Below are 72,089 nucleotides of genomic sequence, written 5' to 3' on the forward strand. Positions count from 1 at the left end.
AGTGAACAATAGCATTATGACATTCTTATAGAGATCGCAAATTCTTTCAGTTATCTACTAAGCAGATATACATACCGGATATTACTTTCTCGCAATTATTTTTAGTGTATGACATACGAAATAAAGAACGAGCTCAGAGCTATGAAATAATGAAAATAACAAGCATGCAAAGGAATGCAGCAATCGCACAGAATATCCTTTATAATGTATAAAAGCCTGAATTTCGCAATCGGTTTTCTAGTGCTGACTGATTCAGTCGAGGGCCATTTTCGGAGTTTCTCGGGATTGGGCTAGTGGATATTAAAAAACACTTTTCGGAGAGGAGTGTGACATCCCACACACCTTATACATATGCATACGGCCTTCATTTCTTTGGTATCCGAACAAGTTTTAGGGCAGAATATCTTACCACCAATTACCACAATGCATCACAAGCTAGCGGCAATCCGCATAATTACAGACGTTTTCCCAGCAGGCCGCGCGCGACGATATATTTTTCAGTGTCTAAAAAGGTTACCGATATTATAGGGAAGTATTTTGACAATTGTAAGGAAGTGAACCCACCAAGGCCAGTAAAACAGCTAAAGATGACTTTGCCGTCAAAAAATGTGGAACATGCATTAATTTTGAACTTTTATACGATCACCAAACGAACTTTGACGTTTTCAATCAAGTTACAGTTTGAAAACTCGAATGAAATATTTGTTTTGTTTTGTACTTCTGCACTATGTCACTCACTCTGCGTCCTTTGCCGGTAGTCCTCAATAAAGCCAGTTTCATGTTTCGTCTGTTATTCTCAGGTTTCCAGCAACGTCATAGATTCTTCTGGTGGTCAACTGAAAATCAAGATTATAGGTAATGGACGACTTGCGCTTTAGACTAATTTCTTACCTTTGCGATAAAAAGGACATTTTCTGAAAGATCTCACTTAAATTAGTGCAAATGCAAAGTTTGGCTGCGTGTTGTTGTAAAAATTACGGAAAATATAGCCATGCAAGTTGTCGATTTTTGTATACTTTTGTATTACGACTGGAAGTGTGTACTGACTAATTTAGTTACACATTTCCGCCCATAGTACAAAAGTATACAAAATTTGCCAACTTCGCATGGCTATATTTTGCGTGTTCTACAAAATTTCGCAGCCAAACTTTGCATTTTCGCTAATTTAGATAAGATCTTTCTAGCTGTGATGATTTATTATTTTCTTCTAGTTACTTCGATCAAATATTAGTCTAAAGCGCAAGTCGTCCATTGAAGTGGTTTAGTTCTTCAAGTATTCACTTCTTCACTTCTTCATTTCTTCACTGTATGCATTGCCTTTGTGTTTTGTTTGTAAATTTTAGGCAAATTGTTGACAATTAGCCTTTCTCACGATGACGAATATGCCGCCATTTTTGGGGTACTTTTTTCACTGAACCATGAGCGTAAGATTTGGTAACGGCGACTGTCTTTAATTTTAGGCAGAATTTATTCTTCAAATGATCTGTTTATTCTAAAAATATTGCTTTTGATGTTTAAACACAATTTTTAAACCCATTTCAGAAGATTGAAAGTACCCCAAAAACGTCATCGTGAGAAAGGGTAATTACTCACTCAACTCCGTGCACGTGCTGCGTATTCATCAATTCAATTCTTGTCTTAAAATTCGATGGCTTAATTCTTTAAAATTGAGTGTGAAACGTTTCTTTGATTCGTTGTTGTCGTATTCTGATACATTATAGACATACGTTGCGTTATTTGCCGTCACTGCATGGAGCAAAAGCTCTTTCTAAAAACATATGCCATTTTTATTCGGGCAAATATTATTTATTCGTCTTTTGTCCGGGTCACTACTCGAATAATGCTTTAGTTGCTTATAGAATCACCATTTGACAAAACGGAACAAAAATCAGTGTACTAAAATGTGTGCATGGAGAAATTTATTGATGAACGACATTCAAGTATCGATGGCGTGATTAGCGAATCGGGTGCTGTAGGGTTAGAGGGGTATAAAGACTGTTCTCCACTTCAACCGTATCGTAACGAAGCGTGTTGTTTATGATTGATTGCGGGGTTATAGAATTGAACTAACTACTTGAATTCCATTTTCAATTGAGAAAACTATAGCTAATACTAGCCTAGGAAAGTTTATGACACGGGTGACGAACCTTTGCTTACTATAAGAAATAGAAATATATATAAGAAATAGAAACAGTCCAGAATTTGTGACTAAGCTAAGTCCAACAGACAGTCTAGTTCCCCTTTGTGTGAACTACAAAGTGAAACAAATTCCGAAGAAAAAGCCATCTTGAAATTTCCAGCCGGACGAGGATTTTCCACAATAACTTCTTAATATTTTAAATTTAACAATTATGATAATGTATTATGGTCAGTATAACTCAAATCGGAAAGAGGCGAGATCTCGCTTGAAGCGCAATGAAAATATTTTCATATAAACACTCCAAGCGGACTGACCCGGTTACTGAGGTAAAACCAAATTTAAATTTTTTTAATTTTTCTCAGCGGTTCTTTTTATAGTTTAGAAGACTACGTGACTAAAAACGAACGGACGGTGGCAATGTACTTTAATATGTCTCTTGCTGATCTTTCGATCTCTCTCTGATCTTTCACAAACTCCAACAAGTCTTTACCGTCTAATCCAAACCTTTTGCCTATCTCGATCCATTTCACCATTGTTCTCAAATGTCAACACTTTCTGCCTTTTATACTGTAATATCTGCTCCTATTCTGACCGTTTCCCGCCTGAGCCCGCAGTGTCACGAAGTTTTTAATATACAGTCGCGAGTAGATTACACACATTCGCCGATTAAAAAAATAGCTTTTTAATGAAATATGAAATTGTCATCTCATAAAAAAAGGTTCTCCTTATAGTCTTCCTCGCTCAACGTTTTCAAAACAACGCATACCTTATTTGTTCAAAACGACCAAACTTGGATTTAGTAATTAGATACGAGATTAGATATAGCAAGGATAATAGATTGACCACAAAGAATTATACATCCTGTGCTTCCTCCAAAAAAACGCGTGTGCATGTGTATGTGTATTGTTTTGCGCAGAAAGCCCGCTTGCTATAGTAATCATTAGAACGGCTAGCTTCGATCATTAATCTGAACAAATGTCATAACACTGAACGAAATATAAACAAACCCGATAATAGATCAGAATTTGTGACATCTAATAATTATTCACTATCAAAAGCAATAGTCGAACGTTTTTTTACTCAAAATTAAATGTCACGGATTCGTCTAATGTAAATAAAGTATGTTAATATAAAGACGCATTTAATCATAAATAATTCTGCCATTTTTTCCATTAAATACGGCTACATGATCGCCGAGGAAATTTCATGACAATATCAGGAAAAAAAATCTTCGAGTCAAAAAAACGTCGATTACAAAATAATTATTTGGCGAATTCCAGAAACTTTTAACATGATGCTGCTTCAAACTGTGATATGCAAATTTGCGTGATAGCAAAACCCGCTAAGAATGACGGTAGGAGGCTGTATGTTGCTTTCAAACGGAATTGTTGTCGCCATATGAACGGGAGAATTTGTTCCGAAAAGAAAATAGCAAATTTTGCATCGATCAGTTCAAGTTTTGACCGGAAAACTACGAGTATCAGTTTGTGATACATTTCTCTTAAAATTCTTCGCGAAAACCTCGCAGAAACTACTGAGGTGAGTTGATTTTCTTACCCGCGATTGGCTACTTTTTAGGAATATAAGCTCGATTGGTTTTGATATTTTCCACGGCAATTTAAGGTATTTAAAAATGCAATTTTGAATTTTGTGTAAATGACTCATATATAGCCAAATTGTTGTTCTAATTAATTAAGAGGAGATTTTTTATTATGTCGCGTATTATGGCGGGAAAACGCTCAAAACCTAAAATCTTTTCGGCGTACCGCTCAAAATTAATTTATTTTACCTTTATTCTTTAGATTATGTTGTGAACTAAGTTTTGAACTGTATTTGGTGAATGCAAAACACCAAACAAAAGAGTTATTACAAAATATAATGCGGCTATCAACAATGTTATAATGTCAACGCCATTAATTATAACTGAAATTAATACAAAAGAAGTTTCGATTCAAGTGTCATTTTCTTCTCGGCGTATCCCGAGAAATCTTTTCATTTTCACAATATTTTGAGATTATACAGTAAACATACTTTGCGGATGCTTTTCAGGTTTGCAAAACATTTTTAATGCTGAAAATTTTAGTACTGTTGCATGTAGATATAACTGAGGCTTGGAGCATATAATAGGCGACATAGAAAAATATCTCCTCTTATGACTATTTGAAAGGTTGTAGTCTGGCAAGATATTTTCAATCTTTTTTGCGCGAGTATATGCAGTAAGAAAAAACATGTGTCATATGCATGAAAGGAAAAGTACAGATTCCGAGTGATTGAAAACTCTATTTACTCATGCAGGCGTGATTGCATGCATGTGGTAATATATAACAGTAATCTTTGCTGAACTGAAGCTCGCACTTTTCACTACAAATTGTCGCGAAGGTTTATTGAAATATAAGTTCAGATAATGTCCAAATAATTATTTAACGCCAGCAATGCTTCTCTGATAATTTGCTGCTATACGGCGATTTGGCATAATTTGGACACAGCTATAAAATTAATGTAATAAAATATTTACGAAGAAATGGAGTGCACGCAATATGGGAAAGGTGGTCAATGGCCAGCAACAATTTGAAAACTAACAAGAGCGAATACCCAAACCACAAAGGGTCAGTTTAAGCGTGACATCGCAGAAGACAGAGTTCTTTTAAAGTTGAACCAACCTCCTCCCCAAAGCATCCAATAGCAACTGTACATTGGATGCTTTACAGTACCTGATATATATAGAGAGAGGACTGTTTATCTCAATTAGCGATTTTAGTAGGCGTATATACGTACGTCAATGAAACCCATGTGAGTATTACCCCTATAAACTCCGTAAACAGAAAACGGATGAAATCATGGTGAAAATCGGTAATTTGCCTCCACCCTTTTCTGAGCATAAATATTTGGAATTTTAATTGAATGTATTCATAAAATTAATATCGTTTTGTTTGACAGAAATAAAGCGGCTAGGAGAACCATTATTCCTAGCCAAAATTACCCCAAAACGGCGTAAAATTTAATGTGTCATTATTGCATGATCCTCAGAAAACTGAGCTGCGGAGGAGGTATGCAAAATTAATGACTGGCAATATATCGATGCGAAAATAAATCACATGACATAAATGATACATTAACTTAGCTTTGAAAACTAATATCTCAGTGAATTTTAATTGAAAACATAATCGTATTTTTTTGTGCAAGATCTTGGCCTGTATTCAAAAGCCTCACTCACACTCATTGAGTGCATGTGACATATAAACTTTGTTAATGCTGATGAATAAGAAAGTTTTCTCGGAATAGATAGAAAGATGTAAGGTAAATCACTGAGAATCAAGCCGCTATTCGACTGGAAATATACTGCAATGGAAACGTTCTGAGAAGATTAACATCTCCCACTCAATGAGTTTGAGTGTGAGTGAGCTTTTAGAATACAGGCGTTATTCTGCAACGCGCCCAATCATAATTGCATGTTGCTAGTCTAAATAATTTTATAACCTGGCCTCCTGGGTCGCATGTGACATATTTTCATGTTACTAACTTATTGACGGCCAGCAGCTTACTTAATTCCTGCTTCTTCGTGCTAACCTCAGCGTCTCGTAAATATTATATTTCTGCTACTTTGTGCATTAGCTGAGGGGATGAAGACCTTTCTCCTCCGCAGAGGTTTATACTATAGACCTTTTTCATAATGACGTCAAACGCGGAAAGCTAAGTATGACGTTACACGAAGTTTGATTGGCTCGATAGTTTTGTGGAGCCTATCAAATTTCGTGTAACATCAGACTTTACGCGTTTGACGTCAATATAATTAAGACGCGGGATGTGATGGGAGAGGGAATTTCATCTGCCAAATAACGCAAACGACATGGCGGATGATATTGCGTAGAATACAATGCAGTAAAAACAATACAGTAAAACTCGTTTAAGCCCCGTACAGACGGGGCTCGTGTGTATGACGAACAAATTTTCCTTGACAAGGTTTTATTGACAAGTTTTGCGATAATATATATGCCGAGTATATTTACGACAATAATTTATGATAAAATGAGTATACCATCGAATCTCAAAACAAACAGAAATGATAAAACATCCAAAAACCGCTCAATTGGCTCGAAGATATTGTTGCCCAGTTTCCTACTTGAAAAGCAGCACGACTAGTTTTGAACAAGGCTCCTTGTCGATTTTTCGCGTACACACGAACAAATATAAAACTTGGGAAGGAAAATTTGTAAAGGAGAACGGGCTTAAATCATGAACGTCAAGCGATCTCAAGTCTAATAAAGCTACTTTTCCCAATCCTCGTGTGCATTTATATAGAATAATTGCTGAGTAAAATAAACAATCTGATATACGACGCACTCGCGTGCAAAATCTTATACTAATTTTATCTTATTAACCCTAGGTCTTTACTGAATTTCAATTATATATTGGAATCTAAGTTTGGTCAAATGACCGTAGTTTTTGACAATGCACTTTAGTGCATTGTTGTAACTGATTTGCATATCTATTCAAACTAATTTGAATAGGGTATATACAGGGTGCATGCGCATGTGATCTAATTCACGGAATTTGGTTGGGCGTAAACCTCATAATTATTGATAAATTTCACAAGGGTGAATATCAAAATCCAAAATGACCAAGCTTATAATGACATAAAACACGGAAGCCTGATATTACAGTTTATTTCGATTAGCTGGATAATTTTGCGAAGCAAATTTCGTTTGACGTTTGCATCACGCAATTGACGCAAAAATGAGAAATGTCCATTCCTATGTTTGCTCCACAGTAGCGTATCCAGCCAGACGATTTGTCTCGCTATGCTAATATTTTCGTGTTCATTGGCTGTGAAAATAATAAATTTCTAAACAAATGAATATTAATTTTATAATAACTCGAAATTTACATAGCGGAACATGATCGTCAGGCTAGCTATATAGGCCACTGGCACTGTTAATCAAGAAAGTTTCAGTCGTCTTACTTTCCTTTAAATAGACCGGCGAAATCATTGCGAGGGCTATCGCTATTTTACCCATGCCTTCCTTCCAATATCAAGACGACGTTTTGTATTACGCAGTCAAATGGGACAGGAATTCAATGATGACTACGCTTATTGTCACAAGCTTGACCTTGTTACTTGTAACTGCAAATATTAACGCCAGCAGTTGCTCTCAGAAGAGATACGACGCCACAATAAAAGGTGGGTTATTTTGCTTGCTGTTCACCTATTGAAAATATTGTCAGGAAAATCAGTTGCTGTTATCTAAGGCAATAAAACGTAGGTGCATGGATCCTTATTTAGAGCACATACCTATACATTAGCTAAAACATTTCCTATTCAAAATATCATTCTGCTGGACCCAAGGCAATTTGGTTCGTTGCCAACTGATGCTCTGATTAGCATGCTCCACAGCCTCCACTGTTGGTACTCAAAAAGAGATGGTAACATAATGGCGAGGCCGTTCGTGACTTTCTTCTGGACTGGTAAAGCATCTATAGAATCAACCATAAAATCCTAATTGAAAAGATCCAGCTGCTTAATGTCGAAAATCTTTTAATAAACTGGGTCTTCGATTTCTTAACACAAACTGAAGGCAGAGGGTGAAACTGGGCACTAAACTATCCGATAGGTTACATCGAGCACTATAAATATACCTAAACTACGCTTGGCTTCAGAAATTAGCGATGTTCAGATTTGACTTCCACTACCACTATACCGAGACCTTAAATTGGAAATAAACCAATCAGATGCGACCAGTCTACCTGATTAACCAATCACATGCTGAATAGGTCAGCAAAAGGTAGCGGTAGTGGTAGTGGAAATCAAATCTGAACCTCGCTATTATTCGTTAGGCGAGGGTCGCTGCGTGCGAAAGAAACCCGGTTCAAATCTTGGTAAAGCACTATAGCTTTTATTCAATCCCTTTTTTTAAAAGATTTTTGAAATTGAACGTCTACAATACCATTTGATTAGTTTCAGGGTTTATGTGTGTGACAGGTTTAATTATTTTTTATTTATTTGTTTTAGAGCTTAAGTACTATATACTGTACATGCACTGGCGGTCAAAAAGAACTGCTCAAAACAAGTTAAAATGCTCTCAAACGAACGTAACTGTCCCTCTAACAATATAATTATACAAGTAAATATAGACTAGATTACACGCTAAGCTATATGAAATATTAATATTTTGTTGACCTTCCTTTGGCCTTATAATTGATGACGGCCTTACACTTGCGTGGCATACTTTTTGTTAAGGTGGTAATCCTAACGGTTAAAAGAAATTCATTCTTGGGACAGTCTTTACAGCAACGCATAAATCATGGATGCTTTATGAATTAATTCCTTTCTTGCACTATCCCCTTGACATTGTCACACAGATTATCAATAGGGTTAAGGTTTTTGACTTGCAGGCCAATCCATTTCTGTCACTCCCTCTTCCCATGAAACCATTGTTTGACTATCTGGGAAGTGCATGTATCAGGTTGCATAACATTACTTAAATATTGCTTGGAATAAGAGAATTATCCAAAATGCCTATAAAGCTATATTAGCTTCCTATATTAGCTTCTTCTTTATGATTGTATCTAAACAGTTCTTTTTAACCGCCAGTGTACAATAAAAGATTGATTGTTAAGATTCCTGTTACATACGATAATAGCAACATTTGAGCAGTCCTTTTTGACCGCCAGTGTATTACGAAAGTAATCCCGAAATAAATTTGCGCATGCTAACGCCTTTATGCTGGCTTTCCACTTGCAGAGAAATACTTCGCCAGCGAAATATAAGCGTAATTTCAAATTGATCTGATTTATTTCTGCTGTTAAAATTCTAAAGAAAATATGTAAATATTTCGCTGGCGAACCATTCCTATGCAAGTGGAAATCAACCCTTACGAATTTCCGCGGTTTCACTAAATAAATAAATTATATAAATTGTAATATTATGAGAGTTTTTAAGTTAATCGATTGCTAAATTTGTTTAAAATCCTTTTATTTCATGGGTTATACCATAAAAGAAACAGAAAAAACATTTTGCTGTGTCTACGCAGTTTTAGAAACGACTTATTGGCGTTTTGGAGAACTCGAAATAACGTGGAAAAAGGGCCTTACTGGCTCGTTTTCCCACTGATCCTTTTCGTTCTCCTAGTTCGGAACTATACACAGGTGTCAAATGATTTTGACGGACTTGTTAGCAGCAGCAGCTAGCTTGACCACCAGAAGTTACGTGATAGCTTTTGACAAAGTCTGTCATGCTCAAAATCGTTTACGCGTGTCTCTACTTTTGCTTGCCATTTGCAACCATTTTTGGAAACCAATGTGGACAAAAAGATTACATCGTTACATCGGGTTAGTGTCTTATTAGACTGCCCACTATTCAGGAAGAGAATTTTTTAAATTTTTTATTCATTGTTTAAATTTTGAATTTTAGGTGGTCCATCACTGTCCCCACATGAGATAATATCAAAGCACAACATCACCTCTTCCGTTGTCGTCTTAGAATGTTATACTTACTGCAAAGACGATGCTCAGTGTGTTGGATTCAATTACAGAACAACAAAAGATGTTGAGAATTGTCAACTGACCAATGTATTCAATATCAGTAGCATTTTGAAAGGAGATTGGATTTTGATGTATGACGTTGAAGCGGTGGGTTATATGAAATTTGTAAGATGGGATTTTTTAAAAATTTTTATGTTTGTGATATTGAAACTCTAAACTGAAAGGAATTCTGTGTCCAAAACTAAAAACAGTTCCCTGCAGTTGTTATAGCGACGCAATTTATTGAATAAACAATACAACAAAGTGTATTAATCTTTAAAGGCCCATTTACATGCACTTGCAATATTTGCCGCATGCCATTTTATGAGCGATTTGGAAGTAAAAGAGCATAAAGTTACGAATGATCAGATGTGTACGAGTTCCTATTTGAACATTCGTGACTAATTCACTTGTTTACATCTATCAAAAGAAGAATTTCCCGTTTAAACAAGCGTTAGAATATCAAAGCTCGCGTGCGAATATAGAAATGGCTTTATATCAGCTCTTAAATGTTTATTTCATATACACGGAAATTCATTTGGTAATAATTACCCCTGGCTTCGAAAAACTGATGTAGCTAATAAAGGACCACTTGCATAATAGACTATCTTGTGATCTAGGTAATAAGAAGGAAATAAATAAAATAAAATAGAGCATACTGAAATCATACGTATAATTACCGAGTTTGGTTGCAAAATGTCAAGTAGTAGGCCATACGAAGTAGGCAATTTTTGTATACTTTTGCTTTACTGGCGGAATAATTAATTAATTAATGTGTAATTAATTATTCCGGCGTCAGCGACGGAGTTGAAAATTCACCTCGGTTTTTTTTTGTATTTTTTTTATTTTTCGTCGTCGCAAGTGTGTAATGGCGCGAAATACACTAGTATTTGAAATGTGTATGTGACCGTATTTATCTACGTCACAGTTTTGTCCCCCAAGAGTTTTCAATTGGTGCACAGCTCGAAATATTTGCCTAATTTCCCGATGCGCGATTTGATTTCGCTCGCATGATACGGCAATTCCTCCAAGAGGAAGAAATATAAACCGTTATTTTGACGCTGTTCGATTAAGTTTAGATTTAACTGGGGTAAGAATATATTTAACACATGTTTAATACATGATTCTGATCCTATTTTAATAATATCGCTGCTATTTCGCTGTTTAACAAGATGTGGTCGTCTATGGGCGCGTTGATAGGTCGCAGTTTGCACAGGATTGAAGATTTAATATACTGAGTGCGAATACCAAAGTGCCAGACAAAGTGAACGTATCATGCGGTTTATTCACATTTTGTAACAATTGAACTTCTATACTTTTTAAAGTACGATGTGCTTCGGAATGTCGCGATCGAACAACATGTAGATTTTAGGTTCGCAAGGCATCTAAATGAGTATGAACAATGTTTATGTACAGAACCTCAATTTTTATATTTAAGACTGGTACGTGCAAAGCACGCCGGAATTAACACCAGAACAGGCGTCTTGTTTTTAATTAACTACCCTTCCAGTCATAATACAAAAGTATACAAATTTGCCAACTTCGTTTGGCCATATCTTCGGAATACTTCACAATATGCTTCGATTCGCAACTAAACTTGACAATTAGGTTTAGTATGTTCTTTTCGGAAATTTCCTTTCTGTCGCCTGAATCAAAAGTTGGTCTATTATGCAAGCGGTCTTTTATCAAGAAGTGAGAAAAAGTACACTGAAAAAAGTACATGCATGTTTGAAAGCTCTACGCAACTGACACGTGAAAGCAAAGAAGCCACAAAAGAGGGAGTGCAGGAAAAAACTCATCAAACGCACTTTTGGTTATTGGAAAATTAAAATTCATAGAACAAGGAGCATGGGCTGTGATAAAAAGACGAGAGCGGTTTCCTTTAAGACCGCGCCCACGGGAAAATCAACTAAGCATTTTGCCACGCGTTGGAAAAATGATCAAACATGCTATATATTTGTTTTTAAAAGTCGCCGCAAAGTTACGCGCGCACACAGGAGCAACTAGCTTACGCCAATGACCTTTTGACGTTTGCCAGGGATGATATTTTGCTAAGCACATATAGCTCTCGTGCACGTGCGCCGGCCTTAATAAATATTCTCCCACGCTAAAAATTGGACATTTACTGACAGAAAGCAACTCGATTTCACGATTATACTTGTTGTTTATGATTTTTTTTACAGGGTGCTTCAAAAATGAGATTTTTAAAAGTTTATCTAATGGATTTTTAATTAGCTACTAAACAGTGTTGCATCCGTATTAAAAGTTATTTTGAATTACCCAAAACCTGACAATCTTATGTATAAACCTTGTTTCAATAGTGTCCCCGCGTCGTTCCAATTAAATAAAATACGATGCTGCTCGATAGCGGATGCATCAATGAACATAATTATACGAGCAACCTTGCATTATTCACTATATAGTTATGGAAATTCTTAAAATGCCGAAATTTATAAACCCTGCGTTCCTTTTTACGTTTGCCAAAATGGGTTGCTCTCATGAAGATTTATGGTGCAGTGTGAAAATTCGGTGATAATGAATTTAACTGATTTACTTTCCCTTGATCATACTATCATACTACTATAATCCACACGAAACTCAATTTTTCATCTCAGATTTATAAAAAATATACTATCGATCAGCCTTTTGCCAAAATCAAGTACAAAATTCGAAATACCTCTTGAAATATACCCAAAATATGAAGAAGGAATTCGAAGAATAACCGTTTCCTTGAAGCAAGTAAAATCTGTTCATTTTCGCTTTATTTACTATAGCAACGTAGTAAGCTGAAGATTTTCCATATTATGCAATTTATCTGTAATCCGCTGCGACAGCATGACAGGCATACCCCAGAAATAGTTGGCAACGATGCATGGTGTTTATTTCATGCAATCAACTTGCGTCCATGCATTGGTCTGTGTATAAGCTAGAACGCGGACTTATCGAGTTTACAGTTTTTTTCGTTATCAAATGGAGCAATTGATTTAGGGAAAAAGGAGCTGAAAATAAGTGCGAGAAAATCTTTTTTCCTACTACAACCATTTGTAATAAATTTGCTATAGACAAACAAAAAGGAAGAAAAAAGGAGGAATTCAGGTACGCTTTTATGATAATAAACCATATTACTAGAAATGCATGAGGCCTGCATCAGTGATTTTCATGCAGAGCCAGCCATATTTAACGAATATTATTTGTTATCATCTTTAAAAGCTTTGTTTCTTCAAATTGAAATTTTCATTTTTAAGATTTTTAAAATTGCAAGTGATGCAAACTTACATGTGTCTCTATTCGATCCTGAATATTTTTTCTAAAAAAAAATAAATAAACCCTGATTAAGAAAACTTTTTGTTTAATTCTCGCCGTCTTTATATATATATATATATATATATAATATATATATATAATAATATATATTATAATTATATTATATATATTATTATATATATATATAATATATATTATAATATATTATATATATATATATATATATATATATATATATAAAGACGGCGAGAATTAAACAAAATCTTCTCAAAAGATTCTTAATCAGGGTTTTACCTCGAGCAAACAAAAGGGATCCATTGGCTTATTCTATTGTCCCATTGTATTGTTAAAGACACAATGCACGGAGGTGAACTAAAAGTTTTGTATTCCGTTCAGTCAAAGTAAAATGGTTATTTCAGATTGATCGTAGAACAACGTTAATACTGGAAAAGTTTTGTTTATTCTAGTTCAGCTCCGAGGGAAAAATATTTAGAACTAAATAAACTGACCAATTTCATCGTTCTAGAGCTAAAACCTAGTTTGTTGTCGTGTTTACAAAAATCATCTATTTTCTACCATTGCATGGGTGTGTTTGGTCTTAGTAACTATAGTGATTGAACATTCCTACGAGTTTTTTTCACTCAGAGTAACTTGGCTTTCAATATGGCATGAAAAGATTTTTATATTTTTCAAATTAAAGAAAAAAATTTTTGGTATAAGACAACCTTAAAATTTAGACACACAAATTTTACCGGCGCGGTACAAAATTTATTTAGCATTTTTACACAAAGGATAAATATGATTTAATTTTAGATGCTGGAATTTCAATGAAGATTGTTCCACCTACAACTTCGTATCAGCAAGCAGTCTCGAAATGCACGTCCTATGGCAAACAACTCTGTAACTCAAAAGATATATGTAAAGACGGTAAAACTCCCACTGGTGGGCCTATGCAAGGAGATCATTGGGTGCCTGTCAACGATAGTTACAACGAATGGTTACAATTGGGTAAATATTGCAATTGTATTCTTTTGCAAATTAACAGGTATATTCCCCTTTGTGGAAAAAAAATTGTGATTAATTTTCTGGTGAACAGTTAATAGTATTATATTTTTGCCGTAAAGGTCCTCACTATGAATAACTGGCTTAAACAAAGATTTATCTGTTTTATCTCAAATTTTTTCGGCTTATTCTTTTGTCAAGCGCTATAACCTATGCATCACCCAGATCGACATTGTTAAACAAACAATTCCAACTAGCTGTTTATTTCATTCATAAGACTCCTGCTGTTTTCTAGGTAACTCGCCGCACAAACCATGCATTCTTCACACTAAGCTGGGACATAAACCGTCCTGGGGAAGTAGGACACAAAGCCGGGGTTTTAGAGGATTCCTTTTCTGTTGTGACTGATATGGTTGTACGCAGTTTTTGATTTAATATAATAAAAAATACTTTTACCTGATGATAATATAAGTTCCAATATAACCAGGGAGTAGCGTGGCAGTCTTCAAAATTTAATAACTTAGCATCAAATGTGGTATAACAACTGCCAAAAATTGACAAAACACCGTTGACCTGAGGGCCTTCGTCACGAGAGTTAGTATGAAAATAAATAGGGGAGAATACATGTTTTGTATGGGGGCAAAACACATGATAAAAATAGGTACGCAGCGCGTACATGTGAGTACCGCTCTGTCTTTGTCATCTGAGTTGTATCATGGATTTAGCTGGCAGAATAGCTAGTGCTAATAGTTGTACCCGTTTGTCTTACATTTGGAGTTCGAAGTCGCACCATTCAGTTTTTTTACCTTTTTTCAAGGGTGACAGGTTGTGGATGTAGCCAATTACGGCCGGATTATTTCTTCGCGAAGCCATGAATATCGTCTGATTAAACTGATTCACTGAATCAGCGCGGTAAACTGGGTGTGACTTTTTATACTAAAACGCGTGGTTGACACTAGTGTACAGGGTGTGACTTCTTATACTAAAACGCGTGGTTGACACTACTGTAGTCCAAAGAATGAGCCATGTCATTACGGAGGTCATTGGTGCATGTATAAAATCCTTTGTCAGTCAGAGAAGAATACACAGGATCAGTGAGGATCGGCATATTATTATCACTGTCCATTGCTGATGATTAATGAAGGGGCTCATTCTTTCCCAATTAAGCAGGCTATTTTACTCACCATGCCAATAATTACCTCATTCATTGATCATATTCAATGATGACAGTAAAGTTAATGCTGATGAATGACGATGCGTGACGATGTATAAAATAATTGGGATCACGTTCACGATCAGTTTTCGGTAGAATGACACAGCCTTTTGTTTTGCGTTCCTGCCTCTACTTATGTTTACAGAAACTGATTGTGCATGTGGGCTAAATGCTAAAGTTCAGTCAGCAGACAACATTCACATCTACAAATATTACATGTTACTATTAAAGTAAAGAAATTGCATTTGGTTTTGCAACGCATCCGCCGTATTGATTAACTCCAAATTTTATAAAATGTAAGCGATTAGCCGTTTTCACATCAGAAGACGAACAAATCGTCTATAGACAAACCAATCGCCTGCTGTCGGCGGTCTGCAGGTGTCGCTAAATACTGTAACTGTTTTCACACTAGAAGACCGTATGTGTCGTTTAAATATTGATTATTATATTTGAGTAAGACGTGCAAAATTCAAACAGCTCAAAAATGTAAGCAAAACAACGTACATATAGAAAAGCTGTGTTGATACTAAAATAATTTGCATTTGAATTGAATATTTGATTACACCGGAAAGGTTGGCGATAAATGGCGAAAACTGCCGAGTGTGACGTCCATCAGTTGTGTGACGTAGTGCTGAGTGTGACGTCATGGTCCAAGACAAGCATTTAAAGAAAGCAAGCAAGCAAGCAATCAAGCAAGCCTCTGACATAGTGGCTACCGCTCACGCGGTAGTCACAAAAATGGGCCAATAGAAAACAAAAAATCAAAAGAAATTGATTGTAATTGATTGACAACAAAACAAAGCTGGTTGTAATACATTTTCGTAGCTGATCAGGCTTCCTTCATTGCGGGCTATTCTTAGCCCACAATCAGGCGTCTCTTTGGCAATGTAATGTATTTCAATTTGTTTTGATTTTTTTTCTATTGGCCCATTTTTATCACGTGTTTTGCTCCCACATTGGCCACATACAAAAAAAGTATTCTCCCCTATTTATTTTCATACTAACTCTCTTGACAAAGGCCCTCAGGTCAAAACGTCAAGAAGAGTTTTGTATATTTTAGGCAGTTGTTATACCACATTTGATGCTCTTATGATATTTTGATAATATAATTATAAATAGTAATTGTATATTCACAATATCAAATAAAATGAATGTAAGTACAAAGTGATTTAAAAACCTCATCACATTTCATTTTACTCAAGCTAAAGCGAGCATCTCAAATTCGGTCAGTTCTTTTATCGCGCAAGACTTATTCTCCCATGCGGCCAATTTTAATTTTGGCCAATCGAAATAAATCATGGTCGCATGTGACACTGATTCGTGACCATCTTATTGGCATTCAGAGTTTCATTCAGCTTCCTGCTTCTTCTTGCTAGTGGACATCTAACATCTTTAATCGAAAAACGACATCAAACAATAAATAAACAAGCGGTTATTTCCTGGCCTTTCGTATGCATTTTCGCTGCTTACATCGCAAAAAATTGCCAAATTTCTGGCTTATTACACAGTTCAGAAATTTGGTCCCCTCGGGGACCAAAAAGGTTTGTGCATGATGCGTTGGCGTAAAACTAGCAGGAATCAACCCGCAAGCCCGAATTTGCAGGAGGATAACAGAGCATTATAAGACCAACGAGGAACAAAATATACCAGAAAAACGTGATCTAGCAGACCAATGATTCATGTGCTATCAAAGCCAAATAATGAAATATGTGTAAAGAGGATAAGATGGGATTAATGTAAGGTTGTTAAAAGATGCAACTAAGGGACCAATGATTAACTTTTTCAATTTGAAATTAGCTAAAGTGACAGTAAAGGATGGGAATAAAAGTGACCGCTTGTCCTTCATGAAATTTAACAACATTCTAGTGGAACAACAATCTGGCTTCCGTACCCAACACTCTACGGAAACTATTTTCTGGAGCCGGTTGTTCGAAAGGCGTTTAAGGCAAAATGGAAAAAACAACTGAGCTGAAATATATCCATGTAAATAGTTTAATTTTCAATGGAAGTATACATATTAAATGCATAAGATGCATGCAGGTTCAGTCATTCGCAAGGTCTATGCGATTACTTTTAAACTTGGAATATCCACCGTTTATATAAGCTAAACGTTTTTTCGAACAACCGGCCCCTGATTACTGGAGTTTGATTCCTGCATCTCAAAAAGGCATTCCATACTCGGTTGATCGTGCAACTCTATTAGGTAAACTAAAAAAATACGGCATTGAAGGTAGTACGTAGCCTTGATTGGTTTAAGTCTTTTCTTAATGGTAGAAAGAAGATAAGTTCAGTCAACGGTAAGTTGTCGTCGGCAAAAAATATCAAATGTGGAGTACCACAGGGTTCTAATCTTCGCCCAATAATTTTATTTCTGCTTTATACCAATGACCTTCCAAATAGCTTAAAAACGTCAAAACTTACCCCCATTGGCCGACGATGCAAATCTCGCTGATAGAAATATTCATCGGTGGCTAACAGCCAATAAACTTTTTTTAAATGAGTTCGTCTTGCCTCAATTGACAATAATCCAGCGTTACCACTAGGGGAAAGTCTCTTGGCATGATTTTAGATGATCAGTTAATGTGTGATGAACATAATAATGACCAATGTAAAAAAAATAAAAAAAAACATTGCCCTTTTAAAAAGAGCTAGATCTTTTGTTCCTATATAGGCATACATTACTATAAACATGTATAACAATGCGTTTATTTGGCCTCAATTTAATTATCGTTCAACAATATGAAATGATGGATCTTGTACCATAACTAAGAAACTTTCAAAATTACAAAGAAGAGCTCCACGTGTGATAACTTCAAGTACATATGATATCCGTTCCACCCAAATTATGGAACGTAACTTAATTGGGTACCAATTGAGACTGACTTAGAAAAGCGGAAAGCAGTTATGACAGTTTAAAGCTTTAACCGGGAAAGCCCCGGAGTATCTTATTGTTAGTGAAGTAATAATAGCTACTAAATTGGCACAGCCAAACCTAACCGATCAGTTGTTTTGCTTCTTTTAAAAAATGAAACTGCTCGTAAACAGCGTGTCAAAGGGTCAAATAATTTACTTCCGTAATCAAAACGTCAAAGGAAAGTATGTCGAGAATTAGCCTCCGTAAATACCGTGTAGTCCTCGACAAGTCTCAAAGCTGACGCAAATTCAGTTCAGTTTTTTATGCAATACATATTACGTACATCAACTAACAAAATAGAAAGTAATAATAGTTTGACTAAAACCTTGATATAATGTCACTATAAACGATAATGATTTAAATTTCCTATCTAGATTTCATTGTTCGTGTCACCTACAACAGGCGGTAAAGCGCTAACTAGTTTCGGGCAAAACCGCTAAGATAGCCAAAAATTTCTTCTCATTTTTGTGCAGTCATTTGCGTGTCCCATTTTTGTGCAGTGCGTGTCGTTAGGTGATGACACGCACTGCACAGAAATGGGAAGTAACTACATTGGTTCGCCCCGTGTTGACATAACCTGAAGGTATAATTTTTTAAATTTGAATTCGAGCACACACTATAGTGAGTATTTTCAGATAAAAATTCCTTGTTGTTTTCAGTTTGATATCCTCAAGAGCAAAGATCAACAAACATCCCGTGACGTTGCTATACGTAATTTTATCGCAGAAATGCGCGTGCTTCACTCACCACAGATTGAACGCACTGAACACACGTCTGTCAACGCAATCTTAATAGAACGGCTACCACGTCTATATATATTCCCTCTAATCTTACAAATATCCCAGTAACCATACTTTAACGCTTGGAGAAGACACGTTAGGTATGTAAAGATCGAACCGTGTCTAGTGAAGAAGCTCATTTGGAAAATTTTATGATAAACAATCTCGTGAGTGTTAATTTTTCCCTAGTTGATTTTCTGGTTTTAATGCATTAAATTATAACAAGTGAAATAGAAAAATTGATCCTTTTGTATATATTATGACCTTATCTTAGAGAATTTGATAAAAAGATGAGCAATCTCTTAGTTCAAGGAATAGTCCTGTATGGCGTCTTGAGTCTCTCGACTGCCTTGTTATCGATAGGTTGGTATAACTTAAAGCTGTTTAAATCATGAAATAAGAGTTTCGGTGTCGCCTTTCTAAATTGTCAAATTTCAGATGCTGAATATGCAGTTGCAGTAAAGACAGTTCCGAACACACTCTCGTATCAGCAGGCAATTTTAAACTGTAAATTGGATGGAAAAGTGCTTTGTAATCCTCAAACAATATGCAAAAATGGAGTTCCCTACACTGGGTGCCCGTGAGTGACAGTGTAAACGAATGTGCGCTGATTGGTAAGTTAAATCATGCAAAGTGCACAAATCTTGTTGACTGGATTTGTATATCGCGCTATACAGACATGGAGTTAAAAATATAGTTGAAATGATCATATATATGTTATAGCATAATGTCATTAATAAAGGATATTTATACAATCTATAATTGTCGCATGTATATCACGTGGGATCTTCTTCTATCCCGGCAAATTAAAGTATATAATATTCATTCAATATTAATACTGTTTTCATTATAGAGCATAGTTCGCGAGATTGCGCTGCATGTATCTCATTGCATGCATCACTGGCAGCCCGATGGAATGTTTATGTGAAAAACTTTTGGTTTGAATTTTCTCCGCGAGATTGGTATCTTTTGTCAGAAAAGACCAAATTTTCAGAAAATCTAAAAAAACTGACGTCAAAAATTTAATTTCACATACAATTTAACAAAGGAAATATTTTGCCCTGCAATCTCTCATGCGGAGGGTCTATAAATGATATGGTACCGAAAACTAATGTGTGCTTGTAGAAGAGGCAAACATACAGTACAGAGGTTCGGTCGGAGAATTTCATATTTCTAAATTCTATAAATCAGTAAAAGTACTCGAAGAAGGCGTAAAAAATTACCGTATAACGTATTTTTTACATGCATTAGTTAATTTTTTTGTGTTTTTTCTATGTCTTCCGTGATTGAGAATTACGGTTAATTTTCTCGTCACAATCGTTAATTTCTTGATTTCAAACAACACTATTCTCGCCATTATTTCCAGTGGGTGCGCGTAGTCCTCGCGAGACGTCGCGTGAGATAAATCTAATAGCACAGTGTGATAAATTTAATGTCACACACCTAGCTCGAAAATAGGGGACTGGGATCCGATGCGAAAAATCTCCTAGTCCTATGGTACATAAATTATTATAAAATTTTATTGTGTTAAATACATTTTACGACAAATTAAAACATATATACAAGCATATTTACAAGAGATAGGAAATGCATATTTTTTTAAGCTTAATAGTTGAAGAGAACAAAAAAGAGAGAAAGGTTACAGGATGGTGGAACACACCCTCTGATAACATAAAGCTTAGTTTAGAAGGAAAGAAAGAAGATTTCGGACGTTTTCAAATTATTTTGTGTTGATGTCCCATGATTATCAGCATGTCTTTGTTACATACAACATTGGTTATTTTGTTGATTGACGAATGTTATATAGTTAATAAATGTTAGAATGGTTCTTGTTGCAGTAAGATTATACGGCTTGTTTGCCAAAGTTTATTGACAATACGTTATCACCATTATAACTAAAGATTATAGTGTGATTTGATAGATCCAATAGGAAGGCACAGGTGGTTTGCAATGTTGAGTACAGATAACTTATCAGCATGGAGATAATAGCACCAGTTCGTAGGTCCAATAAGACTGCGAGGCTTGTTTGCAAGTTTCACTGTCACTGATATCCTATCACTGTGGTAATCAGTCTGACAATCAGTCAACATTGAATGCCATCATTCATCATTGATATAAACGTGTATTGCTGAGTAGTAGTTACCAGGAAGGTATATCCTAGGACCTGGATTTTCCTCCACATCATTTGAAAGTCTCAGTCAATAATGGCACATAAACATTGTGATTGTATATTATTTGAACATACCATAAGCACAATTCACCGTTCTTTTGACTCTTAATCAATTGGTTCTTGAGATATGGCAAGCAAAATAAATTAATATAAAACATTAACAGTATTTGATTCCAAGGCTTGCCTTTCAGACAGCAGAGACTGTTTCGACAGTTTAGAAAATTGTGGTGTGAACCAATCCTGGAGCAATGAACTTCAATAATGACGTCCATATTTGTAGCCTTAAACTTAATATTTTTTTGTTTGAATATATCAGCAGAATGGCTCTCGTTTTATTAATACCTGCACAATGGCTGGTTTCAATTTCAATACCTGCACAATGGCAAGGTCTAATTTCAATACCTGCACAATGGCAAGGTCTAATTTCACTACCTGCACAATGGCAAGGTCTAATTTCAATACCTGCATAATGGCAAGGTTTTTGTTTGCCATATCTCAAGAGCCAATTTATTAAGAGTCAAAAGAAGAGTGAATTGTGCTTATGGTTTGTTCAAATTATATACTATCACAATGTTTATATGCCATTATTTATGTTTATGTGACTTTCAAATGATGTAGAGGAAAATCCAGGTCCTAGGACATACCTTCCAAGTAAGGCAGCAATACATGTTAAAATCAATGATGAATGATGGCATTCAATGTTAACTGATTGTCGGTCTGATTACCACAGTGATAAGATATTGTCAATGAAAGTTGCAAAAAAGCCACGCAGTATTAAAGATTTGTACGCTTGTATAATCCGATTGTCATCAAAATTGCTCGACCACAGCGGACAAATGAGCGATTGAAATGACCAATATTGACACAAATAATGCAACGTTGACTTTACCTTGACTTTTACATAGAATTTTGACTAAACTCAAAACAGCCCTTCGAATGAAATTCTGACCAGAGTTAATAGAACATACATAGTTTGGAGACTAAATAAAAGTACAATACAACTTAATAACTATGTTTTATTGTCCAGGTTTATGCAAAAAATGGTTCCTTTCTCGTCACGTGTCTATTGTATTTTAGCCAAACGTACCAATGGCATTCGTTATGCTAAGCTCCTCAACCTTGACTTGAAAAATACGTTAATTATAAGATTGCTATTGGTTTATCTGTGCAAAATACGATAGACGTGGGATGAGAAAGGAACAATATTTCGCATGAATCTACCTCAACATAGTTAGTAAGTTGTATTGTAGTTTTATGTGGTTTTCAAACTATGTATATTCTATTCACTGTGTTCTGACTAAATATTTACAAAAGAACAGACGAAATATTCGGAAGTAATGACGAACACACGAACAGTATGTTCGTCACCTTTCGTTTATCCGACGATCGCCGAAGATTAACTACAGACGTACGTATACATGCATACCCACATACCCACAGACACCTTTTCAACTACATAGTGGTTAGCCACGCATGCGCAGCGGCTACCCGTAAAAATTATAATATTATGAGAGTTTTTAAGTTAATCGATTTCCAAATTTGTTTAAAATCCTTTTATTTCATGGGTTATAGTATAAAAGAAATAGAAAAAACATTTTGCTGTGTCTACCCAGTTTTAGAAATGACTTTTTGGCGTCTCGGAGAACTCGAAATAATGTGGAAAAGGTGCTCTACCGCCTCGTTATCCCACTGATTCCTTTTGTTCTTCTAGTGCCAAACTCCCGCTACACAGGTGTCAAATGATTTTAACAGACTTGTTAGCAGAAGCTAGCTTGACCACCAGCAGTTTCGTAATAGCTTTTGACAAAGTCGGTCATGCCCAAAATCGTTAACGCGTGTCTCTACTTTTGCTTGCAATTTGCAACCATTTTCGGAAACCAATGTGGACAGAAAGATTACATCGTTACATCGGGTTAGTGTTTTATTAGACTGTCCATACATAATTCAGGGAGAATTTGTTAAAATTTTTATTCATTGCAAAACTTTGAATTATAGGTGGTCCATCACTGTTCCCACATGAGATAATATCAAGACACAACATCATCTCTTCGGTTGTCGTGTTAGAATGTTATACTTACTGCAAAGACGAAGCTCAGTGTGTTGGATTCAATTACAGAACAACAAAAGATGTTGAAAATTGTCAACTGACCAATGTAACCAATATCAGTAACGAATTGAAAGGAGATTGGATTTTGATGTATGACGTTGAAGCGGTGGGTTATATGAAATTTATAAGACTGAATTTTTCTTAAATTCCTAGGATGTTGGAACTCTAAACTGAAGGGAATTCTGTGTTCAAAAGTAAAAACGGGTTCCTGCAGTTGTTATAGCGACGCAATTTAATGAACAAACAATACAAGCAAACTGTATTAATCTTTAAAGGCCCATTTACACTTGCGATATTTGCTGCACGCAATTTTATGAGCGATTTTCTGCTTTGAAAGTAAACGAGCATAAAGTTACGAATGATCAGATGTGTACGAGTTCCTATTTGAACATTCGTGACTAATTCACTCGTTTACATCCATACCTATCAAAAAAAGAAAATCGTGGCAAATTGCCAAAATTAATATTGCACGTGTAAACAAGCATTAAAATATCAAACCTCGTGTGCGAATAATTATAGAAATGGCTTTATATCAGCTCTGTATTGTTGTGAACTGTTTATTTCATATACACGAAATTCATTTGGTAGCTAATAATTACCCCACGCTTCGAAAAACCGATGTAGCTAAAAATGGACCACTTGCATACTAGACCAACTTGTGATCTAGGTTATAAGAAGGAATTAAATAAATAAAATAGAGCATACTGAAATTAGTATAATTGCCAAGTTTGGCTGCAAAATGTCAAGTAGTACGGAAAATATAGCCATACAGGCAATCTTTATATATACTTTTGCTTTACTGGCGGAATAATTACATTATTATGTGTAATTAATTATTCCGGCGTCAGCGTGGAGTTGAAAATTCACCTGCATTTTGTTTTGTTTTTTTATTTTTTTTAAACTTTTTTTTCGTCGTCGCAAGTGTGTTTTGGCGCGAAATATACTAGTATTTGAAAAGTGTATTTGACCGTATTTATCTACGTCACAGTTTTGTCTCCCAAGAGTTGTGTTGCACAGCTCGAAATCTTTGGCTGATTTTCCGATGTGCGATTTGATTTCGCTCGCATGACACGGAAATGGGCGCGAAATGGGCGCGTTGACACGTCGCAGTTTGCACAGGATTGAAGATTTAATATAAGCGCGGATACCAAAGTGAAAGACAAAGTGAACGTATCATGCGGTTTATTTACATTTTTGAACAGTTGAACTTCTACTTTTAAAGTACGATGTGCTTTCAGATGTCGTGATCGAACAACATTTAGATTTTAGGTTTGCAAGGCATCTAAATGAGTATGAACATTGTTTATGTTCAGAAGCTTCAATTTTTATATTGAAGACTGGCACGTGCAAAGCACGCCGGAATTAACGCTAGAACAAGCGTCTTGTTTTTAATTAACTACCCTTCCAGTCATAATGCAAAAGGGCACGGTGGAAAATGCGGAGTCCAGTGCAGACTCCGTAATAAGACTCCGTAATAAGACTCCGACTCCGCACTCCGTACTCCGCACTCCGCACTTTCCACCATGCATGCCATACAAAAGTATACAAATTTGCCAACTTTGTTTGCCCATATTTTGTGTACTTTACAATAATCTTCGATTCGAAGCCAAACTTGACAATTAAATTTAGTACGTTCATTTCGGAAATGTCAACTGAATCAAAAGTTGGTCTATTATGGAAGCGGTCTTTTACCAAGAAGAGAGAAAAAGTACACTGAAAAAATTACATGTTTGAAAGCAACAGACACACGAAAGCAAAGAAGCCACAAAAGAGGGAATGCTAGAAAAAACTCATCAAACGCACTTTTGGTTATTGGAAAATTAAAATTCATAGAACGAGGAGCATGGGCTGTGATAAAAAGCTGAGAGCGGTTTCTTTAAGACCGCGCGCACGAGAAAATCAACTAAGCATTTTGCCACGGGTGGGAAAAAATATAAAACATGCTAGATATTTGTCTTTAAAAGTCGCCGCAAAGTTACGCGCACACGAGAGCAACTTTAGCTTACGCCAATGACTTTTTGACATTTGCCATGAACTATGACATTTTCCTAAGCACATATAGCTTTCGTGCGCCGGCCTTAATGATTATTCTCCGACGCAAAAAATTGGACATTCACTGACATAAAACAACTCGATATCACGATTATACTTGTTGTTTATGAATTTTTTTCTACAGGGTGCTTCAAAAATGAGATTTTTAAAAGTTCATCAATTGGATTTTAATTACTAAACAGTGTTGCATCCGTATTAAAAGTTATTTTGAATTACCCAAAACCTGACAATCTTGTGTATAAACCTTGTTTCAATAGTGTCGATGTTGTTCGATAGCGGATGCATCAATGATGGAGCGGCTGTCATAGCATGATAGGCATACCACAGAAATAGTTGGCAACGATGCATGGTGTTTATTTCATGTGATCAACGTACGTCCATGCATTGGTCTGTGTATAAGCTAGAACGGGCTTATCGAGTTTACAGTTTTTTTCGTTATCAAAATAATGGAGCAATTGATTTAGGGGGAAAGGAGCTAAAAATAAGTGTGAGAAATCCTTTTTCCTACTACAGCCATTAATTTGTAATAAATTTGCTATAGACAAAGAGAAAGGAAGATGAAACAAAGAGGAATTCAGGTACTGTTTTGTGATAATCAAACATATTACTTGAAATGCATGAATCAGGCATGCATTAAACCATGCCGAAACAGATGATTTTCATGCAAAGCCAGCCATTTATTTTTGATCGACTTTAAAAGCTTTTGTTTCTTCAAAATTCAAATTTGCACTTTTTAGGTGGTCTTATACAAAAAAATCACGATTTATTCTGTTTAAAATTGCAAGGGATGCAAACTTAAATGTCTCCCTATTTGATCCTGAATATTTTTTCTCAAAAAAAATATATAAAGAGGGCCAGAATTAAACAAAAAGTTTTCTTAATTAGGGTTTACCCCGAACAAACAAATTGGCCCATAGGCTTATTCTATTGTTCCATCATTCTATTGTATTGTTCTCTATAATTATGATTTAATTTTAGATACCGGGATTTCAATAAAGAATGTTCCACCTACAACTTCATATCAACAAGCAGTTTCAATATGCACGTCCTATGGCAATCAACTCTGTAACTCTAAAGATATATGTAAAGACGGTAAAACTCCCACTGGTGGAACTATACAAGGAGATCATTGGGTGCCTGTCAAAGATAGTGACAACGAATGGTTACAACTGGGTAAATATTGCAATTGTATTCTTTTGCTAATTTGCGGGTATATACTCTTTTGTGGAAAAAGTTCTGTAACAAATATTTATCTATTTTATCTCGACTTTTTTCTGCTTATCCTTTGCTATTGCTTATGAAGCGCTATAGCTATCCTATGCGTCACCCAGATCGACATTGTTAAACGAACAATTCCCACGAGCTGTTTGTTCCATTCATAAGACTCCTCCTGTTTTTTAGGTAACTCGCCGCACAAACCATGCATTCTTCACTCTCAGTTTGGTTATGAACCGTCCTGGGGAAGAGGTACAAAAAGCTGGGGTTTTAGAGGATATCTTTTCTGTTGTGACTGATATGGTTATACGCAGTTTTTCATTTAATATAATAAAAAATACTTTTACCTGATGATAATATAAGTTCCAATATAACCAGGGAGCAGCGTGGCAGCGTCTTCAAGCAATTTAACATCAAGTGTGGTATAACTGCCAAAAATTGGTAAAACACTTTTCAACTTGAGGGCTTTCGTCAGGAGAGTTAGTATGAAAATAAATAGGGGAGAATATTTTGTATGGGGGCAAAACACGTGATAAAAATGGGCCAATAGAAAACAAAAAATGAAAACAAATTGATTGTAATTGATTGACAAAACAAAGCTTGTTGTAATACCTTTTCGTTGCTGATCAGGCTTCCCTCATTGCGGGCTATTCTTAGCCCACAATCAAGCGTCGCTTTGGCAATGTAATGCATTTCAATTTGTTTTGATTTTTTTTTTCTATTGGCCCATTTTTATCATTTGTTTTGCACCCATACAAAACATGTGTTCTCCCATATTTATTTTCATAAACTCTCTTGACGAAGGCCTTCAGGTCGAAACGTCAAGAAGTGCTTTGTATATTTTAGGCAGTTGTTATACGACATTAATTTCATCGTTTGATGATAATATAATTATGTATAGTAATTGTATATTCACAATATCAAATAAAATGAATGTAAGTACAAAGTGATTTAAAACACCTCATCACATTTCATTTTACTCGAGCTAAAGCGAGAGTCTTAAATTCGGTCAGTTCTTTTATCGCGCAAGACTTATTCTCCCACGCGGCCAATTTTAATTTTGGGTAATCGAAATAAATCATGGTCGCATGTGTTATATTCGTGACCATCTTATTTGGCGTTCAGAGTTTCATTCAACTTCCTTCTTCCTCGTGCTAGTGGACATCTAACATCTTTAATCGAAAAACGACATCAATTAATAAATAAACAAGTGGTTATTTCCTGGCCTTCCCTATGTATTTTTGCTGCTTAAATCGCAAAAAATAACCACAGTTCAGAAATTTGGTCTCCTCGCCCTCAAAAACATATTACACTCTCGCAATATAATTATATATAACATGGAAATCGCAGAGTTCTTTCTAAAATCAAACTGTTGAAAGTTTGTTAGTACTTATAGTTTTGCATCATCTATGTTTGTATCGAAATTCTCCATCGGGATCAAGAGCTAAAATCCTCAGTGAATGAACGCGTAAAATGATGTGTTATTGAAGACACGCCAACAACATCACACATGAAATTATAACTCAGCGTGAAAGTTTAAGGGCCAAAACGATTTTCACAAATATATGAACTTGTGACTCAAGATACGACAAGCATACGATTGCACTTTATTCAATATCCAACTGCTTCCCAGCCGCTTCCAGCAAGCCAGCCTTCGGATTCTTCGTTTTGTTCGTTGGATTCTTCGTTATGTTCTGTGCAACGATTACAAACAGACGCGGTAGGCAAATGTATTTTGTCAACTTTCATGAGCACAGAATACAATACGATTGTTCTGGTTTATTCTTTTGTCTACGGCCTCCATATTTCCATACGAGTGCCTTTCATGCAATATCATAACATGCATGACGTTCTTTGTCCTTTTTTTCAAGCGACTTGAATTCGACACATGCAAAATGCGACCTCTGAAACCACGTCGCATCCAGCTCGCATAATGCGACCGGAACAATCGAATTTAGCATCACGGTCGACCGCAATTAAAGACAGCGAATTCAATTGTTTCAGCTGGACGTCGCCGGTATCTCGCATGCAGATAATTTAAACAATTGTATTCGACACATGCAAAATGCGACGTTTGAAATAGGCCTTACTTGAATGTCCCGCAAACCTCCCGAGGTTTAAGTGTACATTTGATCACTAATACCCCTGAAAGCATGCATGCGTTTAATTTAGTTTGTAATAACATGGTCCCCGAAGGAAAAAACAATGGATTAGATGCTTTTGTATAGCGAGATCTCCTAATCGAAATGGTTCAGTGATTAGAATATTTATAACCCGCTAATGACGTTCAAAGCTATGTTTTTATTTTGTAATAAGATGATGAGCGAGGGAATAAGGAATTCAATGAAGCTTTTTATTTGTGAGTTCTGTTTATTGAATTGTTTCAGCAAACGAAGATAAAGCGATTGAAATTAAGTTGTGTGTAATTGAATTCGTTGTTTCAGTTTATGTTTATTACTTATGGTTCAGTTGCATGTGAACGTCCCTCATAAATATATTGATGAGGGACGTTAAATACGTCATTTATAACGTCACTATTGACCGAGGCGACCATGTTATTACAATTTGAATTTTGGTACCTGCACTAAAGCTGTACTAACTAGTTTCGTGCAGATGCCCTATAAGTTAGCCAAAATTTTACTTCCCATGTGTGTGCAGTGCATGCTATATGAGTGCGTAAGGTCAAATGCATGGTCAAGGGCTGCTTTTTTGCACCTACGTACAGTGGGGGATCAACAGTCTTAAGTATAGTGAATATGATGTCGTATTGATAGAACGAAAGCACTGCATGTGCAAATATAATCACGAGTCACGATATAGGATTTAACAAAAATTGGCGCTGTTCTAATAATATTTTTATGTGACCGGCCTCTTCTACGTTTCAAAACAGCTTGTCTTTTTCTGGCATAGAGTGAACCAGTTTTGTTAGGACTGCTGGTTCAATTCTACTCCAAAATTGATTAAGGCATGCTATGGCTAGTGATTGAAAACAATGTTGACAAGCTTCTAAATTTTTTCAGAGTTCAGATTAGTTGAACGACTTCGCAATAATATTCAATTCAATACATTCCGTAGTCCACCTGACTAGTGTCCACGTCCGTCTTTTCTCCAAACTTATTATATTGCCCTTGACGTGTGACTGGATGTTAAACTCTTCATATAGGACGGGACATATACATAGAAGCTGCATAGTCCCCAAACGTTAACATGGCCTGTCCTTCTCAATGCAAACTTTTGTCATGAAAAAACCTTCGGATATAATAAAAAAATACGACTTTATAGAGGAGACCTGGAATACTTCCATTTTTTATAGTGTACGTTATAACCGGAGTAAGTTCAATTCAAAATCTTTCATTTGAAAGTTCATTTGGCCTTTGGGGACTTATTTGGCAATCCGTCTGGTGTTGTATTTATTATAGAAGAAATCTGTAATAAATTTCATGAAACATAATTGCAATGTGGCAATGTGGTAAGGGATCTTAAGGTAAATGTTAAAAATTTGTCCAATGGCACAAATACGTCATTCAACTTATTTACCAGGGTTTTAGTTTGAGTATATTCCCAGGAGCCTATGGGTATTACGTTATACCCGTGAATTACGTGTTAAACTTTTTTTTATTTTCTACGCGATTTAGTAGGATCTTAACAGTTCCTAAGTTCTAATATTAATCTTCTAATATTGGTCTTCTGCTCAATCGATCAATACTTAAAAATGTTCACAACTTATATCTATCATTAATTATCATCAACGACTAGTAAAATTTACAAATATATTAATACTTCTGTAAACAATATCTTTCAACTTAAACTATTTTCACTCTTATTTTACCGAATTGAACTTTTGATGACGTAATCTATTACATGCTTGACCGGGCAACATCTCAATTAAACACAATTTATTGACATAAGAGCTTGCATTGCCTACAGCACGCACATTTTTTAAAAAAATGCGACAATTAAGATAAATGACGACTTAAGACTGTTTATCCAGGTATTAGTTCTGAGAGGGTGATAAGTATTTTCACCTTATTACTTATTTAACCCCACGATATGTCATTCATGAAAGGGAAAAGCGATTAATGATTGCGAATGGCCGAAAATTATATGTCTTGTGGCAAAACTCAATCATTAATCCCAGTCATGCAATTGATATGCCTATTTTTACAGCTATTTTTATATGCACGCATATATCTAAACACAATAAAGCCTTGCGTATGGGCCTGATTCCACGGGCGCTTTTTCTCGGCGAAATGCGAAATATTTCGCCAGTTTCTTTTGAATTGTGACCACTTGAATACATTACTTCCGCTTGATTGCTCACAATTCAAAAGAAGCAAGAGAAATATTTCGCATTGCGCTTAAAAATTTCGCTCGTGGAATCAGGGCTTAACATACGTATGAAGTTCAGAATTTTAACACCCTTACCAATAATCGCAACAAAAGCTCATAAATTTCACACCAGGATTTGGGAAAATTTGTTAGCTCCAAATTAACATCTTGCAGCGATACATAAGATATATGGAGTTACCTATTTTGTGTAGGCTCGAGCTCCAAATGTCACTTGAATTATATTATTGCTTCAATTAAACGCCACAATTCACAAAACAAAATAGTGTCACTGCTACCAGTCTCTAAGGACAGGTAACGTGCAGTGAAATATCAGTAAAGATAAACATAATATTATATAAGTAAAAATACCCTTTGTGTGTGAAAATTGGGATTTTTAGGACTCTCCTTATTTTCTCGACAATTAGCATCGCCGACGATCGCTCACCTATATAATTTATATAATTTTTATTAGAACCGGGTTATATAAAAACCATGAGCAGCCGACAATTTCAAAAAGTACATGCAGTAAAAGCAAAATTCCGAATAAACAAGACATCTCGAAATTCAAAATATGAATCGAGCAAGACAGATGCAGTTTGAAACTTTTCGACCTTATTTCAAATTAAAGTCATCTTCAGCCTGAAAGTTTAAAGTCGAAAATTTACAGTTTCAACCTAGCTGTGACTTGCTTTATTCATATTTTGACTCTCAAGATGTCTGGTTTATTCGGAATTTGGGTTATATAAACGTCGTACTTTTTTGTGCAATGAATAAAAACATATATTGCTTACAATAGAAATCAGCGTGGCTGGACTTAGTAATTGAATATTTATCCCCCCCCCCCAATTATCGGTTTAGTTACGCCTCTGATTCTGTGTATACTAGATCGAAGCTAAACGACATTGCACGTATATTCTGTGTACTCAATTGGAACTAAACGACTGAAAGCATCAAGACTAAAGAGATACCCGAAGTTGTGTTTACCAGAGAATACAAAAAACGCAATGTAAACGCGTTAAATAATGGGTTATGGAGGTATTTTAGGATAAAATTTCTCACTATTTCGGATAAACACGCGTTAATTAAACACAGGCGTGCAAAAAGGGAAATCAATGTAAACCCTAGCTTACAAGCGAAATTAAACAAGTTATCATAGAGATTACTTGAAAAGACAAGCTGTTCGCTTAAAATCAGCATGTATTTTATATGATAGTAATGATACAGCTTATAAAAATGTCATTAATATTGTCATTGACATTGAAATTATTGGTATGCACAAACAAGTTTTCTTAGCTTTACAATCACAAGGTTTGCGATGCGTTGGCGTAACACTATATAACAGGAAATAACCTGACAAACCCAAATTTGCAGGAGGATAAGAGAGTATTAAGACCAACGAGGAAGAAAGTATACCAAAAAAACGTGATCTAGCAGACCAATAAGTCATGTGCTATCAAAGCAAAATAATGAAATATGTGTAAAGAAGATTAGATGGGATTAGTGTAATGTCGTTAAAACATGCAACTGAGGGTCATTGGTTAACATTTTCAATTCGAAATTAGCTAAAGTGGCAGTGAAGGATATAGACCGTATTTCTCCAGTTTCCGATGTCTCCAAAATCTTTGAAAAATTGGTGTATCAACAGTTAAAATCGTTCATGACATTTAAAAACATTCTAGTGAAACAACAATCTGTCTTCCGTACCCAACACTCTACGGAAATTACTACTTTGCTGAGCTCCACAAATGAATATTTAAATAATATACTATATCAAAGTTTGCATGATAATTAAAGGTCAAGGGGTGGTTGTTCGAAATGGAAAACAAAATTATCTATTTATTGAAAAACTGAGCTGGAATATTTCAAAGTAAATAGTTTAATTTTCAATGGAAGTACATTATTATTACTAAATGCATAAGATGCAGGATCAGTCATTCGCAAGTATATGTGAGTACTTTTCAACTTTGGCTTATCCACGGTTTATAAGTTAAACGTTTTTCGAACAACCGGCCCCTGATTACTGGAGTTTTATTCCTGCATCTCAATGCAACTTTATTAGGTAAACTGAAAAAAATACGGCATTGATGGTATTACGTAGCCTTGATTGGTTTAAGTCTTATCTTAATGGTAAAAAGCAGATATGTTCAGTCAACTGTGAATGAATTCGTCGGCAAAAATATCAAATGTGGAGTACCACGTACAGGGTTCAAATCTTCCCATAATTTCATTTCGGTTTCATACAAATGACCTTGCAAATAGCTTAAAAACGTCGAAACTTCAGACGATACAAATCTTGCCTGAGAAGGACAAAATTCTTGCGAAACGAAACCAAACTTAATATGGAAAAATATTCATCGATGGCTAACAGCCAATAAACTTACTTTAAATGATGAGAAACCCGAGTTCATGCTAATTGGCCATGGCCCGAGATCTCACCTTGCCTCAATTGACAACAGTCCAGTGTTGCCACAAGGGGAAGGTCTCTTGGCATCATTTTCAGATAATCAGTTAAAGTGTGATAAACATAATAATGACCAATGAAAAAAAAATTCAAAAAACATTGCCCTGTTAAAAAAGATAGTTCCTTTGTTCCTAGGCATACATTACTAAACATGTATAATGCATTTGTTTGACCTCGCTTTAATTATCGTTCAACAATATGGGATGATTGATCTTGTACCATAACTAAACTTTCAAAATTACAAACGAGAGCCGCACGTGTGATAACTTCAAGTACATATATATGATATTCGTTCCACCCAAATTATGGAACGTAACTTAATTGGGTACCAATTGAGACTGACATAGAAAAGAGGAAAGCAGTTATGACATTCAGAGCTTTAACCGGGCAAGCCCCGGAGTATCTTACAGAATCATTCTCTGAGAGCTAGAAAAAATGATTATTATTGTTAGTGAAGTAATAATAGCTACTAAATTGGCACTGCCAAAGCCAAGCCAGATCAGTTGTTTTACTTCTTTTCAAAATTGAACTGCTCGTAAACATCGTGTCAAAGGGTGAAATGATTTACTTCGATAATCAAAACGTCAAAGGGAAAGTATGTCGAGAATTAGCCTCCGTAAATACCGTGTAGTCCTCAACAATTCTCAAAGCTGACGCAAATTCAGTTAAGTTTATATCATGTATTGCATCGATTAACAAAATAGAAAATAATAATAGTTCGACTGAAACCGCGTGATACAACGTCACTAAAAACGTTCGTACTTAAATTTCCTATCCATAGATTTTTCTTCCCATTTTTGTGCAGTGCGTGTCTTTTGCGTATCCCATTTTTGTGCAGTGCGTGTCGTTATATGGGTGATGACACGCACTGCACAGAAATGGGAAGTAAATGTCCTAACCGGGCGAATTCCAGCACGTGTCATTTGCGTATCCCATTTTTCTGCAGTGCGTGCCGTCAGGTGATGACACGCACTGCACAGAAATGGGAAGTAACCAGGCGAATTCCAGCACGATCTCAAATTCATTCGCCCCGTGTTGACATAACTTAAAAGTATAAATTCTCACAATATGTTGTACTTTAATATTTATCCTCTTAAAAAGATTTCCTCCCAGCACGTCCCTCTAGCAAATAAGTTTTTTGTGCAAAATTAATTAAAACATAGTTGATCGGGTTGAGATGTCTCATTTTCTAATGTGTGCACGCGTATATCAATACGTTCAAGCACACAGGAAAAACGATGTTTTCCACTAGTGATTATTTTCAGATGAAATGACTTTGTTGTTTTAAGGTTTATATCCTTAAGACCAAACATGAATAAACATCCTGTGACGCTGCCATATTTTATCGCAGTAATGCGCGTGCTTCACTCAGCACAGATTGAACGCACTGAACACACGTCTGTCAACGCAATCTTAATACAAGGCTACAACGTCTAGCTATATATATTCCCTCTAATCTTACAAATACGCCAGTCCCCAGTAACCATACTCTCACGCTTGGAGAAGACACGTCAGGTATGTAGAGATCGAACAGTGTCTAGTGAAGAAGCTCATTTGGAAAATTTTATGATAAGCAATCTCTTAAGTCGGTTAATTTTTGCTTAAACCCATGTTCACGGTGTAATTTTTCTTGCAACTTGCAATGCAATTCTACCTTTAAGAGATGTTCTCAAGTGTAAGAAACGCCGTGCATAATAAAAACAAATTATATATATGACCTTGTTTTAGAAAATTTTATGAAATGATGAGCAATCTCTTAACTCAAGGAGTAGTTCTGCTTGGCGTCTTGAGTCTCTCGGCGGCATTGTTGTGTACAGGTTGGTAACTTAAAGCGGTTTAAATTATGATATATATTAATATATATATATTATATATATATATATATATATATATATTATATATATATATATATAATATAATATATATATATATATATATAAGATTTTCGGTGTCACCTTTCGAAATTGTGAAATTTCAGATGCTGAATATGCAATTACAGTAAAGACAGTTCCGAAGACACTCTCATATGAGCAGGCAATTTTAAACTGTAAATCGGATGGAAAACTGCTTTGTAATTCTCAAACAATATGCAAAAATGGAGTTCCTTACACTGGAGTAATTCCTGGTGACCACTGGGTGCCCGTGAGTGACAGTGCAAACGAATGGGCGCAGATTGGTAAGTTAAATCATGCAAAATGCACAAATCTTGTTGACTGGATTTGTATATCGCAGTCTACATAATTATATACATGCAGTTAAAAATTTGTTTTGAATGATCATATGTTATAGCATAATGTAAGTATATCTATAAAATCTATAATCGTCACATGTATATCCGGCACTAATCATGGTAGGCATATTGTAATAAAGTTACCACTTAATTCTACGTCTACAGCTATGTATAGATATGCATAAACGTATTTTTGGATGATTGTAATTGTACGCTTCCTTCCGTCATATTTTATTTATATCCAGTTTTTTCATGCATAAAAAGCGTTGAAGCGATGATTATAGAATGTGGAATGGTCAGAATGTTCCGGATTCCTTCTTCTATCCCGACAAATTAAAGTATATAATATTGATTAATGAATAGTGTTTTCATTCGAGCATAGTTCGAGCGATTGCACTGTGTCTCATTGCATGCATCAGTGACCGCCCGATGGAATGTTCAAGTGACAAAAATTTTGTTTTTTTATTTTTTTGCCAGAAAAGACCAAACTTTTAAGAAAACCTAAAAAAAATGACATCAAAAATTTAATTTCACATACAATTTAACAAGGATATGTTATCGGAAAAGCTTTGAATTATAATTTTAATTGAGCAAAGACCGTCAAGATGAGCTAAGGTATTAATTAAAGATGGTTCTGCCGGATCGTCTTAACTCCTAAACCCGGCCGGATTAACTTTCTGACTCGAGTAACAGAAGTTCCTCACAACCAGGAGGGCATTCAGACCAGTTTCACCAATCTTCAGTCTGAATATATTGATACCACAGCATGGCGAACTGTCAGACCAGCCTCTGCATGTTTGGTTCTGAGCGTCTGGCACTAACATTGCATGAGCCATAGTAATCAAACCTTTTCTAGATGAAGAACTGAGAAACATGCTCCGAAAAACAACATCCTGATCTTGATATTTATCATTTATTGACCTGGAGTGTGGGGACTCGGCGAAATATTTCCCGAAGTGATGACATTTTACGAGGGCTTCGCCCGAGGGAAACATCAATACTGAGATTCGGCGAAGAATTTAATATTTCTATAATCTATAAATCGGTAAAATATCACGCAAAGAAGGCGCAAACGACGTAAAACGTATATTTTAACATTAGTCAACTTTTTGCGTTTTCTGTATGTCTTTCGTGGAGAATATGGTTAATTTTCTCGTCAGAATCGTTAATTTCTTGATTTCAAACAAGCAACACTATTCCCGCAAATATTTTCAGTGGGTGCGTGTTGTCCTCGCGAGACGTCGCGTGAGATAAATCTAATATCACAGTGTGATCAGTGTCAGGGGATTGGGTTGCGATACCGCGAAAAATCTCCTTGTCACATGGTATATATAATGTTTTTTGGTTGGACAATTTGAATGTGAGGTATAATATAATATTAGCTATATACATCAATACAACAATTTGCGGTGAAAAAATGATCAAGTTTCTTCCTATATTACCTATAAATAGTTGGCCGGATGTATGAGCTTGGACCATCGAACAATTAGTCGTAAGGATTTTAGTAGGTTTTCATGGTAATCAACCTTATAAAATGTTGAAATGTTTTGCCGTTTGTACGCTAGTTATTTTTTAGACCTGAAGATGGTATCTTGATACCAAAATACATTGTCAATTTTTATACTTGTTGGCTCCTTCTTAAAAGTTCAATGAACGTTATGCCACAATGTTTTTACCCTACAATTTATTTAGACTTTTCTTCCTATATTATATCAAATTGTCTACTCGCAAAGAAATTAAATATTCTTACTATTTTTAATGATTTTTTTAGGAAACCGTCATCGTTCATGTAGTCTCCACAGCTCTCTGGGTCAAAAACCTCTTTGGGGATTATGGAATAGTGCTAACAACTTCAAAGGAAATTTGTTCTGCTGCAAAATAAAAGTGAAAGGTGGGACTTTATATAAGAAATGTTTACAACATGAGATGAGACGTGGAGATGACCTTGTTGCTAGGAAGGCTGAGCTGAAGGGTTCGATAGAACGATAATTTGACGATCGTCAGTTTCGTCATCGTTCGGCAGTATATAAAATGATGAATTCTTGCAATGAATACAAATATGCATGCTATTAAATGTAATGATCTCTTTTTAAGATCCTAAAATCTTTTTGGGAAAAGTCTCAAATAGACTTTCGTACCAACAAGCGCAAACAAAATGTCGTAACAAAGGCAAAAATCTCTGCAGTTCAAAGGATTTGTGTAGTGATGGTAAAACACCGTATGGCGGACCAATTGCAGGAGATAACTGGGTGCCTGTGAGCGACAGCTTCAATGAATGGCTTCAACTTGGTAAGAAAATATTCAGATATGCCTGCATGTAGAAACGAATAATAAATTATAGCATCAATTTTTAAGCATTACAATTTTTTTCAGGTAAATCTCCACATCCTCCTTGCAGACTTCACAGCTCAATCGGGGTTAAACCCGCATGGGGATTAAAAACTGGTGCCCCTGGCGTTACCGGAATTCTTCCCTGTTGCCGAGTAGAACCCAAAGGTAGAATTGGCCTTTGAATGAAATTATTGATTAGAGGCTCAATAATAGCAAAATTTCCATCATTCAACTGTTCACCTTTCTCTTCCGCTTTCGAATAAAAGAGTGCTTACGATTTTGGAGCATGTATGGAGAACGTAAAACAAACTCCTTCGAACTGATGATCGAAAAGAAAACTTTTCGTATATTATCAATCCTGTGCATGCATAAGTTTAGTACGATAACAAACGTTAAATACATGTTTTAGCCCATGGGAAGACTTCTAACATTTAAGGTGGCTCGATACAGTTTCTCGAATTTTTTTTGGGCTTATTTTAAACAGGAATATTAAGCACCTAAATATTTCACAATAAGGCTAAAAGTTAATATACTTCGCAGGAAACATATATAGAGCGTAAATATTCTCAGAACTTTTGCCGGGCACCCGTTACCATGGAAACAGAGACGTTTCAAAATGGCCGCCAAACAAGGTTTTATCGTGTTTATATCACAAACGAGTACGGTGACCCCCAATTTTTTTTGCATTAAACGTTTACGCTATAGATTATTTATCTGTGAAAAAGTTTTAAAAAAATTCTAACATGGGGGAATTTTTTAATAAGCAAAAATAACGTTTTTGTAAATAGAAAAAATTCCCCATGTTAGAATTTTTTTAAAACTTTTTTATAGATAAAGCATTTATAGCGTAAACGTTTAATGCAAAAAAAATTGGGGGTCACCGTACTCGTTTGTGATATAAACACGATAAAACCCTGTTTGGCGGCCATTTTGAAACGTCTCTGTCGCCATGGTAACGGGTGCCAGGCAAGAGTTCTGAGAATATTTTCGCTCTAGATATGTTTCCTGCAAAGTATATTAACTTTTAGCCTTATAGTGAAATATTTAGGTGCTTAATATCCTGTTTAAAATGTGCATCCAAAAATGTCGAAAAATTGTATCGAGCCACCTTAACCGATCGCGTTTTGAAGTTACACCTGCCAAGGCTTGATCATGAAATGCTGACAATTTCCGCATAAAACGCGAGAATTTATGAATCTAAGAAATAGCATGTGGCGTCTGAAACTTTATTAACTCATGAGATCTTAATGTCTCTGATGTGACACGGGTTACATTCATGCATCATGTGTCGTTTAACGGGCATATACAAAATTTCTTTGATAATTATAATTTAATTTTAGATGCAGGGATTTCAATGAAGAATGTTCCACCTACAACTTCATATCAGCAAGCAGTCTCGAAATGCACGTCCTATGGCAAACAACTTTGCAACTCTCAAGATATATGTGAAGATGGTAAAACTCCCAGTGGTGGACCTATGCAAGGAGATCATTGGGTGCCTGTCAAAGATAGTTACAACGAATGGTTACAATTGGGTAAATATTGCAATTGCGTTCTTTTGCAAAACTTGCAGGTATACACTCGTTGTTGAGAACGTTTTGCGATTAGTTTTCTGGTGAACAATCGATATAATTATTACCGTAAAGAACAAACCTTTCTCTCCTTATCCTTTTGTCAAGCGCTATAGCCTATGCATCACCCAGATCACATTGTTAAACGAACAATTCCCACGAGCTGTTTATTCCATTCATAAGACTCCTGCTGTTTTCTAGGTAACTCGCCGCACAAACCATGCATTCTTCACTCTCAGCTGGGACAGAAACCGTCCTGGGGAAGTAGTACACAAAGCCTGGTTTATAGGGGATATCTTTTCTGTTGTGACTGACATGGTTATACGCCGTTTTTGATTCAATATAATCAAATAATACTTCTTACTTGATGATAAGATAAAATTATATTAATTGTATTTTCCATATATTAAATAAAATGAATGCGCCTAGTGATTTAAAACACCTCATTATATTTCTTTTTCTTTTGAAAAAAGAATGCGCATGAGCTAGTGGAAATCAATCATTATTTGGACGATTGAAACCCTGCTCAATTTCTCCCAATGCTAATTGGAAGAAACTAGGCACTGCGTGTTTTCGTGTTATATCCTTTCCCCCTTACGGTCTTTGCCATCCCTTACGGTCTTTGCCATCCATTGCGGTCTTTGCGATCCCTTACGGTCTTTGCCATCCCTTACGGTCTTTACCATCCCTTACGGTCTTTGCCTTCTGTTAGGGTCTTTGCCTTCCGTTAGGGTCTTTGCCATCCCTTACGATCTTTGCCATCCCTTACGGTCTTTGTTATCCATGCTCTAGTTGCATCTCGGCAGTTCGCGAGTTTTTGCTGCCGCACGCTTGCAAGGGCTGTAGCTCGCGCATGTATTAGTATAGATGGCGGTGAACATATACTTAGACAGTGTTTTGAAAACTTACTGGAGAACGGGGACGCGATAGAAGTTGGTTCTCGCTTTCACTGTCAGAATCAGACACAATAAAAGCTGAAATTGCAGAGTGCATCTAGACCCTTCCTGGAAAGTTTCGGGCTCGAATCCCGCCGTAGTTAAGCTAATTTTTCAGCTTGCACGCCTAATAATTCTGAGTAATTCGATACTCTGTAGTGATTTCCGGCTAATATTCAAATTCGGGGAAAAGTTATTCATGTACTTGGAAACTGTTGACATTGCATCACAGCATGACGCTAAGCGACGACATTTAGAGCAAAACAAGTCAAAGAAGTTAGATCGTTGAAGCGACGCTCAAAGATCACTTCTCCTTGAATGTATTCAGCTGTTCATCACATTTTATTGATTTACTTCGAAGGTATGCGCCTCTACTGGTTGCATCCGGAGTTCTAAGGTAAGGAAGTAATTATTGGCACTCACTCAAGCAACAAATCGTCGCTTCCTTCGGTAGCGATGTCTCGGTTGACTTGGATAATTTCTCCTCAATATCCCAGTGTTCTGGTGCATGTATTTGGATAGATACGTTTGTTTGCTTCTAAGCAAGTTTGATAAGATGTAGGTGACTTTGAAAACTAAGAAGAATAAGGGCAATATATGAAGGTTTTGTTATCGTAACAGCTGTGGATCTTACAACAACGTTAATATGTAAATTACACACTTTATAACAATTGCCAATTTAAGTTTGAAGTCTGGCCAACTTCACATTCGATACATCTATAGGTCTATTAATGTGATTATATGAAAACATCTAATATTAACTATTAATATCTACTAAGGCTTAAGCTTCAGAAGCGTAAGGCAAAGTGTAGCTAATATAGCTTCGATAAAAATGACTTGATAACATGACTTGTCGAAAACCACTAAGATGGAGTCGATCACATGCAATGTCGATAATGTAATATTGCTTAAAGCAAACAATTAAGACCCGGGGTTTAAACAGTTTACTGCATGCATACTTGGGATACAGCTAGCGCGAAAAAGATCATGAAAATTGGCGATCTGTGAGTAGATATAGACAACGAAAGTTACGAAAGTTACGGAACTTTTAAACAATCGGCTCGAAGCAGGTATAATGGCAATCACTGTAACACAATGGAAAGGGAATATCTGATACCTGGTCGGGTGCTTTAGAATTGTTAATATTCGTGCAGAACCAAAAACACATTTTAAGTGTGAACACACGCGAGAAGCCATGCAGAGCAAAGCCCTAACGAAGAAACATAAGTGCATTTTGACATTTGTGACATGGCATGCCTGAGTCATGTTCAGATATGCATCCCGTATGACTATACTGCTGGAGTAGACAGCTAAATCATTTCGCTATTAATATTCTACAACTTGTGGTGAACTACGACTTACCCCTCTATTTTAAAAGCTCACTCACGCTCAAACTCATTGAGTGGGAGATCTTATTCTTCTTATAGCTTTCCATATATTAATTGACTAAAAATAACAAAATGTCTATGTCACACTCAGAGAGTGTGAGTGAGCCTGTTGATGAATACGGACGTTAGACGTAGCTAATGACGAATATATGGCCTCTTTTATACGCGAGCAAAACTTCTTCAATTTCAGCTTTACATTTTTGCGCGCAAGTCCTCTCAATATCAGTGGAAAGGAACCACCCCCCCAGTAACATAATTTTGTTAATGAAAAACCAAACTTAGCCTAGGTATACCAGATAAGTCTTAACTATCTCTAGGAACACAAAAATTTGCCAAATTCTGCAAAATATCCTGAAAAACGGAGATTTTACATTTCGGACATTTTTTTTGATACACCCTGTAGATGAGAAATTTTAGTCGCACAATAAACAACGTATCATCAGACTGAATATGGTAAAGCAACAACAACATCAACGAGGAAAATGCAACAATGGATGCCCCCAACTTGTTGGAAACGCTGGCAAAATTTCCAAGGTTGGTCGACTCCACCCGATTAAAACGAGCAAAAAGTATCGAGAATTTCTTGAAGCCGCAGAACACGAAAGAAATTTAAAGGTATATATAATTATATATGAACAAATAATAGTCTAAAAATAAGCTGCCAGGATAATTTGGGGGGGGGTGAATATTCATATCAGTTCTGCCCTACGGATTTCTTTTGTTATTGCAATAGCTTGCAATAGAAATCCGTCGGGCAGAACTGAATATATGAATATTCACCCCCCCCCCAATTATCGTTCTAGTTACGCCCCTGGCTGCCAGTTGTTTCTAGTTTTTGTAAAGGAAACATTAAGACGATGTATTATTCATTTTAGATATGTGAAATGTCGAGACTCATTGAGAGATACTGGGAACTCCGGGAACTTTTATTGAGCCTTGAACAGGCGAATGAAAATAATTGTAATTCCTTGTTGATAAAAGTGAGTAAATAATTGTGCTTTCGTGGTGGTTTTCGTATTTCAAGACATCATAAATCATAAATAGCTTTTTTAAGGAGCTAGAAAATAAAAAGTTGACAATTCGGGAGAAGCTGATTTATCTGAAATCCAGCGTGGATCAACCTTTACCCCTAACGATAGATGGTAAGAATTTGAAATCTATAGAATATATCTTGATTAAAGCTTGTAATTTTTGGAGGCGAAAAAAAACTAAACACATCACTATTAATTTTTTTAGCCTTGCTAGGTTTTTAGTAGTGTAGAAAGTTTAGTAGTTTATTCTCTCAATTTCCTCGAGTGTTGATATATAAGCCTAAAAGTGAAAACGATCCTGGTTCGAAAACGAGACTATTCGTTTTCCTTTAAATTTCTAGCCTCGTTTTCATGTTGCTTGAACAGTTACCCGCGGCTCTTTTTCCCGAGTATAGGTCAATACTACATGGCTAATTCATTTGCACTTATTCATATTTTTTATACATAGCAAAATTCAAATTGAATATCTTTAGGATCTATGAAGAAGATTCTTAACCGTGCCAGTTCAAAACCCCAGATGAGAAAAGAATCTTCAAAATGTGCTTCCTCAAACAAAAAATACTGTCCGAACCCTATAAATATTACTGGGAAGAGCCATGAGGTGAGATGATATAGCAAATAAACACCACTGGCTCGGAGCAGAAAATTTTGGCGGCTGCAGACACAATTTTTTAGCGAACATTTTATTTACCTGCACTGATTTATTACACGATTAATTCATTATAAACCGCAAGTACGTTTTCGAGTACTGTCTTATCCTAGCAATAGTTAAGTTTAAATTTGATATCTCTACTCTCTTCTCAACTCATGCAGTCTCCAGACTTTTGGTGTCAGCTTGGTGCCAACTGCCAAGATCACCCCAGTACTCCATGGAGTGTCACTCGAATAGTGTTTATGAAATTTTAAAGCATGTGATAAAAAATTAGTCCAAACTCGGTATTAAACGTACGACTCGTGAAAATTGTGGATTGATTGATAGAGTGAACATACCATGAGCTTGCGGGTGCTATATTAGGCCGGAGTGTCTTATCCCCTCACACATGCACCCCCAGTCACCACGTGCTTGCCTACGTAGCGTCATAGGTGAATGAGTGTTGTCACGAATTCTGGTTATTGATGAATAATTGAATTGTCATACTTTTCTCCATAAAATTACAGACAGCTATTCTCAGAGATGGTCCAAATATCAACGATGTTCCCAAATCAGCGCCTGATATTCGCAACAGGTACGCGACACGTTATATTTATACGCAATGGAAATATTGATTTAGTGGCGGAAGTTATTAGGCATTGGGTATATTGTTATTCATTATTTTGGGAATAAAGTTTTGACTTAACGTGAAAATGGCGCACAAAACAAATAGTTAAGTTAATAAATTGAAAGGTTTGTCTGCGAAGTGTCGCAAGATGCGTTTCATGACGATGTTACACGTTTCCAGCCAAGACAGAAATTTAGCATATTATAGCTAAAGCCCACGATGCGATTTTTGTCGTATGATTTTAATCGGTCACGATTTTAATCGGCAAGTATAGAACAAACGATAACATTACCAACACCGCAAAATTAATACACCCTTTAATGTATGATGTATTGTCTTTATTTCGTTAGAAGTAGTTGGAGAGCCAGTGTAAAAAGTCAGATTTTTGTCAGAATAAACAACCTTCAAGTGATTACCATCAATATCGACCTGTTCACTTGTGCCGATAATTTACAGCGGGTTTTAACACAAGAACTTGGTGAAAAAGCAGAAGACTATAACATTACTTTTGGATCAAAAGAGGTAATAAAAGCGTGAACAAACAATAAACCATAAACCTCAAAGTATTACAATCATCTTGATTTTTGCGTGAATTCAGTGATGTTGTCACAACTTTCGTAAATACTCACGCGTCAGTAAGTCGCAGGGTATAGTGAGGTACAACTCCCCCTCTGTCTTTTACAAGACTGGAAAAAATAAAGAAGGCAAATAAAAGATGCATACCATTTCAACAATTTTAAGATTTTATTTTAATTCGCGATCAGCACAGAGAAATTTTAGAGGCAGCGGCTGATTTTAGAATACAATAGAACATTGTATTTTCTATGCAGTAGCAGTTAATCTTTTTATTGACATCGCGGATTTTTATTGCTTAGCTTGACAAAGACAAAACTTTGTTCGAACAAAAGATATACCATGGGACTACTGTAGATTTGCATGTTCGTTTACATGGAGGTAAAGGTAAATAAAGTCTCAATTTTTTTTCGTTCATATATCACTAGTTTATTTTAACCGTTTTAATTTCGAAAATGTGTAAAGCTGCTCTTTTATGCTAGAAATTCTGCCTACGCATCTCACCTTGCAGAGTGTTCTTACCACTCCCAAGGACCGCCAATACCCTGCCCTGTACTCTATGAAAGACGTATGTGCATACTCATATGTACTTTCAACCTCTTTTGATCAAAAAGCTAACTAGGGCAATATTGTTTAATTTAATGATGTACGTAGCTTTTTAAAGTTCTAAAAATTTTAGGCAAATATTCGACGTGGTTGGCCATTTAAATTTATGCAGAGCGCGCGCTGAATTATAAATCAAGAACTTTATAGGCTCATATCATCACAACGTACCATTCGGAAACCAACTATAGTTGTCACGAATCACGAACCTTGGCTTGTGCCATGGACTAATGTGAAAAATATACGTTAATTTAAACAGGAAAAAAGAAAACGAAGAAGAAGCTGAATCAACAAAAGAAAAAACATGACAATATTGCAGGTTAGCAAAATGTAAAATTTTAATTCACCTCTTTTCAAACTTATATTTATAATATCATTATTGAAATGCAAAGAGTAATAAAATCGTAATACTTATAACAATCATATAAAGCCTTTAAAGTTATGATGAAACGGTGAATGTATGATAATATTCCACCCTTTTCTTTTGATCTGTTGTCACTTTTTTATTATCAATTTTGTCATCATGGGGTAAATAAAAAGCCTTGTCTTGTCTTGTTTTGTAGTAACCCATGAAGATATTGCAAGCAAACATTCCTCGTTAACATTGGGGAGTATAAAGGTTGAAGATATTGAGGAAGACGTCGATAAAGAATCCGAACATGAATTGCTTCAAGCTTCCAGGTTAATACTAGAAACACACTACGCTTATATACTCATTTTCTATTGTTCTCAATTGGTTTTGGTCCCTGACTTAAGACCACGGAAAGCTGAGCGCGTTTTTTTGTTTTCGAAGTCTGAACTGTGTTCATTACCTGTTCAAAACGCAGTTCAAAAAAGGTGCACCTTAATGCCAAGCAATTCTTGTGCAGCTGTGCCCCTTCGAGAATCCCTTTCTCCAAAAGCTGTTCATCTTCCTCAATTTACCTCGGCTTGTTTTCTTGTGAGTCCAGGATTTGGTAATTTAATAGAAATTTCGTGCAGCGAATTCGCCTTTGTGCCATGAGAAGCTTCTTCACAAGAAGAGTGTTTCCTTTTTCGAAAGAACTAAGTTATCTGGGGCCAGTTGTACGAAGGCTAGATAGCGCTATCGTCCGGATTGCAATTTTTTCACCCGTTCTAAAAATTTAACGCTCGAAGAGCGATAGCATTTCAGCTTTGGAAGCAACAATAATTAAAGAGGATCCTTGACTTAGGGATCACTAATGCTACTACTCCCCCGTAGGCCTAACTGTTGTCGTGAGGGGCGTTTGGCTTATTTTATGCACGTTATTTGGTGTTGGGTAAGGTAAAAGTTAGTTTACACGATTATGATATTAACTAACATTTCCTGAATATAATTTAACAGAAATGATATTTCTGGTACATTTGGTAAACTTCCGAACCTGGATTCAATTAGAGGTCTACTGATTCTGGAAGATATATCAAACGATGGCAAATCTCCAACTCCTGAATTTGGAAGCGTCGTGTCAGTGAAAGGTATTTGTGAAAGAAAGGAATCATTTGGAAATAATGCAACACTGATAATAAGAGACGATCCTCAAGGAGCTTCCAGCATTTCTTATAAAATGAAAATCGTTATTTGTAGCAACGAAAAAAGTGTGAATTTGAAAATAAGCAATATCGAAAAACTATTGGAAGATGTACGTAAAGAAGTACAAGTAGCAGTGATGGGACGAGTCGAACGCTTGGAAAGCGAAAGCAATGACACAAAAGATCCACATTGTGAAATGATACGATTTAAACTTGTGGTTGATTCAGACAAGCATCATGGCTTTGTTTACGTTGAAAGGATAAGGCCAAAATACACTAGACAACTTTCACAACCTTGGTGGATCTCAGAGAACGGTGATTCTTCTTCTCGATTTTTGAATTTGAAAAAAGGTGATCGCATTGGTAAGACAGCACAAAGAATTTTCCTTCAATCTGCAGCTTCCGATGATGAAATTTTGAATTACGTTGTTGCATTGAAAAATAGTTATGATGGTGACATTCTCGTTGGCGTCGACACAAATGGTGTGGTCACTGGAATAAAGTCGGATGCTGGAGAAATTGCGAAAAGGCGCGAGGATTTGTCAAACGCCATGACGAGTATTCTACCAGAATCCAAAGAAGGAGCAGATATCTGTTTTACTTTGGAAGAAGCTTGCAATTGTGTGAATGGAAAGAAGTGTTTTGTTTGTGTTTTGCCTCTTTCGACTTCTGGGAAAAGTGAGATAGACCAACATTATATTGTTTGGATTCATGTTCCTCAAGGGGAAACGGAACCTCTTTATTTCAGGGCAGAAAAGAATGTACACGCTTATATACGAAAAGGGGCGCAAAATAAACGGATAACGAATTACAAAGAATTCTTCAGTTCATTATATTCACTTGGCAGCCGTCCAAAACCGAAAGAAATTTCAGAAGAAGATTTGGATATTGAAATAAAGTTCAAAGAATCTATAGGGGAAACCGGTTTAAGAAAGAATTACAAGGTTCTAGAACAAATAAGGTAAATTGGATTGCTATATGTAATGGAAATGTGTAAGGTAATGTGTAATGATGCTTTTGAAATGGGCACGGATTATACTATAATACTTGTACCATCGACATTATATATTAGAAGGGTTGACATGTGTAAAAATGTCATTGTGTTCTAGGTCACCTTTAACTATAATTTTACAGTCGTATCTCTCTGAACGTTTTTAATTTATATTATGCATCAGTTTCAGAAGGCAAAAGGCAACAAAATTACAATAAATTTCCTAAGAAAATGCCGAAGGAAAATACAGTTTGAAATTAGTCGTTGTGACGGAATTTTTTTTACAAGAACGAAGACGAAGTTTATAATCATGTAGAAATTTCGCGATGAAAATGCTCACTCCGCTGCGTTTAGGCAAAAAACAACTGTTTTTACCGAAGTTCATTTCCACGTGTTAATCAATCTACTAAGTGTGCACATTTGATTGTGTGTTTAGACTATTATTTTTTTGATACGTATGTTTTTCATTCATGCAGGTACGAAAATCAAAACTGGGAATTTAAGATGATTTTTGGATGTGATCCAGTTAAAACGATTGTGGATAAGTATTTGACGGAATACACATGTGGTTTTCTTAACGCTTCTGGTGGGACTATTTTGTTTGGGGTGCAGGAAGGCAATTTGAAACTTGGACACGTTGTCGGTATAGTCATATCTCTTCAAAAAAGGAAAGAACTGGTCCAAAAAGCAGTTACTGCGCTCAGTAAATTTTATCCACCAGTTCTCAAAAGTCAATTTCGTTTAATATTCCACAAAGTTATCGTTCCTCAACAATTGGTATCAGTTGTAAAGAACGAACAGCCTAATAAAGATTGCACCGATTCGTTTCTTCTTCTTCAAGGCCCGCCTGGCGAAATTGGCAACAAATGGCCAAAGTTTGTGAAAGATAAATTACGAGATTGTCTGTCTAGAGTTATTCCTTTGAAGCCAGAGCTAAATTCTCAAAACCAAAGATTTTGTATTGTGGTGGAAAATCGGCACAACATTGAGGAGAGATTTGAAGACAATTTAAATGGATTTCTCAAACAGAATCCAAAAATTACCAGGAATTCGATAACAGAGGACGAATTGAAACAATCTTTAAAGCAGCTTTACATGATTGAACTGAAAATATTTCCATCCCAGTATCCCATCCATTTGACAAAGACAGTTGAAACGCATGTTTTTGATACGAAGAATAACTTGGTCGAGTTAAGCATAGAAGGTCTAATGAATCGATTTAAATTTGGCAAGGATGCTACAACCACGTTTGATGTAGATAAGTTTCTTAATGATGTGGAGAACTTTGAACAGTCGGGTAATTCATATATTCTTATCACTTCTCCATTCAACTTACCGACAACAGAACGAGATCTCCATGGCCTGGTTTTACCTCAGTGGACCCTCGTTATCGACTTCGACCAGCATCTGAAACAAGAAGGTCATTTGTATCAGCGATTTAAGGAACTTTATGACGTCCTTCAAATTCAACGTAAACGCTTTATTAAAACTCCTCGAGACACCAAACTTGGTTTGAATCCCGAGCACGCTATTTGCTGGCTCGCTGTAAGAGGATATGATGAAGTAGAGAAAACTCTCTCCAAAGAGGGTAAGCCCATGATTTAAGGTTTTGTTAAAATAGTGATCGTGCAGAGATACTATGAAATCCAGACAATGAAAAATTGAAGATGTAAAAACGAGATTTAAGTTTTTGTTATTTATTTACGACAGTTTTTTTTCCTTTAAACTTCACCGAAGTATAGCTAAATCAAACAACTTTCAACTTTTACGTCGAAAATAATTCCTCATTTTGATACATCGGGACACGCTTTCGGTTTATGTGGTATTGCGCCAAAACAGTAGGATTTTTTAATGCATAAGTTTAATAAGTACATAAAAACATAGCATTTAAGTAGAGTAAAAAATTTTTCGTGTTTATTCCACGCGCGTAAACGGTCTTTAGTCATTCACAAATCTTATTTGCAGTCTTCTTTCATGTTGTCATTAAAATAAATGTCTATTATAAAACAGGGCCATTTTTGAGGAATCCTATTGAGAGTCGTCAACCCTGCTGTTTAAAACATAGAAGCATGTATCCAGGCAATATTGTCTTTGTATCCAGCGAATATTGTTTTTGTATGAAAGAAAACAGGGGGTGTATTTGCCCCCCCCCCAGTGGTACCACTGTCTCTCAAAATGACACCTTAAAAAAGGCCCTGCTTAAAATTGCTCAAGCACTTAACCTCCATTTAAATGTATTTATAGGTCACGGAAATTGGAATATTACTCACAGAAACTCACTTTCGACACTGCTGATGCCAGAACTAGCACGCTTTGTTAGACCAAACTATCTCAACATCATTGTTTTGTGGGATGATGGACACAAGCCGCTTATCGACTCGCTGCGGACGATTTTGGAGGATATAATTAGCATCACTGGTTATCGTACAGCTGTAACATTTGTATGCTCCAATGAAACTGTGCGATTGGATATCAACGAAGTTTTGGTCGAGCCACTACAAAACAGTTATTGGCGAATATTTTCAACTGATCGTGTTTACATTGCCCAACCATACGTTCTTTCAAGGCATCTCTCGGCAAACCTACCAAGTCCATATCAGCCAGAAGATGATTATCAAGTTCCGCACCGAAAAAAAGTGAGAGGAAAGTATCAAACGTGGCCAGATATCCTCCCGAAAACTCTGAGACATAACAATTATCTAAAAGTGATGTACATTAGAAAGAGAAAGGAGCTTGATAAACGAATTCTGGATAAAGAGCGAAAGAAATTCTATTCAGGTTTGGAAATAACAGATCTCGGCCTGCAAAACGAATTTGGGATTGAACGTGAAAAGATGGAAGAATTGGACAAGGAATTTAAGCTTGTCTGCAATGATTTTAATGACAGGAGGTCGCATGTTGCTATTTTGTGTCTTAAAGTCGACCGCGGAGCCGGATCAAGTACTCTGTGCTTACAGTTTCTGTTTAAACATCACAAGGAATATCCGTGTGCACAACTCCTAGAAATTGGCGAGGACTTATTGAGTTACATTAGAGAAATTAACAATGCAACCAAACTTCCCCTCCTGTTATTTGTTGACGAAGAAATTTCCCATCCACAGGACTTCTTAGATTTTTCAAGAAAGTTAGGCGAATGCCGAAATGTTAATGTTATCCTCCTGTTAATTGTACCAGCTGAAGCTAAAAGATATGCGAACAATACTCGAATTAAAAATGTTGCAGATTTATCTACTCTCCGAACTTGCCCATTGAAAGTAATTGAGCTAAGAAGAGACCTAACTGAGCGGGAAATGACTAATTTAACAAACCATCTTGTGGATATCAGAAAAGAAAAAAATGTTTTCGAAAAAATAGAGAAGCTAAAGAACAAAGCTAAAAGTGAAAAGACAGCACTGACGTTTGCCCATTTCGGGTTAACGGTCTTTGGAAAAGACTTTTTCGGCCTGAACCAATTTGTTAAATTCAGACTTAATATTGCCGATGAAAAACAAAGAGCAGTCTTGTCATACTTATCACTTATTCATATTTACACGGAATCCACTCTTCCTGCAAGTGCTCTATCTGCATTTCTTGAAGAAAAGAAAACCGTCAATTTGGAAGATGAATTTCAAGATGATTATGTCCGTGAACTCCTAAGTCCACCTGTAGACAACACAGACTCACGTCGAATATCATTTCATGAAGTTGCCGAGGAAATTCTCGCTCAGCTAGCTTCAGCAAAATCTTTTGGGTCAGCTAACAAGCAAACATATTGGCAGTTCATTAAGGATGTTGCCGTTGATTTAGCGAAACAGGTGTTAAGTGTTAATATTGCAACTAAAGCTATCGATCGTCTCACAAGACGCCTTTTTGTTACCAGCGAGTACGAGAGTGAAAAATTCTCTTCGTTGATACGTGCAATGAAAGATGGTGATCGTGATATTGCTCGTGACACTTTGACTGAACTCAAAGATATTTTTCAAAAGCCATCATCTTTTCGTGCGCACATTCTTGCACATTTAGCAAAATATTACATGATCGTTGCGAAAGACTTTGAAGAAGCAAAACCTAGAATTGAAGAGGCAATAAAGGACCAACCAGATGATCCTCTTTTGCGACACATCCACGGCGACATTATTTTACGCCACGTTAAGGCTCTCAAGAAAACGAGTAAAGTTGATATGGATAGCATCGTTTCATTTGCCGAAGAAAGTAGTGAGAGCTTTAAATTTGTTCGACGAAAACGGCCAAACGATAGCCACGGGTACATGTCCGATGCTATGGTACGAATTACCGTCATGCAAGCTGCGACAAAGCACAAAGCGTGCTTACAAGATAACAGTAAAAGAGACAACAATTTTATTGACTATTTACTGGATAGATTGAATGATATAAGATCAAGAGGCGACAGAATAATTACGAAACAGGAGAGATATCTTATATCTCTCATTCCAAAGGCTCACGCATTTCTTTATGAAAGTGTTAGCGATGACTATGAACACAAAGACGAATGGAAAATGCAATTTCGTAAGTGCATTGGTGAACAACTGTCGAATCTTCGGGTACTTTGTGGTAAAATCCGAGAAGTAAAGTCTGTTTTTCATGATTTTCGTGACGAAAACTCTATATGGCTGCATAAAGTCTTATTAAATATTCAAAAATTGAATAATGGATTTGAAATTGACGACGGAAACTTAACTGAAGACCAGATCGAGGAAAGAATTAAGGAGATCGAAGAGTGTGCTAAGGGCCTAAAATACCCTGAACCGTTAATGATGTTTTGGCTCAGATACTCCCGTAATAAGAAAATTATCCCTCGCTTGGAAGATGTCAAAAAGAAAGTAAAGGATTGGTTACATATCTCAAGAAAAAAGAAATCGTCTCCTAATGCAGAGTTTTACAAGTAAGTATTAGAAAAACCGTAATTTTTCAAGAAGATTTTTCTTTTTAAGTATATTGTATAGTATAGTTTGTGTAGCAACGTGAAATTTCACTCATTAATTGCATAAGGATAATGTGATTTGAATGATATCAATAATATTATTAATTATTTTTTTAAAAATCAGCAATCCTAACCCTAACCCTAACCCTGATAATACGACCGAACGCCGCTTTTTGTAAAAAAAAATTTTAACGTTTTGGTTGTTCCGTATAGAAAAATATTTCCCCCTCCGTCTCAAAAACGTCGTTTTTGACACCTCGGGAAGATATTTTTCTATCTGGACCTCACAGCTGGTAAATAGCATATAAATATATCTCCTCACAATATTTAGTTATGTGGTGAACATGTTGATCGCGTTGCAAGATCCCAATGATCGGGAAAAGAGAGAAAAAGTGGAGAAAATTCAGCAAGAAAAAAAATATAAGAAAGATAATGTGATCATTCCTCAAGAATGGTTGGACCCAAAAGATGGGCATCACATAAACTCAATAGATAGCCTTTTACATCATGATGACCTCGTGAAAGAGAATGATGGGAATCTCAGAACTAAACAGCAACGCCGTGAAGTGATCGAAGGTTATCTAAGCCTAAAGGGAGGAAGAGGAGTTACAAGATGGAAAGGTACCGTCACCGACGTTCAGAAATTGTGGATTGGTACAATTACTTTCAAAAAACATTTCGAAGTGCGTTTCATACCTCAGAGTGTGCAAACAGGATTACCAAAGTCAGGAGACACAGTCTCGTTTTGTTTGGGATTTGACAGACTTGGTCTCAGTGCCTGGTGGGTGAGACTTGAAGAAGGAGGGAGTGAACCTTTGGAGGGAGTGAAAACATTCCCTAACATCAATGGTTATGAATCTTCATCAGATAAAGAAGAAAATGGGAGCGAAGAGATCCCAAGGACAAATTCATTCAAGTCTTCCTATTCCGGGCAAATAGGAAAAACGTGGAACAGCCGTAATGGTGAGCGATTGCAAGGGGTTGTTGTCTCCACTAATTCAGAGAAAGGATTCGGATATCTAGAACGCCCTGATGTCGACGATAAACTATTTTTTCACGCGTTGCAACTTGTTCAACCCGTTATTGCCCTAAAAGGAAGCATCGAGAAGCACATGGTTCTAGAATTCAGAGTAGAGGAGGTATCAGCAGAAAAGACACGTGCCAGTGATATAAACGTCATTGCGGTATGTTATAATTGCCATCGACATAAAGGAAAACTAAAAGGGCCACCTAATTTTTACATATTCATCTTGGAAGGCAAAAAGTGTCTTTTTTATCAAGCCATGCACAGTGTCGGATCTAGGGTTTGGTAGAATAAATTTGCACGTTTGTGACACACCCACGATGGGCATTTTCAGAACATCTAACACAATAATAATTATATGCACTCTATCTATGCGAGGGACTGAGGAAGGGAATGAGCGAGATTAAAAATAATGCATGGGAAGCAAGCCTGTTTCGCTTTACATTAAATGGGATGGTTTCTTAAAATTTTGGGAATACGAGTGAAGATTAGCTTCTGCTAGTTTTCTGATGTTTTTATTTTCACAATTTTTATAGGAAGAAAATGTTCATCCAAAAATTGCAAAATTTCGCAGGGCGAAAATGTGAGTATAATTAATTTTTGAGTGGTGCGAAGATATAGGATATATATCTGATTTAACGTGATCATAATGGTTTTCTAAGTGATAGGGTCCTATAGAAACGCCGAAAAACACACGAACATATATTCTACGTGGTTTTCGATTGGCTTGTGAAAATAACATTTTTACACATAAAAGTATCGTGTTTTTACGTTTAAAAACGATTTTACTCGGTGCCGTAAAACTCTATAATTTTATAACCCTCATGCATGTTCATATAATAGATAGTTATATCTAATTACTTACTACACAACTTAAAATATTGTGGCTATTTTCTTTTTGTTTTTTGACTCAGTGAGGAAAATTCTTCGCCATCGATCGTTCGGCGTCACATAAAGCCCAGAGTAAATAAACCACGCTCAGAGGCGCATACCTGCAGGGAGAAGGGAGTGGTTGTTGGACATTCCAAAGAGAAAACCTTCGGCTTTATTAAAGCTGATAAAAAATCGTTTTCACAGGACATATTCTTTCATCGTGAGCGATTAGCTGCAGGAGGATCTTTACCAAACATTGGGCAGCGTGTCGAATTCTCGTTCATTAGGACGAAAAGAGGCTTAAAGGCTACTCAAGTTTGGATAGAAAATGAGGTAAATATTTTGCTTGAAATGGCTTCCTAGGATTTTTAAGTCGATACTGAAGCGTAAATATGATTCCTGAACCATTACTTCAAGCTTCGATCCAGTTGTCCAGGAAATTCGTTACCGGTCGAATTCTCAAAAAGAAAATACAGGGCAAAAAATTCATTCGGTGCGTATTCAATGGCACGCGTTTTTTTTCTACTTCTCTCGCCTATTTGAGAGTTTTCCTCGAATAATTTTTTCTAATTTCGTACTCAAAAAGATTTTTGGAAGAATGAAGGGGCCCACAAACACGAAGCGAATTTTCCATTAATTTTCAAAATCATTGTATTATTCAGTATAGATTACCAAAAATATTACAGCACTGTTAAAGGCAGCTTCCTCGTTACGCAACTTCCTCGTTACGCAACTTGAGTTCCAATTAGGGCACAATATAAGCAGTGATAAACTGCATATTGCAGCCCTTCACCACCTATAATTATAATTAATCTTAAGTTAATGTGGCCAGTTGGTTTTCACCCGCAATCACGTGGTGCTATATAATATGCATTATTAAACTTCAAAACATTGCTCTTGTGGATTTTTTATAGGCTAATTCTCCTCGAAGGCCAACCCCAGATAAAGAGCAAACGTGGGGTAGTTTAGGAATTGTAGAGAGCGTGTCGGATGGTTATGGATATATTGTTAGCAATAACCACTCAGGATCCCAAGATCGAATGAAGTTTACCCAGAATGATATCCAAAATGGACGTTTTCAGGATATCATCGAGAATACAAAGGTGTATTATGAAGTTGGTAAGAGAGGAGGGAGATTAATTGCCAAAAATGTAAATATAATTGCTTAGAGGCAAGACTTAATCTACTAAAGCGCACTATTTTGAAATATTTTCAAATGGGTTTTTTGGCGAGTTCTTACATAGATAGAGCTATGATAGGTAGAACATGTCTAATCAAGACGTAAATTACACTTTTAACTTAATTGTTACGAATGCTTATATGATTATAGTACTATTTATACCCATAGAAAAGACAAATTATACTTAAAATAAAAAAATTAAAGCTATAGTTACCACACACGGCACACAAGGTACAGTTAAAAATGGTAAATTTATACAATTATACACTTATACAATTAGTATAGGTAATCATGTATGGCGAATTCCAACCTCGTTCCCACTCCCCAGGGTCTTCTTCGTAGCACGCCGAGAAAAAGTGAGAAGACCCTGGTAAACACTGTGAAAATCTCCAAGTTTCTTAGAGATTGAGTACATGCGTAATAGCGAATTTCCTTAAGTACTGACCGAAATGAATGCTGGCGTGGTGTGAAAGGCTTCAAATTTTTACACGCCAGCATTCATTTCGGTCAGTACTTAAGCCGAAATTCGCTACTACACCAAAATTGGATGAGCCGAAAGCGTGAATTTCCAGTACAATTAAAATTGCAATAGAACGAATTGGATTGGAATGAATGCTAAGGCTAAAATCTTAGAGGTGCATGGTTACAAACTAATCAACTGACCGCGTAGCTGGAAAAATCAGGAGTATGAATTGCCGTTAACTTCGATCATTCGCTATATTCTTAATCAAAGCATTATACTATAGAAGAATTTAAACCCTCGAGCAGCTTGGGTGAAAAACAAAAGCCTCGCGTGACTTTGATTATATTTTAACGTTTTTAAACTAGTTCAATAACTGTTTATTGAACGCTACCTTAGAGCTCACTTCCATTAAGTGTAGATCTTTGGGAAAGAAAATTTATTAATTGAATAGTAAAACAGCTTTCTAATATCAAGAAGATTAAAATAAATGCAAGTAAACCAAGTCGACTTTGATATTGAGGTAAATTACGTCGTAAATATACTGAATACTGAACACTTCTGGGGCCAGTTGTTTAAAAGACGGTTAACTTAACCCAGGGTTAACGCAAATTTTTATATCACTTTTTTCATCGCTTGTCCATAAAAGTTGAATATTTTTCTGTGATTATTTTCTTGATTCCAAAAAAGTAATATTTTCCAAAGCTTTGAAACGATCATGCATAAGCACATAAACTAAAACAGTGGATTACAATTTAACCCAGGGTTAGCGATATAACCCAGCTTTGAAAAACAGGTCCCTGTCCATTTCAGGATATTCAACCAAATATATTTTTTCTGGGTTAAACTTGTCCACGAGATGCCTGCTATGATGTTATGTGCAAAGCTTATAATAAAGAATTTTTTCATCCCCTCGAAGTTGTGAATGTTTTGATGCAAAGATGGGCCAGAAATGGCAGCGTTATTCTAAACCTCATTTAATATTTGTCTATTGTCCAGTGACTGCTACCTTCGACCTCACAAGTGCCACATATAGACTACAGTATCTGAGATATTGCCAGGTTTTGCTCTAAATATTCAATCAGCGTTCGCTGACAATTAACACCGAATGAATTAAAAATAGGTCACATTGGTATTAGTAACACGGCTGAGAAAATGCCCGTGACATCATTTGGGCGGAACACGTGAAGAAAAACATTCACAATAATTGTAACAGAAAAAATGTCTGATTTGCATATTATTGTTGACAAAGAGAAATTTCTCTATATTTATATTTCATGCGTGCATGAGGTATATAATTATAATTTGTGGCATTCCTTTCACCTTCATCCTTTTCGTAAACAATTTTTCTATTCAATTTAGGAAAATTACCAAAATATCTAAACATATAGTTCCCCAAATAGAAACAGAAGTGCTCCGAAACGCTTGAGTATATTTTCAAAATATCTTTATTTCATCTAAATAAATTATAGAGATGCCACTTCGTTTACCACAACAGGTATATGTCTGTAAGACATACTCGAATGCCACGGGGGGTGTCGAAATTGGCATCAAACCAAGTAAACTATTGCGACAAGTTTTAAATACGACGAGTTTTAATTACGACAATCTCCGGAAACCTGGCGACGGTTACATTCCCGAATGAACGAAAGTCGCGGGAAATCAAATTGATTAATATCGCAAATTTTAAATCAGTTGCCCGCCGATAAAATTATCAGGCATTTCTGCATAGCATGGCAATTTTGCATGACAACGGTTATTATACAACGTCTGAACAGGTCACAGGTGAACAAAGATTAATTATGCATAGTAGTGACACTTTCTAAAATGGCCGTGTCTTGTTAAAATGCCGTACCTCGATAGCATTTATCTTAAATATCTGAACCAATTTTTTCTTAAGATATCATTTTTGCTGTCAACGGTTAAAGAGTTTACATTAATGAATAACACATACCTTTGGACGGCTGTTGTGGTTTTAATAAAACATGTCAGCTTATATTTGCGAGGCAACGGTCACATATAACACTTAAACTGCACCTGGGCTGCGCTGGTACCAGTTGTATAAAAGACTAGTTAACTTTTAACTTTAGTTACGGACAAAATTGGCCATTGTGTATTTCTTTCAGTTTAAAAGGATTTAACTATGCAAAGTTTATAGTTAAAGAGTTTCATATACAACAGGTCAAGTGACCAACCGATGTGGCCAATTTTTGCTGTCAAAGAATTTATAACACTTAACTTTCGACTGTTATTGTAGTTTTGATAAAACACCCCTTGGTATCCCATGGCAACGGTGACATATAAAGTTTAAACACCTGCTGTGGTCAACCAAGTTGCTAATCAACTAATAGGATGGCTAACTCACGTGACAGTCAACCGATGAGATCAACCAATGAAATGCAAGGGAATTACATTGCCCTGAAGACAAAAGGCTATTTATTGATTGCCCAAAAGTTTTAGTCAGTTTTATCCACAAGTAAGCGTTATATAAATTATATATCAACACATTTTAAGGACAAAACAGACAAACGGAACCAAGGCTAAAGACAGCATCATATTCGACAACGATATTTTTCAAAGCACAAGTCAGTGCATGGTAAACAACATGAAGGCGCACAAAATATTGCGATTTGATGCTTGCTTGATTACATGTTTCTTTATTGCACAAATATGGAGCAATGCACGAGCCGAACCTTTCAGGAAGGAATGTGCTAGGAAAGGGATATTCAAGAAAAAACAGAAAGGTATAAGTTAAGTCTTTTTAGTATTATTATATTTTAATTATAACATAAATTATGTAGTTTATTATCTTAAACACATACAGATAAAAAAGTAACATTATATTCATTCAAAACAATTAATATTAGGTTACACTCTGGAAGGGTTCCAAGCAGTATGAAGCTCTTGAAATGTTTTTACTATGATAACTCTTGAAATATTTCAGTTTCATTAATTGATTTTTCATTAATTCATTTTAAGAGGGATAGAAAACTCTTTTCGCAGTAATTCAGTCATATAGTTGTTGTGTTATTTAGTGGTTGTGAAGGCTTTGATTTCATGGCCAAAATTTATATGACTTCTGTTTGCTTCTTTCTATTTCTATTTAATTTGGGTTCACAATTTTATTCAACTTATTTCGAGCCATTTTAATTTCATTCGGTTATATATACAGGGAGTATAAAAAACCCCTGCAAATACCATAATTTGTATCCATGAGATCTTTTCAATGGCCGGTGCAACTGATTACGCTTTTGGGATAGGGAAATACGTTTCCACGTTTCACGGAAGCACACAAAGTGAATTAAAGTTATGAACTCGATTACGAATGGTTCAATTAAGAATGGCTTTGAATGATTACAAATGCTGTTGTTAGCTGAGCCATTTCGTAACCGAACTAATTTTAATTCACTTTTGTGTGCTTGTTTTGAAAATACTTCACGTGGAAACGTACTTTCAAATCCCACTGAGAAGCGTAATTAGTTACATCACGGCCATTGAAATTTTAATGCAAGATATCGTGCATAAAAATTATGGTATTTGCAATTTTTTTGTATACATATATCTAAGCCCCAGACTACGTCAAACATTATTAAGTATCGTACTTCCAATGCCATTATACTGTATATTATCGCCACACAACAGCATTCAAGACATGCATGCAAATTCAACAAAATTAGAGAACAACAAAATAATAACTGCATGCATACATGGTTGCATTAATGGTGGGTAAAGGTATCATATAGGATTTCTAAATAAATATTGCAGTGGAAAGAGCCAACTATTCGACTTACTTTTCACCACATAAATAATTTCTAAACATTATATGGCTGGCATTTAAGGCCCTGTTTACACGATGCCGGAGGCCAATTTGAAAACGCAAAATTATTCTCCGTTAAAATATCTATAGCGAAAACGCTAACGTTACTTTTGACCCCGCAGTACACTTTTATGTGTTTCACCTTCGTGTCACAGATGGGATGTCAAATTTAAAGCAGAAATCTACCAAATCCAAAGCAATAAAAAACAAGAATGATCGCGAATTTTGTTTGGACAGACGACAAACCCGATCTGCTGCTTTTGAGTAATGCATGTGTTGTTCGACATTTCTATTCGATGTGTAATTTTCAAGACTTCCACAAAAAGCATAAATAATTTCAGAAGAGAGCCAATCAATTAGCAATAGACTATAAAGGTGCTTACGTCAAGGGACTGTCAACCAATAAATTGCAATGTAATGTGGGAAACGCGTAGGAAAGATTAACCTCATTTTACATATAGATAGAAAACTGTGTCATTTTACATAAATTGAAAACTTCTAAGATCTATTGAATTACCATTTTACGTGTATTCAATTTTGATGAAATGTTGTATACCAGTTCTATCTTTAAAACTATGATATTGCAGATTCATCATTGCAAAACCATGTCATTAAAACTATTGAGGTCAATCACCTGGCAATGTGTACAATTGCTTGTTTGGATCATGCGCAATGCAAGTCATACAATTTCCAAGAAACAGAAAACCCTCTGAAATCATGTGAACTTAGTTCTTCTACTAAGGATTCATCAAGTTCAGACGTAATATCTCGACCAGGGTACTCATATTACGATGCTCAGGTAATTGTGGCGACTATATTTTGAATAATGTACAGAAAGCCAAACGTATAATTATAATAGATCCTAGGTTAATGGCTAGCTTTACAGAAGGATTGTTTACTGCTAATATTTTGTTGTTTTTAACAAGAAGCCGACTTGGTGTGTAATAATAAGGTTTTTCATGCACTATTATAGTTGGTGGCTTGGCGCTGAGGAAGAGCATTAGTTTTTTAATTGAAATAGAGGGCTCTTGCAAGTTTAAAAATCGCAAGGAGAAATTATGATTTACTTCATCAATTTGATTTAATATGCACTTACCTAAACGGATATTACTCATATTCTTCGGCAATATTTTTTTTCCTCTTTTGTCTTTGAGAGAAGCCAGAGGGGGGGGGGAGAAAGGGGGCAGTTTGCTCCAGGCCCTAGGAAATGAGAAAGTTGTATACAATACAGTAGAATGATTATATTATGTATATAAGGGCATGATTTAGGGAAAAGAATGGCTATTCTTCAACCAAATACCGGACTCTAAAAACTCGTGCACCATCCTTGTAATTAACACCTTGTGTGATTTAAAGACCTTGTTTTAGGCAATTTAGGCGTATCACAATAGAGTGAAAAAATGTATCTTTACTCTCTGCTCATATAGGATGAACCTCCGTGTTACTCATCTTGTCCAGGTGAAAAATGTGTTTACACCTGCTCAGGGCCGCCTACTTGTAAATGTCCCGGAAACATTTATTTCCCAGTTTTTCAAGGACGCTATTGTGAATATCCATGTAAGTATTCAATTGTCAAGAAAAATGGATGTGTGTTCGAAGTAATCAATGTAGTTCTAAATGTACCTTTTTTAAATGCATGCGTACTCTAGGTCATTATCTATCACATACACCGGGTGTCCCAAGAAAAAGTACTCAGGTTTCATTGATAGTGAACCAGTGAGGCCATTACACTGAAATAATTTCATTATAATTTGTAGAGGAATGTGAATACTATAGATTTTGGTATATTACACTTAATTTTTACCTTAAAAAACGTAAAATGGACTTTGAGGTATTGAAAAAAGTCTTTTTGAAACAGAACAATGACATGCTGTTGTTAGGATGATCACACGAGTACCAGAATCGTGCTATTCACTCATCTCAATATGTCCTCTCCCCAATATCTCTTTCAATATATCCCAATTAATGGATCTTTTTATACAGCATATTTTGCATATTTTTCAGACATCCCTAAATAATGTAGCGATTTTGAAAAGTAATATCCCCATGAACTTTATTGAAAAAATACAACAAATAGCGTATCAAAATATAAGACAGTCTTTCCTCTAATTAATGGAGGTTGTTTCATTTCGATAACTTTACTCGATAAGAAAGTTTTTTGGAATCAAAGTGGAGTACTACCTTTTGGGACAGCAGTATAAATATAGGGCGGTGCCGTACGTACTCACAAGTGGACTATAGTTCGCGGAGCTAAAATTTAGTTATAGTATTTTATTGGATAATAACTTAAAGTTTATTCTATTATGCATGCATTTTGGAGTCCGCGTGAATTTAAACTCGCGTGGCTACTGTATGAGACCTTCAATACGAATTTTCAACAAGCACTTAGACGAATGTGATAATTTTATTCCGTTCCAAGCCGATTAGCATAAACAATTTACCAACAAGGAAGAAATAAAACTTCAAACCCAGACGATTTTAAGCAATGCACTCTTAAGAGTTGTGTATAGCCCTTTGCTTGCTATGTAATTAAATGCTTTTAAAATATTCTGCAAACAGCTTTGACTTTGCTACGGACAATGCCTTCTCGTCAAGTTGTAAGGTTAAGAAACAAAGAAAGGAGTATAATTTTAAGGCCGCAAGGGCTACCAATTTGTTGAAACTCTCAATTAACAAGGCGGATGATTGCAACAAAGGGTTTATCTCATCGTTCAATATTATGTAATTTTCTTCCGGTATTTCAATACTTGCTCTAATCGCAGGTAAGTATACAGAAAATAAAGCATTGAGTAAAACTATCAACAAGTCATCAAGTGCAAAGAAGTCAAGGTTGCTTCTAAGTCATCATCTCAGAAAACAATTGTGTTCATGGCGAGAAATTTTGGACACGCACGCGCGGTAGATACACAGATTTCGGGAGATTCGAAACAATATGGCCACGCGAAATCACACGGCTTTATTAGGGTTATATTAAAAATGTGGCCTTACCTCTAAACTTTTTAAAAATGTGAAAATGTTCTATCTGATTCTGTTTTTAGACGTAAAACTTGATATTTTGATATCATGGATGATATTTAGATGTTAATACTTCTTGCGGTTTTGCAGGAAATAGCCAACGGCTATTAGAGTATAGAAAAACACCATTTATAGCGTCGAAAGTTGTTTTGACCGTTGAACTTGTAAGATTTTCGCGCGATCGGGCCACGATAACCAAAATGCTCTATCGGTTTTCTAAACTCCGAGCGATGATTTTGAACACCCATCAGTGCAAAAATTTGAAGAATATATATCTCTTGCGGTTTTTAGCTTCAAAATCAGCAAATTTCAACGTTATATTTTCATCAAAACTGACCTTTTTCCCCAAAAAACTCTTCAAAAAATAACTGAAATTGTTTTTCATCGTCTATATTTGCTAGGCAACCAAGCCTTGACTTGTTGCCATGGTTTTAAGGCATATTTGAACTTTTTTTGTCGCATTTTAGGGTATTTAGAATGTGATATATCGTGTGTATTTCACTTGTGATTCGTTGGAATAAATTAGAACAATTTATTCGTTAGAATAAATTAGAACCCCCCTGTGCGTGTCCAAAATTTCTCGCCATTATTTTAAAAACACTTAAACCGTATGAATGTATAAATTATAGGGATGAATCCCCAAAGAAAACACAGCATAATTATTGCATGGCTATTCAATTTATTTGTAAAAGGTCGAGCCAAACAAAAATTGCATAATTAAACATGTGAATAATTACAGAGAAATTCATTGAGTAAAATACCGCTACCCGTAAACGTATAAAAAGAAACCCTAACATCAAATGTGTTATAGTTGAACGTCATTTCGACATTATTTTCATTAACCAAAAGTTAAGACCTTCGTAATTCTGTAAATTTATAAATGTGTACAGGCAGTTTGGTACAAATGTGTTTTGTTTTATATTAACATAACCCTTATTAACATAACTGCATAGTCGTTCGTTCTCGTTGAATTGTGCATGTTCACTAATAGACCAACTATGCCGGCATATAATTTACACACAGACGAACTAGAAGATGAACTATCATCTTTCGCTTTTCGTCGTCTAAACCGATGATCCGTCCCTAGTATAAATGCAATAACTACAAACGTGTCAACGAGTAGGTAGTCCGACGTATACTGTTCAGCAAGCATGGCAAAACTTAAAAATAAGATAGCATGCAATCAACTTACGTCTAAGTCGATATCGCCAGATAATTTCGGTCGTTTACCACGCCATGAAACATGCCCGTTGCTTGAAATCTGTTCATGTCGTTCAGACGTCCACTAATCACGAAAACGGTGCTAGCTTTCAGGCGCGCAGAGCGGGCTTGATATCATATGTATGTGTATGTATACAGGGTGCATAAAAAAGAAGCCCTTTCGAAATTAATCTATATTGTTATAATTTGAATGCCCTGTCACTATGCTAAGCCATGGATATGTAAAACATTGTCAGCTTTGTGCATATATTACATATCTTTGTCACAAGCATGCACAACAGCCCTAATTTCTGCTCCTGAAAATTTGACATAACTTCTAAAATCAAAATTATTGACAATAATGCATGGTCAGAAATGTCTCACATTTATAACAGGCGGTAAATTTACTTGCATGTATAAACGCTTCTAGTCAGTTTATAAACGCGAATATATGCATAGAAAGATTCAACCAATTCCAAGGAAACTTGGTAATATCTAAGTAATTTCATTCACGCAATAGACATGCAAGTATACAGGGTGTCTCCAAAAAAAACGCAACACTTAAGTATGCAGAACATTAATATATACAGGTCTAAAGCGCAATAGATACGCACCTTTGGGAATTGAAAATGGCTCTTAATCCTTCATTTAAAATGCTAAAAGTTATTTTAGCTGAACTATGGTGCAAACCCGAACAATATCAATATTCTTGCTATTTTTTTAGACACCCGGTAGACAACAAGGCTACCAATTTTGTTCTATGCTTAGATTAGCCAAAAATTAGCCAATCAAATAGTGTTCCTAAATTTGTTATGAAACCACAAAGCAAAGCGTCGCAAGGTCAAGGAATAAAATTGCAATGTGTTTAATAAAATCACTATTATGTGAAGTTCGAGCAATTACTTTGTTCATGTCTTTTCCATTCAGTAACTACTCGAGAATTTGTAATGATTATGAATTCAATGTTATAAATGCTTAGGCTAAAAGGGCAACAGCTAACGTTGTGGTTCGAAATTTCAGGATAATCCTGTTTTCTCCTTGTAAGTTTTAACTTATCATATAATTGGATACCTATCCACTCCACTATCCACGCTTCGTGCAACGCGTTTTTATCCAATGGATAACTGTCCACTGGATAGCAGATTAATTTTATCCGTTAGATATACTTAGCCGTTGCCGTTGGATAAGTTATCCATCTTTCGAACAACTGGCCCCTGTACTGTATGCGGAATTTCGGTCGCATTGCATTCATGTATGCAATTCAAGATGATAATAAAGCTTAATGTTTGACTCGCATCCGAATCGACCAAAAATGAACGTATACAGGGAGTCTCAAAAAAATGCAACACTTAATTAAATATGCAAGAATATTAATATTGTTCGGGTTTGTACCATAGTTCAGCTAAAATGACTTTTAGCATCAGTTTAAATGAAGAATTAAGAGCCATTTTCAATTCTCATGCAGATCGAGGTGCTTATCTATTGCGCTTTAGAGCTGTATTAATGTTCTTGCATGATATATAAGTGGCTGCGGTTTTTTAGACAACCTGCATAAGGCCTCGTATAGTAACTGTCCCGATGTATACAAGAGACCGATCATCTGACGAACTTGAGAAAGCAAAAGATAGTCCGTCTTCAAGTTTGTCTGTGTGTAAACGCGGACGGATCATCGGCCGTCAACAAGAATTTTCCGCATAAGTCGATTATTTTGACGAATTTGAATGGGTAGTTCGCCTTGACGCAAATTCGTCTGTTAGCAAGGGTGGATCCAGCACTAGTGCATAAATTTGCATTACAAAACAAAGTGGTTATTTTTAGCAGTTTTCTTGTGTCATGCAAACTAGGCACTAGTGCTGGATCCACCCCTGTCTGTTAGGGCCTGTTTACATGGAGCCGAGTTACCCGGCTAACCGAGTTACTCGGCAGGACCGAGTTCTCGCCTGTTCTATATATTGTATGGATATCTCGGTTGACTGTTTATATGGCGCATCCGAGTAACTCGGCGTGCCGAGTTCTCGGCAAACTGTGCCGGGTTCTTGGCAAGGCGAGTTACTCGGTTATACCATGTAAACACTTTGCAACGGGAAACTCAGCTAGGCGAGTAGAATATTCGCCAGACACGCATGCGCATTTACGTTTCATTTACCACCATTATAAAAACCGTTTTGAAATTTCGCGCCCTACATACGTAGTACGTCATGTAATTACAATGTACCGTAACAAATGCCGAGTTACCCGGTTCCATATAAACACAGTACCGTTTTGTCCCGGCAAGGCGAGTAACTCGGTTACCCGGGTAACTCGGCTCCATGTAAACAGGCCCTTAGTATAAATACGGAGTGGGAAGAACTACAAAAATGCCTCATAAAATTGCACTTGTGCACTCTTTTTACCACATAAATAATTTCCCAATTCTCGCGGCCGTGCTTTTAAGTACAGTATGGTTTAATTAATTAGTGAACTTTCCCTTCATCTGTCGCCATTTTTACAAAATCACGCCAATAACGTCGTTTGCATTATTGCATTGCTTAGATCCAGCATCGTGTAAAATGGTGAAAGACATAGGTTTTAATCAAGGCGATGGTGAATATCAGCTGTATCTTTTACATCCCACCTGTTCAAAACCAGCTCGAGTGTATTGTGTTGATATGGACACAGAGAATCCGTTGGAATATGTCACATTACCTGCTGGCAGAACAACCAACTATGGTTTTAGTAATCGTCCACCAGGAAGTGCTGATACTTCGGGGCATGGTAAAACTGGATACGATAAGGTTATCATCTTCATTATTTTCCCTCTAAACCCCCTTAAATAAGGCGAAATAACGTTTGTTTTCAGTGTTATCAGCGTTTACGGGTAAACCAAGTTTTTTTTGGTATTCACGCAATCTTTAAAATAATGTGCAGTAACTTTGCTAGGCCTTGATTGTGAATATTACATTTGAACGCCCTCGCAATGGTATGAGCAGAACCGATGCGCACAACGCACTCGACGTTGTATATAAAATATATATATATATATATATATATATATGGACGGTTTGATTCAGGGACCGCCGACTGCATAGCATTTTTCGTATTTCTTGGGCTTCGTACGGCTAGGGGGGTCCGGGGGCATGCTCCCCCGAGAAAATTTTGAGATATATGCCTCTGAAATGGCCACAAATTCCTCTCAATTTAAGGATTATTGGTAAATAGTAGATACTTTTTTCTTTCTTTTCGCTTTCCAAAAAGGCATTTTTTTTCACAAAAAGGGCACTTTTGGTCCCTTGAAAAATCTTGGGGGGGCACGTGCCCCCAGTGCCCCCCCCTTCCTACGCCACTGGCTAGGAATTCTGGTTTTTTCGCCGTGACTGCAAAAACTAGAATTCCCTGCAGGCGTCACGGCTTGATACATCATTACACATATTATGCAATAACTATTTATTAGTAGACAAGTATATATATTATCTGGAAAACAGCTCTTACTCTTAGAGATTTTGACGCCAGTATGATGAGTCTATCGCGAAGATATCACTTATCGCGAAAAGTTTTGCTCGGCTTTCAAAAACGGCACCGAGTTTGGCGCAAAAATGACGAATTTTATTCTCGATCGTAGCTGTTCTCGTTGTTACTGATAATTGATAAAGCTCCTATTACCTGTACAGTGCTGGTACTTAAGTTCTTTGAATATGGGAAATTGCTACGCTAGGTGAATTCGTAAGAAGGAATAACACACCTAATATTTGCCAACAGGAAGGTTTTTTAATACTAAATCTTAAATTGCTTTGGGACATTTAGATTCGTCTTAATGTGCCCTCGTTAAACGTCGTGATACAAGACTCCAGATTTTCTACACAAATGGAAGGAACGGAAGTAGTGGCATACGGAAGAGCGGCTGACTGTTGGTGGCGTACCTGTACTGGATATGCAACACAAAGATTTGGAATCACTGAAGCGAATCTCGAGGGAACTGATTTTCAATTTCCACCGTCGATTCCTTATCACATTCATGCATGGCCAGCTTGTGCCAATGTGTTGCTCAATCCAAACATGAGTAGAGACCGAAAAAAATGGTCAGTTCGTTGTGGTGGTTACTGTGGGAGTTGTCAGCCTGACCCTCTTGTTCTTCATGTTGATGGTTGCTAATGTATACTATTGTTACGCAAGGCTTTATTGTGTTTAGAGATATGCATATAAAAATAGCTGTAAAAATAGGAATATCAACTGGCATGACAAAGATTAGTGAATGATTTTTGCGACAAGACGCCTGAATAAATATAATTTTCGGCCATTAGCAAACATTAATCCCCTTTCCCTTTCATGTGTGACATATCGTGGGATTAAATAAGTAATAAGGTGAAAATATTTATAATCCTCTCAGAACTATATATCTGCATAAGTATACCAGGCTTAAGTCATCACTTATCTTAATGGTCGCATTTTTTAAAAAAATGCGCGTGCTGTAGGCAAAAAATGTTGCGCGGTCAAGCATGCATGTAATATATTACGTCATCAAAAGTTCAATTCGATAAAATAAGAGTGAAAATAGTTTCAGTTGAAAGATATTGTTCACAGACGTATTGTTTGTAAATTTTACTAGTTATTGATGATAAATATTTAAAGTTACGAACGTTTTTGTGATCTATCTAACACTATTTTAAGTTGTTTCCGTTTATTTCAAATTATTATTAACCAACGTGTTTTTCATATGCATGTGCACACACGTATAGAAAATTTAAACGCTTCTAAATTTTTTATTGTCTAACATCTATAAGTTACATATAAGTTCTTTCCATTTTGTTAATGCAACCCGCACACATTTTGAAAATTATTCAGGATATATAATTATCTTAAAGGATTTTCTCTGCAGGGTTTCCCGAAATATACGCTAGCTTTGAGATTCAGTTTTGCTATAAAGAATCATATATACTTATCATATAGGAATATCTAAACACTAGCTTCGAGCTAAATTTTATCACAATGATGACCGGTTGTATGAAAGCCGGGTATAATTATAGCGTTATCAACCGGATAGTGATTTTTCAACCGATTTCATCCTAGCATGGAACCAACAATTATTAAAGAGGATCCTCGATTTATGAACAAGATTTAATGAAATTAAAATTGTAGCAAACAATGAGTGATTTTAATGATTGAAAAAAAAACGCCATCCGGCTTTCATAGAACTGGCTCTGACGCCAGTTGTTCGAAAGGCGTTTAGCTAAACGGTGAATAACATCAGAATATTTCAGATTAGTGTTAAAACTAAACGCCTTTGGAAACACCGGTCCCTAGTTGTATCAAGCCCGTTTAGCTTAAACGGTGGTTAAGCTCAATATAAAGCAAGTCTATATCGTTTTATTCATGCAACAAGCGAACTAAATGTTTTTTACCTTAATACAAAGATATTGTTTACAACTACATATTCATGCAGTGCATAATATTGAAGTTGCCTTATTCAAGAGAGATGTAAGAGTGTTATTTTATTTTGACTTATCCACCGTTTGAGCTAAAGGATACAATAATAACTTAAGGATACCTGACAAAAACAAGGCAATATTGTTTATATGAATGTCAAAGTCTAGTATGTTTTTTGGTACATCCTACATGTACAAAGTGACCTAAGAAGAACTAAGTTTTAAATCAAGTTTCTGATAGCTAACACAAAAAAGCCTGATTTCAAAGGAACGTATAAATTTTGGGTCACCCAGATTCATAGCTAATTTTGCAATTTTTTTGCACGAACTGGTTTGGCACAAGACTGGGCTGGATCATAAATGTATGTATAATTATATAGTTATTATCTGAATTAAAAGGAGATATACTATTGCTTGAGTCAGGATTCAAGGCAGGACTCGAGTCAGGACTCGAGCCAGGACTCGAGCCAGGACTCGAGTCAAGGACTCGAGTCAAGGACTCGAGTCAAGAACTCGAGTCAAGAACTCGAGTCAATTAACCTTTCTCACGCAATGCGACCAATCCGCCATATTTGGATGACATATAGTTGATTTTATAATAAATCATTTTATGAAATAAAAATTGGGGGTAACATAACTCGTAACCAACAGGTAATTGCTGTCCAAAATATCGGATGCAAATCGTTAATTTTCATCTCTGACCATGGCATGGAGAATAAAAACACATTGTGTTTCTATTATCTATTGTTTTAACTTGCAAATTTTTACGATTTAATGGTGCATGCACCGTAATGGTAAAAGAATTAGCCTTTCTAACGCTATGCGAGCAATACAATGTTGCTGACTAACTAGAAGTTTTGCATAGTTCTGTTGAGCTTGTCGGCTCGAGTCCTTGGCTCGAGTCCTGACCTCGAGTCCTGACTCGAGTCCTGGCTCGAGTCCTGACTTGAGTCCTGACTTGAATCCTGCCTCGATATTTAGGTACCCTCAATTAAAAGAACCTGTCCAGTTCATAACGTCATGCATTGATCACAAATTCCTAACAAGGACCACATTCTTTTAAGGTCTGTTCACATGATCCAATTTTGTTGGATCCAATTCACTTCTAAGCAGTAAATCTACCAAAGCCAATTCAGTATTGCTTTTCGATAATATCAATAAAAATGTAATTGTTTCATAATTAAAGACTATAATTCCAAAAAGAATACTATATATCTGTTTAGTTGCCATTCTTTTTAATAAATTTAAAGCAAGATTATAAAGGTCGGGTTCCCTTCGAATGGCAGATTGATTTGGAAATCGCCCAAATTTGCTTTGACTCAAAACGTCCATGCAGTTTTAGAAGTGGCACATTCATGTTGCTTTATCAACTAAATAAAGGGGAGTTGGGGACTTTTATAAGTAAATGCAGATCCACAGGAGAGTGTATGTATTTCAATGATAACGGCGTACAGAGTTCCATTAGACAGCACGCGCATCTATATAATTGACAGCTTCGACTGTTGTCTTTCATTCCCATATATTATTGTATATAGCTAACATAGCGGCAGATATAACGTCATGCATAGAGGGAAATTGCGTAGAATTGTAAAGTCGAGTTTGATCCAACATCCCACTACTATGACGTTATGTGCAAAGCATATAATAATGAATTCTTTTATCCTACGAGGTGCCGAATTCTTTGGAGCAAAGATGCGCACGAGAATCGTGTCCTTGCATGATAAAGGTCAGCGTCATTCTCAACCTCATTGAATATTTGTCTATTGTTCAGTAACCGCTAGCTTTGACCTCACTTGCCACATATGGACTACAGTATATGAGATATTGCCAGGTTTTGCTCTAAATATTTAATCAGCGTTCGCTGACAAATATAAAATAAAAATAGGTCACATTGGTCTTGAAAATGCCCGCGACATCATTTGGGCGCAACACTTGAAGAAAAACGTTCACAATAATTGTAAAAAATAAGAATGTTTGATTTGCATATTATTGTTGACAGAGAGAAATTTCTCTATATTTATATTTCATGCATTGATCCAAGATATCTAAACATATAGTTCCCCAAATAGAAACAGAAGTGCTCCAAAACGCTTGAGTATATTTTCAAAGTAGCTTTATTTCACCTAAATATAGAGATGCCAATTCCTTTACCACAACAGGTGTATGTGTGTAAGACATACTCGAATGCCGCGGGGGTTGTCAAAACTGGCATCACTTTTTAATTGCATGAAAAAATTTCTAAAGATGTAGACTTATTTCACCAAATAGAAAAGCAGAAAGTGCTTGTAAACACTTGGCCAGTTGTGCGTAAATCAGACAGTTTTAAGACATCAAAAATGTTGTGGTAAACCAAGTAAACTATTACGCGAAGTTTTAGTTACGACAAACTCCGGAAGTCTGGCGACGTTTACATTAGAGACCTTTAGTTTGACGTTCACGGCAAACGCCAAACCGCTAACAAAGTTTGTGTTTTAACTCCACTATCTTTAAGTGTGCGGCAATTTCGCTAAATTACAAACGTTCTGTATAAAACTTGTGATGTTCAGCAGCAATGTAAAAAAGCAATAGGCTATTTCTGATGTATTTAGAAAAGC

General features: G+C 36.0%; 3 protein-coding genes across 3 annotated transcripts; all 3 read left to right on the forward strand.

The window, feature by feature from the left end:
* The first annotated feature begins 22,803 nt into the window (after positions 1-22,803).
* Positions 22,804-27,006, forward strand: LOC114534704. The gene is made up of 5 exons (XM_028556172.1): positions 22,804-22,912; positions 22,996-23,213; positions 25,701-25,737; positions 26,138-26,332; positions 26,561-27,006. Exons 1-5 carry the CDS (start codon positions 22,816-22,818, stop codon positions 26,671-26,673), a joined length of 660 nt encoding a protein of 219 aa, XP_028411973.1. The 5' UTR covers positions 22,804-22,815; the 3' UTR covers positions 26,674-27,006.
* Positions 27,007-34,654: 7,648 nt separating this feature from the next.
* Positions 34,655-39,704, forward strand: LOC114534753. Its single transcript, XM_028556225.1, has 7 exons — positions 34,655-34,679; positions 34,893-34,981; positions 35,143-35,340; positions 37,166-37,285; positions 37,489-37,683; positions 37,768-37,890; positions 39,066-39,704. Exons 2-7 carry the CDS (start codon positions 34,906-34,908, stop codon positions 39,314-39,316), a joined length of 963 nt encoding a protein of 320 aa, XP_028412026.1. The 5' UTR covers positions 34,655-34,679; positions 34,893-34,905; the 3' UTR covers positions 39,317-39,704.
* Positions 39,705-42,537: 2,833 nt separating this feature from the next.
* Positions 42,538-56,660, forward strand: LOC114534715. Its single transcript, XM_028556181.1, has 15 exons — positions 42,538-42,599; positions 42,674-42,761; positions 43,124-43,251; positions 43,809-43,876; positions 44,260-44,431; positions 44,785-44,869; positions 45,345-45,404; positions 45,649-45,766; positions 46,431-47,576; positions 48,083-49,194; positions 49,851-52,488; positions 52,859-53,711; positions 54,088-54,134; positions 54,466-54,757; positions 55,339-56,660. Exons 3-15 carry the CDS (start codon positions 43,129-43,131, stop codon positions 55,591-55,593), a joined length of 6,969 nt encoding a protein of 2,322 aa, XP_028411982.1. The 5' UTR covers positions 42,538-42,599; positions 42,674-42,761; positions 43,124-43,128; the 3' UTR covers positions 55,594-56,660.
* The last annotated feature ends 15,429 nt before the right edge of the window (positions 56,661-72,089 follow it).

This window comes from Dendronephthya gigantea, unplaced genomic scaffold (genome assembly GCF_004324835.1).
Source record: "Dendronephthya gigantea isolate DGI-Jeju-01 unplaced genomic scaffold, DenGig_1.0 000105F, whole genome shotgun sequence".
Classification (NCBI taxonomy): Eukaryota; Metazoa; Cnidaria; class Anthozoa; order Malacalcyonacea; family Nephtheidae; genus Dendronephthya; species Dendronephthya gigantea.

Bases quoted from the DNA above. Each gene is read 5' to 3' on its own strand.
- LOC114534704 (XM_028556172.1), top strand. From the start codon at position 22,816: ATGCCCAAAATCGTTAACGCGTGTCTCTACTTTTGCTTGCAATTTGCA. The intron at 22,913-22,995 runs GTTAGTGTTTTA...TTTGAATTATAG, and splicing joins AGATTACATCGTTACATCGG to GTGGTCCATCACTGTTCCCA. The intron at 25,738-26,137 runs GTACTGTTTTGT...ATTTAATTTTAG, and splicing joins TGAAACAAAGAGGAATTCAG to ATACCGGGATTTCAATAAAG.
- LOC114534753 (XM_028556225.1), top strand. From the start codon at position 34,906: ATGATGAGCAATCTCTTAACTCAAGGAGTAGTTCTGCTTGGCGTCTTG. The intron at 37,286-37,488 runs GTGGGACTTTAT...TCTCTTTTTAAG, and splicing joins CTGCAAAATAAAAGTGAAAG to ATCCTAAAATCTTTTTGGGA. The intron at 37,684-37,767 runs GTAAGAAAATAT...AATTTTTTTCAG, and splicing joins CAATGAATGGCTTCAACTTG to GTAAATCTCCACATCCTCCT.
- LOC114534715 (XM_028556181.1), top strand. From the start codon at position 43,129: ATGAAGAAGATTCTTAACCGTGCCAGTTCAAAACCCCAGATGAGAAAA. The intron at 45,405-45,648 runs GTTAGCAAAATG...CTTGTTTTGTAG, and splicing joins AAAACATGACAATATTGCAG to TAACCCATGAAGATATTGCA. The intron at 53,712-54,087 runs GTATGTTATAAT...CAATTTTTATAG, and splicing joins GTGATATAAACGTCATTGCG to GAAGAAAATGTTCATCCAAA.